The sequence below is a fragment of the Somniosus microcephalus genome, chromosome 20, assembly GCF_052327205.1.
Source record: "Somniosus microcephalus isolate GS21.2 chromosome 20, FLI_Smic_1.0, whole genome shotgun sequence".
NCBI classification, from domain to species: domain Eukaryota; kingdom Metazoa; phylum Chordata; class Chondrichthyes; order Squaliformes; family Somniosidae; genus Somniosus; species Somniosus microcephalus.
In genome coordinates this window covers 68,126,024-68,182,194 of record NC_141006.1, presented here as the reverse complement: position 1 = coordinate 68,182,194, position 56,171 = coordinate 68,126,024, and the positions used below count along the sequence as shown (strand labels likewise).

General features: G+C 41.1%; 1 protein-coding gene across 2 annotated transcripts; it reads right to left on the bottom strand.

Annotated features, from left to right (window-relative positions):
- Window positions 1–2,917: 2,917 nt before the first annotated feature.
- LOC147103377 (importin subunit alpha-7) lies at window positions 2,918–51,520 on the bottom strand. Of its 2 annotated transcripts, none has more exons than XM_085962928.1 (14): window positions 51,044–51,520; window positions 28,981–29,114; window positions 28,124–28,219; window positions 23,998–24,097; window positions 23,187–23,281; window positions 21,154–21,285; window positions 15,356–15,444; window positions 14,742–14,841; window positions 14,356–14,519; window positions 13,572–13,650; window positions 13,134–13,259; window positions 11,502–11,629; window positions 9,133–9,311; window positions 2,918–9,039 (listed from the first exon to the last, which is right to left on the bottom strand). In XM_085962928.1, the coding sequence occupies exons 1-14, from the start codon at window positions 51,045–51,047 to the stop codon at window positions 8,852–8,854; spliced, it is 1,614 nt and encodes a 537-aa protein (XP_085819054.1). In that variant the 5' UTR covers window positions 51,048–51,520; the 3' UTR covers window positions 2,918–8,851. The 2 variants fall into 2 exon arrangements, with proteins under 2 accessions (XP_085819054.1, XP_085819053.1); XM_085962927.1 differs by lacking the exon at window positions 51,044–51,520 and adding an exon at window positions 46,068–46,418.
- Between the last annotated feature and the right edge of the window lie 4,651 nt (window positions 51,521–56,171).

Below are 56,171 nucleotides of genomic sequence, written 5' to 3'. Positions count from 1 at the left end.
GATTGTTCCCCTAACCTGCCTCCCCTTCCATCCCCATGTAGGTACGTATCTATTCAGAACTTCAGATAATTATGAAGATCATATCCTCAAAGTACAACTGGGACCCCTGCTGCATTGATACTTAATTATCGCTCCAGTTGCTTGCGACGTTGCAACGAGCAACCGCACTGCAGATTTATGAACGATATACCGTTTCTTTCATTCTTTACTAAATAAGAAAATTCTACCAAAGCTGGGAAGTGAAGTAGAGAATGCACAGAAGGTCAAAGACAGAGGACCAGAGGAGATATAAAGCTGTAGAGTCAGACAAGGCCAGGAAGGAAGTTGTAGAAAAGAATTTTAAATTCAATGTGTTGGGGAAAAGAAAGCGGTTCTAGCTAGCGCTAATTGATAAACAAGACATGGACAGCTGAGTTTTGGACAGTGTAAGAGTTTATGAAGGGTGGAGGGTGGGTGTTGAGAAAAACAGAAGGCAAGAGGCAATAAAAACTTGGACATAGATGGTCTCCGTCTTGAAAAGGCAGTTCATCATGGAGGAGAGGGAGGTATGGTGACTTGGTATGATCACATCACACAAGGAGACCATTCATGCATGAGGTACACTATTCTACAGCCCTCAGACATGGAGCCAAACTATTCTTGGAGATGTTCAATAATTCCACTACTCTGCAGTCCCCCTCCTCTCCACACTCATCTCTTCCAGGAGACCCACTTCCTACCAACTCACCTACCTTTCCTACCCAATTATTGCCAACAATGTTTACATAACTCATGTATTGCCTCCCTTTCTTTCAAAAGTATCAAACTCTTCCCCAAAACGTCATCTTTGGGCAACCAAAATACGACCTCAATTCTAACCCGTTTTTCACAAAGTTCCGTGTGTCATCACCGCTTCATGCTCACTTCAACTGTATGAAATGGAGAGGAAACCCCATCAAACTTTTTACATTAAATTCCATCAAAATTAACTAAGCCTTTCCAAACATTTCTATCAAATCTGCTACTGCTCCAGATCAATTCCTTACCCCCCCCACTCCCTCTCCTTAAAATCTGACCCCCAGTGTTCTCCAATACTGCTCCATTTCTATAACCGCCATCCTCTCCGAAAAGGTACTGGAACAAGTCAGAACTAGCTAACTTTGCTCCCACATGCTCAAGTGCCTTCAATGGGTTTCCAGCCTAACCACAACACGAAGACTTTAGTGAGGTCACCACAATCGATGTCAGCATACCCAGGGCAGGGGAGGGAAGAGAGAGGGGTTGGAAAAACCACTCCTGATAGCAATCCAACCTCTACTGGAATTGTGCCAGTTGTGGGCTGGGCTTGTCTGTGATGGTCCTCAAATAGCCCTGAAACACCAACTGTTATTTATGAATAGACACTTTATTTTGAGGTAGTAGGAAATCACTACATCCATGGAATAATACCCCACCATGAATGTCTCTATACCAAAATAGTACTGAGAAAATTAGAAAACATTAAAAAATAGGGAAGAGATTAGAACTTCCAAACAAAATGCTTTCTGCACAGGCTTCAGATGCATAATTTAGCATAGTGGTTATACGGTGGTATGAATCCAGAGGACAGATCAGAGCTATCATTTGTTGACGCTCTCAAATGTTAACAGTGGCATAAAAGTTAAATCACAGCTTAGGTATGCATAAATCAGAGACACATCTGTAATGAAAGGCAGCAATTACTAAAACTGTATTGCTACCATGAATTGCCTTCACTAATTTGGAGCAGTGTTAGAATTAACAACTTGTATCCTTACAATCTGCAGAAGAGGGGGTGTCAGATGAACCACTGAATCCAATTAAAATTTGCAAGATAAATCAAACAAGCTGAAACCTGGCTTTTCAAATCTGAAAAAGGTTCCAGAGTACCATAGATTCACTGTATACCTCAACAACTCTATAATCTCATTAACCACTCCAAAGGATATATGAAATTTTTTCCAGAGGTGTTCCACCAACACAGATCAGCTTTTGGCACAAATTTGAACAGTAATGGACTTATATATTTATGTTGCACAACTTCATGACATCCCAAAGTGTTTTACAGCCAATTAAGTACTTTTAAATATAGTCACTGTTGTAATTTAGGAAAACACTGCATCAATGTTGCACACAGCAGGGTCCCACAAACAGCAATGACCAGATAATTCTTGTGTCGGATAAATGTTGGCCAGGATAGGACAATAGGACAATTCCCCTGCTCCTCTTCGAATAGTGTCGTGGGATCCAGAAGGCAGACGAGGCCTCGGTTTAACATCTCTTCCAAAAATCACCACCGGCAGTGCAGCACTCCCCCAATACTATGCTGGATGTGGCACCTTAGATTATGTGCTCAAGACGTTTTGATTCAGGGAGGTAAAAGTGTTATCACTGAGACATGGCTGACATCTCAGAGAGAAGCTCTCTCTTAATAGATACACTGCACCATGTAGGTCCTCACCCATTATTCTTGAGCTGATTGTGTATGGTGAGGAAAACAGTGCAAGTAGGTAAGATTACATTGTTTTGATATAAAACAATTGATATCCCTTTTAAAACACCTTGGTTGTCTTATTGATCATAGACAGGACAGATCAATCGCATCTATTCATGCTCGAGTCAGATTTTTGTTGTAAAATGGTACCAACCGATGCAATTCACAATGAACTGTACAACAATGGCTCCACTTTAGTTCCAAGGTCAACAGTAATCGCTGCAGCATTGGATTACAGCTCCCTATAGGAAAGAGAAGCTAGATTTCCCTTTACATTAATTTTATTACCAACACATTGTCATTACAAGCAGAGTAAATTTAAATGATGCACTTGAATTGTGATGTGAATTGAATTATTTAGTTTTGTAAACAATGCTTCTCATTTTGTAAAGCTAAACATTTCCAATAGGTAACACACAAAAAATGTAGATTTGCAACAAGATTTATTTCATACTTGTACATTTACAGTGTTTTAAACAAAGGAACAGAATTTGTAATTGCTTTTGTTTGTGTGGTGTTTGTGTGTCGTGTTCTGTTTGTGCTGTCTGCTTCCGTCATCTCACACATTCATACAGTTAACTGTCAAGTCCGTCAGCCGTCAAAAGCATTATGGGTGGTAACGTACCCTCCCAAAATTAAAGGGGAAAAACACAATTTTATTCAAGTTTTGAGAACAGCAATTTGGACACAGACTTTAAATTTGCAAACATCTGTAGAAGAGCAAGTAAAAAAAAAAATCTGTCATATAATATACCACGTATGAAAATAAATAGAAATGCATTTTTTTGGTTTATGCATTTTTTTTTTAAACTACATGTTCAAGAAAAAATCTTGTAAAATTTTAATCCTCCTACATTTGTTTGCAAAACAGCAAATGAAAAACTGTGGCCACGGGCAAAGAGTGTCGGATTTTCTAGTTAGTGGTCAATTATTAACTATATTCCGATCCCCTGTCTATTCAATAGATTAGTGCATATAATACTAATGGTTGCCACTGTTAACATGACTTAAGTAACGTGGTTGTGGCAGTTAAGGAGGAAAAAAACAGAGCAGCATGTTTGCACGTATCCACAAAAAATGTGCACATTCAAGTAAAATAAAATTGTTAAAGACCGAGAAGATAAACACAAATCTTCATGGGCTCATGGTCAGGTTGGCACTTGTGTGAATAAAGAACAGGAGTGCATTGTAATTTTGCTTTTTTGTTCTGCAGAAAGTCTGATGCTGTGACTTTGCAAAGGAAGGCTACAAGTGCAGTAAAGTAAGCAAAAAAAACTTCTGTAAAATAAATTTCAAAATTACAAGTTTAAAATACAGAAGTTAACTCTCAAAAGGTGTAGCAGCTTTATTACTTTTTGCTTGTAAATGGACTATTGCTGGCATGTACTTGCTCTACAGCAGAATTATTCCCAGCCATTTCCAGCAACAGTATTTTAAATTATAACAGCTCCAATTAATACAAATTGAAACTCTCTCCCCGCCAAATTGCACAATTTTTTTTTAAAGTATTATACATCAAAATATCAGTAGAAAAACTGTACAAAAATCCCCTAGACAAAAAAGATGCTTTATAGACAGTTAGAAAGATTAAAGATGGGGACCCTGGTCAGAAGGCCTCAAGCAAAAGGTTGCATAGTTGGCAAATGGAAGTTCTCAAACTTTTGATGGCGATATTGCAGTAGCATGAAATGTTATTAGTACCAATTTATTGGGGGGTTTGTGTGTGGAAATTATGTACCATATCCTTGAGTAAAATTATTTGCTGTACTGTCCACTATAGATCATAGGAAAATCTAAAACATCTAATGGTTAACAGCTGCCACCAACATATTGGTTAGTGAAGGGCACAGAACCAAACTCCCTCAAATGTTTCCTCTTCATGCTGCTCGTTAGAAGCAAAAAGGGTATGGGGATATTTCAAAATAAATACTTATGAAATATACTCTGCCCCCTTCAATTTCACTTGTCCAAATATATTCAGCATTTTGACATCAGATACATTAGTAAATATTTTGCCAGCAAAAAGTATATTCTAGCAATACAAAAGTTTTTATCCCAGTTTGGTGAAATAGTTTACCACTGAAATTGAAGCCTAAAGTGCACTGCTTAGTTCAAAGCCATTTAATCCCTTCATCAACAGATTTTATTAAAGCTCCAAATACAGCACAATGTTTTAACTGATTGGGGACATGCTTGTCTTCTATAATGAAGCACTAGAAAAACAGTTCAGGCTAATCCTCAATATCCATTATATACTTTCTTCCTAACACAAATTTTAAGCAGTTTGGATAACATTTTGAGTAAGGAAATTAATACCATATCATATTGGAGCCATTTTGTTTGAACATATGTTTAACTTTATGCTGGTGAAAGGATTAGAGATAGTAACTGCTGGTCTATCTTTTTACAAGGGAAATCAAGATTTTTTTGGAAAAAATGCAACTCCCCTCCCTCCCCCCCACACCCAAAAGGTCCATCTCTAGCTGCTTCAAAAACTATTCCATTAACTTCCCTAAAGGTCAGTCTTATTTCCAAACACAACTAGTATAATGAAGGTGCTATACTGAAAGGAATGTTATACAATTTTTTTTCCAGTTTACGTAGACCAAAATCTTTAAAAGTTAGTAATGAAACACCTTTCTGCTATTAAGATTATGGGTGGGTATCTCTTCACAGAAAATCAGAGAAGTGTTTTGTAAAGTTCCAATGGTGCAACAGACCAGAAGATTATTCTTAATTTAGGTTTTCTAATATTTCTAGATTCCTGCAGAAATGCTACAACAGTCCTCAGGAATTTGGTTTAAAAAAAATAAACCCAACTCTTCATACCAGCTTGTGACTTTTTTTCTTCTTTCCCCAGGTTTCTTTGCTCGCCCACAATCTCCACCAGCCAAGAAGCAAGGAGCAATCAACATATAGTTTCATTCTAGTTGAAGATGCAAAATGCCGTTTTAAGAATTCTAACCAACAGGAGAGCTAAGTACAAACCTCTCCTGCAGGCCTGGATGCAAAAAGAACTCCGATTAAAAAAAAAATTATGCAAGGCATGCGAGAACCTGAAAACCATGCAAGCACAATATATACCAATTTAGCAAATATGTTTTGAGATGTGCAATATGAAGACGATTGTAAAAATACTATTAAAACACAGTATGCAAACCATATAATATTGGACACCAAAAATCTGCTTTTTTTGTAGTACAGTCATTATACTACTGCAAAATGGTTTTACAATACAAGCATACAACTTTTGAAAATCTGGTTCTGAGCCCATTCCTACTATTTGGAATACATATACACTAGAAAGATAGAAACGTTGTCTTTTCTGAAGCAACGGAAAGTGTCTAATTCAAACTCTCCATCACATCACACATTTTCAGTCAGTCAGTGTCACACTGGTCTGTTAGGGACATGCAAAAGTCAAACCAAACTGAACTGAACCAGACCAGCATAAAAGTCGTGTCCATCTCAGTATGATCTTCTTGGGAGGGTAAGAGAACAATGCACATTTCTCACTCCATATCCATTACTCTAATCTTTTTAGAGCTGCTCAACTCTCCAGCATTCCCTCCAAATAAAGCAAATGTATGATCAATTTAAAACTGCTGAAAGCCATTACTTTTTGGAATTTAGAGTGTACTACCACCCAGCCCGACATATCACTCTCCAACCGGTCTCAAGTAAGCTCCCACTCATTTGCTTGAAGCTAGGACAAACTTGCCCTATCCCCTGCTCAGTACAGTAAATCGTTAAAATATTACCTGGTCTCATTTTCATGAATTGGCAAGAATAATTAAACACATTCACTTCTATAATGTGAAAACCAAAACAGTATCAACTAGGAGTAATAGCAAAGTTAGGCCACATGGATCCCCAAGGTCAGAGTGAAGAGGAAAAATAATCACTTTCAGAATAGTCTTGCACAGTTCAGAGTGGTTCCATTTCATAGATCTCTAATGTCTGTGGTGTGATCTGTCTGCCCTCTACAGCAAAGCTAATCGCAATGGCAGAGGGAGAGAAAAAGGCTTCATATTTCAATATTTAGCAGAATTCAATAATTAAGATTCACAGTTTGTCTAATGAATGCAGTCTCCCAGCTCATAAAATAAAGCCCGCCCTTCATAAAGATTTGTATACCAGAATTCATTATGGAAGCCATTTCCTCAAATTGTAGATGTAAAAGTGTGTAGCACTGTATGCTGGTATGTATGCAGTAATGTGTGCAAATAATGTCAAATCTGTTAGAATGTAGACAAACTATTCCCTTGCCAAAACACGAGGTTATCAGTAAAATTTTAAAAGTGCTCGTAGCAAAATTTGTTTCTTTTCCTTAATAAAGTTGGCTTGGATCTGTACACTTGCTTCAAGTTTGTTCAATTTTCCTCATCTTATCCCCCCCCAGTAAGTTTAAGTTTCCTCCCCACCCCCTTCCATCGCAAGTGCAGTTCACATCCTGAAGGGTGAAGCAGTGGCAAAGTAAGACTCAGTACATCTTTACTTGCACTGTAAATTCAGATTTTCTTTTCCGAATGTCATTTTAAAACAAAATGCAGCTTTGATAGATGCCTCTAGTTTTACTTTGGAGTGAACACTCCCATCTTATCATGTCCATTTAAAAATTGATTCAAAAGCAAATGGAATCTAAATCTAGTTGGTAGACAGTTTGATTTAACCATTGCTCATCTCCTAACTGCGTAACAAAGCAGCGCATGCAGAGGTAATTTCCTGTTGTTTCAGGGAGGAGGTAAGTGTAAACATTAAGGAGATTCTTCATCCAAATTGAATTTGATCTCCCAGGTAAACAAGGTACAAATTGCAGATAATTACAATGACTGCACAATGTCTTTACAGACAAGTGGTTTCAGTAGCAGATTTTCTAGAGACAAACCTGGAGTCTGGATATTCAAGAGGCAGCTGCTGAGGAAACTTAAGCAAGTTTACAGATAGAAAATAGTTATCCAATTGTGCGATAAAACTTGGCATGTTAGGCAACCACAGTTGCAATGGTTTTGCTCCAGCTGCTTGGCAAGGGACAAATATATTTTATCTTTATCTTAATGTAACGTGTGAAATAAGTAATGACTGACGTTTACAGGTTTGCATTCTACAGCTTCCAGTTTACACATTAAATACTTTCAAATTTCTAGACAGATCAAGTCTGTATTTTTTAATTACATGATCAGCAGCTGCTCTGATGCAACACCTGGGAAGGTCAGACACTTAAATTTATCAACACAGCACACAGCTTATATTTTTCCCCCAACTACTGTATCAGCTTACATCAAGCGGTCTCCTACTTTTCCCAAACCATTACCAAAAATTATAACCTCCCCTTCCTTTCCAAAGAGGAAAAGAAAATACAGAAATCAAATCTAAATGTTTAAATTAAGCCATAATCAAGCAAACCTGACTAAGTTTTTTCAACACGTAAAACGGTTCTACCAGTAGCAAATATACATTTAAACTCCTCAAAATACTGATTGTGCCAATTCTGAATGCTCTCCTGCTTCCCAAATACACTGCTCGGAACTTTCTCATCAGAATCTTGGCTCCACCCTTGATTAATGTTAATTGCAACCAAGCAACTGATTATTCCATTAGGAGCTGCAAGTTCACTGAATTGAGAATTAGCACAAGTCTGCACTTGCTCATTACAAAGACCCATTGGAACTTCTAGGACTAAATCTTCTAAAACAGATGTGTTTTTTTATATATTCACTGAAACATTTTAAGCTCCCCCGCCCAAAAAAAAAAATCTATAAATCCATCCAAAGGACAATTCTTTCCAACACTTGTGCATTTTACCATCTAATTGTTCCAATGGCATGTTTACCTGAATAAGGTAGCAGTCAATCATAAATGGCAATATGCCTAGAGGGCTGCCTCAGTTATCTACATAAGCAATCTTTGTGAATTTTACAGTTACTTCAATTGACTGCTAACTCAAACTTTACACCTTGAAATTTGACACTGCTGTGGAAAAGTAGATTTCAAGCATTACTTGAATATTTCAATCTATCAGAATTAAGTTTAATATATACTGGATTTTGTCTAGCTTTATTTCTGGGATAATTGCCTTTTACAAGTGCACGAGATATGTTGCACAAACTGAAAAAATATTGAGTTCCGATGCAACATTAATTAAACAAAAAGGGAAAGTGCAACAGTTACCCCACAGTTCCCTCCACTTAGTCAAGTAGAGAGCACAACTTTTTGTACCAAATTAATTTTTCCTTCAGGAAAAAAATGTTTGAAGAGAAAGAACAAAGTTTCCTGTGACTCAATTCAACTAAACATATGTGGTTGAGGGGGAGGGGGTGGGGCGGGGGGCATGTGGCTGCTTGTTATTGCCTGCACACTTTACAATTGGAAACCCTCCATGGGGGCCTCCTGTTGCTGAAAGAGGAACTGCTGTGCAGTTTCATCCACTTGTGGAGCAATACTACTGTCCTCCTCCTCCACACCAAAGTAATGCTCAATCAGATCAAAGGCCTTTTGATAGATTTCCTGATTCTCGTGGCTCTGCAAAAATTCAATTTTATCGAGACCTGTGAAAGAAATATGACAAGTTTATTTGAGATATTTCATAAATGTCTTTAGAATTTTATGGAAAACAAATCAATTTTTGGCACTTCTCCTACCATACGCTTCTTCAATAAGGCTACAGTACGGATTGATCCCAGTTCCATTCTGTTTAGCCTCCTGCTCGCCAAGTCTTAAAATATTTTCCAACCCATTTAGGGCAACTTGAACTATTTTTGAGTCCATAACGGTCAGTAGGTCACACAATGGTTTAATACAACCCAAGTTTACAAGATACCTTTAAAAGAAAGAGGAAAAAACCCAAAAAATATGTAAAGGACATTCTGCAGTGTAAGCAAGAGAAAGTTTCTGTAGGTTTTATAGTGGATAGTAGTGGATCATGCATTTGGGGTCTCCAGAACTGAACCACACACTATATAATCACTTCACTCCAAAGCAGGTGTGGTTGAGACATGACATCTCATTTTGTCAAAGTTCATCAAGCATTTATTAATTTTAGTGTTTAATTTCTAATTACAGTGTATTAGATAATTCAGTGCTATTTAAATTAGCAGATTAAAAAAAAATCAAAGAAAATTGATGTTCAATCCCGTTATGTATGGCTTTGCCCTTCCACTTCCCCTCACAACTGTCTCTTGCTGCTCCTTAGAGACTCTTAAAACAGGTTATCCTCTTCTTCTCTTCCCTCATCACCTACTCTAACACCTCTTTTATTCATTAAAGGAAATAGTCTGAATATAGGTGAGAACTAGATCAGCAGCAAAATCAGGCAAAGGTTATATTCTGCTTGACTAAAGGGCTTCTGAGGAACCGTCAGACCTATCACAGTAAAATTTAAGCTTAAGCAATCAATTGTGACCGCTACAAAAGTTGTGACACTGGTGGCCATCATGTTAGACAGAGGCATCAATATTAACTGACAAAACGTGAACTCTTTCTCTCTCCACAGATGCTGCCTGACCGGAGTATTTCCAGCATTTTCTGTTTTTATTTCAGATTTTCAGCATCCGCAGTATTTTGCTTTTGCATCAATATTAACTTGTAGCCTCAATGCTGAACAATGTAGTCAGCAATGGTAGAAGGATACACTACATTTCTGTTCCAGTTTTTCCTCTCAAAACCTGGACTGCTTGCTGAAATATGGCAGCACAGGGATTGGCCAGCATCCAGTAACTTGCACAAGTGCCTGTTGTTCACACTGGAATTCTGAAATGAAATGTGGGTTGGCTATTCTACCATAGGGACACCACATCCATTTGAATAGCTCGTTAACACCCACTGTCAAGGCTTACATGAATATAGTCACTAATGCCAACTATTAAGAGGATTGCCAGCACCTGTACAGTGTGCCTTGGGATTTCTCACTTTGGAGGAGGGAGAGAATAGAGGGCAGGGGAAAAGAGGATTCAGAGGGTAGCTGAAGGGAAGGAATTAAATTACAATTTTTCCCCCTCCAACATAAATACTTTTTCCTCATACGTTTAAAGGAAAGCTGATTTCAGCAAGTGTCTCAGCAGCAAGAGTTTCCCTGGAATCTAATACCAAGAAGCATTAAAAAGCTGCAGAAGCCATTAATTGCAGAATCTTGTCTCATACAATGGTTTACTGCAGTCATGCCCTATTGTGTACCTTCAATAATACAATCTCAGTACAAGTATTTACCTATTCCATAGCAAAGACCTCTATTAAATCTCTTGGCCTTCTCTGCTCCAGTGGAAATAATCCTTCATAAATTCTCTCTTCATTACTATAGTTCCCCATCCCTAGCATCATCCTGGTGAATCTTTCACTGTACCCATACATATAGTACTCTACCTGTGCCTAACTAATGGTTTTGTACAAATGTATTACTTTATGCCCCCATTTCTAAAACCCAAAATGCTATTGGCCTTTATGGTTTTATCTACCTGCACTGAGTTATAGGGAATGATGTTTTTGAACACTTAGGTCTCCCTGTTCATCCACACCCTTCAAGCAGCTTTCCATTGAGTATATACTCCCATTCCTTGTTTTTCCTCCCAAAATGTGGCTGTGTAAGGGAATACATTAAGTCCTGACTAACATTCTTCCCTCAAACACATTAAAAAAAAAACTGGTACATTTATCTCATTGTTATTTGTGGGACCTTGCTATGTGCAAACTGGCTACCATGTTAACCTACATAACAGATGTTTGCGATATGATATATATACTTAAAAATTATTTCTTTCAGCAGCCCTTTCAGAGAAAGTACATCCATCTGAACTTTTGGTGGACAGGAATGGGCTTGGCTGTAATTCGCCCCTATTGTCAAAATATCTTGACACTCTGTCCAGGCTCAAACATAAGAACAGATATTTAGGAAATGCACTAGAATGGGCCCCATGTCCATGGAACTATGCTCCAATAAGCAATAGATGTCTTCAGGAACAGAGAATGGAATGGGAGCAAAAGAGAAAAATACAAATAAAAAGTGTTTGTCACTCACTTAATCTGTTCTGGCGTTCCTCCAGAAGTTGCATTTGTGATGCCCCATGCTGCCTCTTTCCTCGTCCGAAATTCTGCTTTCTGAAGAAGGTCAATCAGCACTGGAAAGATGTTTGCATCTATTACAGCCTTTAAAAAAAAAAGGAACAAAAGTTACCATCTGTAGATTTGAAAAAAAGGCATGATATGCCTATCAATTAGTCCAATAAAAGGCGACGAGTTAAGAACGTAACTGAAGGTTTTTATTGGCTAAATAACAGAGCCCACCCTCGTGGGTGATCCGATCCAACAGGGAGGAATACTAGCCAGTCAGCTACCTTTATACCTGGGCAGGTAATGGGCGGAGTCGGAGGTGGTCAGCCCAGGTATAACAGTGCGACAAGAGGCGACCTCGTGTAGTGATGTGACAGTGAGAACAGTATACAGTGATAACTATAACAGTGGTTTACCACAAGGCATTCACTAAAAAAAAATTCCCCCACCACCAGCATCATCCCTGAAAAAAAAAAGCAATTCAAATAGGACTTTGTAGCAATGTATAGGCAACATGAAAATTCAGAAGGAAATTAGTATAAATGCAGTGGTGTCTTCTGAATGGCTAGAAAGTGGCCCATCAACACTCAGCAAATGCCCAGAATGACAGTAGTTTCAGCATTTGGGGAACTGCAGACAACATGCTGCCATTTGTTAGCATATTTGACCCTGAAATGAGCTTCCAACCACATAGCTGCGCCATAACTAAGACCACCTATTTCCACCTCCGTAACCTCGCCTGTCTCTGCTCTTGCCTCAGCTCATCTGCTGCTGAAACCCTTATTCATGCCTCAGTTACCTCAAGACTTGACTATTCCAACGCACTCCTGGCTGGCCTCCTACATTGTACCCTACGTAAATTTTAGGTCATGCAAAACTCGGCTGCCTGTGTCCTAACTTGCACCAAGTCCCGTTCACCCATCACTCCTGTGCTCGCTGACCTACAATGGCTCCCGGTTAAGCAATGCCTCGATTTCAAAATTCTCATCCTCGTTTTCAAATCCCTCCATGGCATCGCCCCTCCCTATCTCTAATCAACTCCAGCCCCACAACCTCCCTAGATACCGGAGCGCCTCTAATTCTGGTCTCTTGAGCATCCCTGATTATAAATCGCTCAACCATTGGTGGCCGTGCCTTCTATTGCCTAGGCCCTAAGCTCTGGAATCTCTCTACCTCTTTCCTCCTTGAAGACACTCCTTAAAACCTCCCTCTTTGACCAAGCTTTTGGTCATCTGCCCTAGTTTCTCCTTATGTGGCTAGTGTCAAATTTTGTGTCTTATAATACTCCTGTGAAGTGCCGTGGGACGTTTTACTACTTTAACGGCGCTATATAAATACAAGTTATTGTTGTTATTCCTGAGAAATACTTAAGATACTGCCTTGAACAAAAGTTAATGATAGGATATTGGAAAAATCTGATTTATCAGCAAACTGAAAACTCCGTACTCTATCTGTAGTCTTTAGAATTTAAAATCCATTGAAAGTAAATCTGTGTATGAATGTTAGTGATCTATCAAAACACTCAAATCCTGGATTGAACGGACGTTGGACCCAATGAATTTAAATTCACTAATTTCCAGTGAAGTCGGTTTTCCTCTACCTGAATCTGTGCTCGATTTCCAGCTGTGATGTTTGAAATGGTCCAACAGGCTTCCTTCCTGATGGATTCTTTTGGACTACTTAATAAATGCAGGAGGCATGGCAAGGCTGAACAATTTAATATGACCTGGACAAAACAAAAACAAGCCTCTATAAATAAAATGCTGCAATTAAGTTCACTGAATTTACATTATTTTGCTTCAGTAAATTCTCACAACCATCAAGTTCTACTTTAGGGGTGGGGGGGGGGGGGGGGGAAATCACAGTTTCTGCAATCTAAAACTTGAGTGGGACAACTTCATTGAAATATATTTTTCTTTGACAGTTTCTGTTATATTACTTGAATCTGAAAAACAATAAATGATTTGAAACAAAAGCCACTAGAGGCAATAACTGATTTACTACCGACTCCAAACCCACAAGTCAGTGGTGCACTTACCTGTGTCTGGATATCATCACCTGTTACTATGTTACCTACAGCTCTTAATGCTGGTGATGCAACTTTGTAATCATTATGCCTATGAAGAAATTCACAAAAATGACTGCTCAGAAATTATGCATCCAACATATCATCGTTAGCAGCTATTTCATACAAGTCACAGAAGACAATGTTAATATGCTTTGCTCAGCAAGCCTCCTTGGACTAATTATTAAAAAAGATGCCCAACAACAAAGTAGTGGGAGCTCAGCACAGTGGTTTGGTGTTCCAACAGTGCAAACAATAGCAAGATACAAGTCATTTCAGGAGGTAGGAAATTCCCAACCCCTGTACCACTGATGATGTTGAGGAGAGGGTAGGTTTCTTCACCATAAGGTATTCATAACCCACACCTCATCAAAACTGGTAGTGGTAAAGGCATAGAAACACACCATCATCTCAGACAGGGGATGTAAGCACACAGGGAAGATAATAATGGGGCAAAGGCAGGAAAATACACACAATGTACATTTACAAAATAATGTGTTATAAACAGAATATATTTTGTGACTTTAAATTAATGAAAGGGCAAATAAACCAGTGAACAATTGTGTCTTTTTCTTGTAAACTTCTAGCTCGGTTTGTGTATCATTTAACATTGAAGTTTCTAATCTTTGGCTAATCGGCTAGCTAAAAACCAGAAACTTTTGAGAAGGTTTAAACAGGGTTAAAGTTGACCTCCTGGTACTCAAATCCACCACCACAAAAGATACAAGGATTACTATCTCCGTGCAACTAAACTTACATTAAGAGTTCCACCAATCGTCTGCAAACCCCAGAGTCGATAACAGCCTGAATCTTTTCATTGGGTCCATCTGACAGGTAAGATAATGCCCAACAAGCATCAGCAAGCAAGTCAGGATCACTGCTGAACAGTAGCCTGGACAATACAGGTAAACAGGGGGATACCTGCAAATAAAAGTAGAGATCTTTAATTTGCAAAGCAGCTAAAATGAAAAGATGAACACCGAAACTCAACGACACTAAAACTACCCACCCACTTAGGAGTGTTCTGGCACAATTACAAAATTGTAACTCACCTGGAAAACATGGACATTACAACTGATTGGGTCTAAAGATCACAGTGACATTTTACTCAATTGCAAAGGCAGTGTAAGAGAGAATATTTACCTTCTCAAAATCAGGGGGTGGATTTTTCCCCCTACACAAGTTGGACAGTGCCCAGACAGCATTTCTTGTCATTGTGAGTCTGTTAGATTTTGTCAATAACCTAAAAAGAGAAAAAAAAACAAGCACAAAATACTGCACAGAACCTTGCACCCAATACAGATTACTGCAAGAAAATTGCATGCTGTAGACAAGACCATGTATAATTTCAACTGGAAAACAATTTCAAACTACACATCAAGTATACTAAAAAAAATCCATTATAAAACACCCATCTAGCTTTTTGTGCATTAACATTAATATTTTAACATATATGTGCTTCATTTTCATCCCCTCCCCTCAAATGCTGTTGTATCACAAATCCTGGTGAACAAGACAGACAGAGGCCAGTTGAGTGCACGGTGTACAACCGTTAATTGCCAGTAACCATTATTCTACATATGATTAGACTAATTTTGGGCTCATTTTTCAACAAGGCAATGTACACTTCAGTGGGAGATTCTACAATGAGATCTAATGCCCTGAAGAGAATATACTACTTTACTCCTCCTGTTCGAATGCTCATTAAATTCACATTAGTACAATTATGAAGATGTCTGACAAATGCAAATACCTACTGTAACAAAGGTGGAAGAATCCCACAGTGGAGTACAAAGTCTCTGCACACTGCACTATCGCCTGCAATGTTTCCCAAGGCCCACACAGCCTAGAAAAACAAATTTTAAACTATAAAAGCACAAGACAAATACTTCAAGTTAACATTCACTCGCATTCTATAAAGTTGTAGAAACTAAAACGTTAAGTCAGTTATTCCTTCCCTTCAACCCTTTATATATCTTTTGTGGGAATGCCTAAACAGCTCATCCTTCCAGCATGTAAACAAGAGCTCTCAGCACCACAATTTAGGAAGGATGTCAAGGCCTTGGAGAGGGTGCAGAGGAGATTGACTAGAATGATACAAGGGATGGTTCGGTGAAAAGACTAGAGAAGCGGGGATTGTTCTCCTTAGAGCAGGGAAGGTTAAGGGGAGATTTAATACAAATATTCAAAATTATAAAAGGGTTTTGATAAAAGTAAATAAGGAGAAACGATTTCCACTGGTAGGGAGGATCAGCAACCAGAAGGCACAGATTTAAGGTAATTGGCAGAAGAACCAGAGATGGAGAATTTTTTTTTTATATAAACGCAGCGAGTTTTTAAATTTTTGAAAATTTGTTTATGGGATGTGGGCGTCACTGGCAAGGCCAGCATTTATTGCCCGTCCCTAACTGCCCTTGAGAAGGTGGTGGTGAGCCCCCTAATTGAACCGCTGCAGTCGTGTGGTGAAGGTGCTCCCACAGTGCTGTTAGGTAGGGAGTTCCAGGATTTTGCCCCAGTGACGATGAAGGATCGGCGATATACTTCTAAGTCAGGATGGTGTGTGACTTGGAGGGGAACTTGGCGCCTGCTGCCCTTGTCCTTCTAGGTGGAAGAGGTCACGGGTTTGGGAGGTGTTACCGAAGAAGCCTTGGCGAGATGCTGCAGTGCATCTTGTAGCTGGTACATACTGCAACCACAGTACGCCGGTGGTGGAGGGAGTGAATGTTTAAGGTGACGGATAGGGTGCCAATCAAGTGGGTTGCATTGTTCTGGATGGTGTTGAGCTTCGAGTGTTGCTGGAGCCGCATCATCCAAGTGGAGAGTATTCCATCACACTCCTTACTTGTGCCTTGTAGATGGTGGAAAGGCTTTGGGGAGACAGGAGGCGAGACGCTTGGCGCAGAATACCTAGCATCTGAACTGCTCTTGTTGCCACAGTATTGATGTGGCTGGTCCAGTTAAGTTTCTGGTCAATGGTGACCCCCAGGATGTTGAAGGTGGGGGATTCGGCGATGGTAATGCCGTTGAATGTCAAGGGGAGGTGGTTAGACTCTCGCTTGTTGGAGATAGTCATTGCCTGGCACTTCTGTGGCGTGAATGTTACCTGCCACTTATCAGCCCAAGCTTAAACGTCGTTCAGGTTTTGTTGCATGCGGGCATGGACTGCTTAATTATCTGAAGAGTTGGGAATGGCGCTGAACACTGCAGTCACCAGCAAACATCCCCATTTCTGACCTTATGTTGGAGGGAAGGTCATTAATGAAGCAGCTGAAGATGGTTGGGCCTAGGACACTGCCCTGAGGAACTCCTGCAGCGATGTCCTGGGGCTGTGATGATTGACCGTCAACTACCACAACCATCTTCCTTGTGCTAGGTATGACTCCAGCCAGTGGAGCGTTCCCTTCCCTCCCCTCCCCCTCCCGATTCCCACTGACTTCAGTTTTACTCGGGCTCCTTGATGCCACACTCGGTCAAAATCTGCCTTGATGTCAAGGGCAGTCACTCTCACCTCTGGAATTCAGCTCCTTTGTCTTTGTTTGGACCAAGGCTGTAATGAGGTTGGGAGCCGAGTGATCTTGTCGGAACCCAAACTGGGCATCAGTGAGCAGGTTATTGGGTGAGCAAGTGTTGCTTGATAGCACTGTCGATGACACCTTCCATCACTTTGCTGATTGAGAGTAGACTGATGGGGTGGTAATTGGCCAGGTTGGATTTGTCCTGCTTTTTGTGGGCAGGACATACCTGGGCAGTTTTACACATTGTCAGATAGATGTCAGTGCTGTAGCTGTACTGGAACAGCTTGGCTAGAGGCGCGGCTAGTTCTGGAGCACAAGTCTTCAGCTCGACAGCCGGGACGTTGTCGGGGCCCATAGCCTTTGCTGTATCCAGTGCGCTCAGCCGTTTCTTGATATCACGTGGAGCGAATCGAATTGGCTGAAGACTGGCTTCTGTGATGGTGGGGACCTCAGGAGTAGGCCGATATGGATCATTCACTCGGCACTTCTGGCTGAAGATGGTTGCAAACGCTTCAGCCTTGTCTTTTGCACTCACGTGCTGGGCTCCGCCATCATTGAGAATGGGGATATTCATGCAGCCTCCTCCTCTCGTTAGTTGTTTAATGGTCCACCACCATTCACAACTGGATGTGGCAGGACTGCAGAGCTTTGATCCGATCCGTTGATTGTGGGATCGCTTAACCCCGTCTATAGCATGCTGCTTCTGCTATTTAGCGTGCATGTATTCCTGTGTTGCAGCTTCCTCAGGTTGGCACCTCATTTTTAGGTACACCTGGTGCTGCTGATGGCATGCTCTTCTACACTCCTTATTGAACCAGGGTTGGTCCCCTGGCTTGATGGTAACGGTAGAGTGAGAGATATGTCGGTCCATGAGGTTACAGATTGTGGTGGAATAAAATTCTGCTGCTGCTGATGGCCCACAGCGCCTCATGGATGCCCAGTTTTGAGCTGCTAGATCTGTTCTGAATCTATCCCATTTAGCACGGTGGTAGTGCCACACAACACGATGGAGGGTGTCCTCAGTGTGAAGATGGGACTTCGCCGCCACAATGACTGTGCAGTGGTCACTGCTACTAATACAGTCATGGACAGATGCATCTGCGACAGGTAGATTGGTGAGGACGAGGTCAAATAGGTTTTTCCCTCGTGCTGGTTCTCTCACCACCTGTCGCAGGCCCAGAATGAATCATAGAAAGTTATAGTACGGAAGGAGGCCATTTCGGCCCATCGTGTCCGCGCTGGCCAACAAAGAGCTATCCAGCCTAATCCCACTTCCCAGCTCTTGGTCCGTAGCCCTGCAGGTTACAGCATCCCAAGTGCACATCCAAGTACTTTTTAAATGTGGTTAGGGTTTCTGCCTCTACCACCTTTTCAAGCAGTGTGTTTCAGATTCCCACAACCCTCTGGGTGAAGAAATTTCCCCTCAAATCCCCTCTAAACCTTCCACTAATTACTTTAAATCTGTGCCCCCTGGTTTTTGACCCCTCTGCTCAGGGAAATAGGTCTTTTCTATCCACTTTATCTAGGCCCCTCATAATTTTATACACCTCAATAAGGCCTCCCCTCAGCCTCCTCTGTTCCAAGGAAAACAAACCCAGCCTATCCAATCTTTCCTCATAGCTAAGATTCTCTACTCCTGGCAATATCCTTGTAAATCTCCTCTGTACCCTCTCTAGCGCAATCACATCTTTTCTGTACCGTGCTGACCAGAACTGCTGAGGCCTAACTAGTGTTTTATACAGTTGAAGCATAACCCCCCCCTGCTCTTGTATTCTATGCCACAGCTAATAAAAACAAGCATTCTGTATGCCTTCTTAACCACCTTATCTACCTGGCCTGCTACCTTCAGGGATCGGTGGACATGCACTCCAAGGTCCCTTTGTTCCTCTACATTTAATGTGTATTCCCTTTCCTTGTGAGCCCTCCCCAAATGCATTACCTCACTTCTCCAGATTGAATTCCATATGCCACTGTTCTGCCACCTGACCAATTTATTGATATCTTCCTGCAGTCTACAGCTTCCTTCTTCAGTATCAACCACATGGCCGATTTTAGTAACACCTGCAAACTTCTTAATCATACCCCCTATATTAAAGTCTAGATCACTGATATATACACAACAAAAAGCAAGGGACCTAGTACTGAGCCCTGCGGAACCCCACTGGAAACAGCCTTCCAGTCACAAAAACACCCATCACCCTCTGCTTCCTGTCTCAGAGCCAGTTTTGAATCCAACTTGACACTTTGCCCTGGATCCCATGGGCTTTTAACTTCATGACCAGTCTGCCATGTGGAACCTTATCAAAAGCCTTGCTAAAGTCCATATACACTACATCAAACGCACTACCCTCATCTACCCGCCTTGTTACCTCCTCAAAAAATTCAATCAAGTTTGTCAGGCATGACCTTCCTTTAACAAATCTGTGCTGACTATCCTTGATTAATCCGTGTCTTTCTAAATGAAGATTTATCCTGTCCTTCAGAATTCTTTCCAATAATTTTCCCACCACCGAGGTTAGGCTGACTGGCCTGTAATTACTCGGTCTATCCTTTTCTCCCTTTTTAAACAAGGGTACCACATCAGCAGTCCTCCAGCACCACACCTGAAGCCAGACTGGCAGTTATGTCCTTCAGGACTCAGCCAGTAGTAGTGCTACTGAGCAGTCTTGGTGATGGACATTGAAGTCCCCCACCCAGAGTGCATTCTGTGCCCTTGCTACTCTCAGTGCTTCCTCCAAGTGGTGTTCAACATGGAGGAGTACTGATTCATCAGCTGAGGGAGGGCGGTAGGTGGTAATCAGCAGGTGGTTTCCTTGCCCATACTTGATCTGAAGCCATGAGACTTCATGGGGTCAGGAGTCAATGTTGAGGACTTCCAGGGCCACTCCTTCCCGACTGTGTACCACTGTTCCGCCACCCCTGGTGGGTCTGTCCTGCCGGTGGGACAGGACATACCCAGGGATGGTGATGGAGGAGTCTGGGACATTGGCTGAAAGGTATGATTCTGTGAGTATGACTATGTCAGGCTGTTGCTTGACTAGTCTGTGGGACAGCTCTCCCAGTTTTGGCACAAGTCCCCAGATGTTGGTGAGGAGGACGTTGCAGGGTCGACTGGGTGTGCGGTTGCAGTGTCCGTAGCCGGTGCCGAGGTCGATGCCGGGTGGTCCGTCCGGTTTCATTCTTATTATTGTGTTTTGTAGCGGCTTGTTACAACTGAGTGGCTTGTTAGGAGGTTCTGGAGTCACATTGGCCAGACTAGGTAAGGACGGCAGATTTCCTTCCCTAAAGGACATCAGTGAACCAGATGCGTTTTTACGACAAGTAACAGTTACCATTACTGATACTAGCTTTTTATTCCAGATTTATTCAAATTAATCGAATTTAAATTCCCCAGCTGCCGTGGTGGGATTTGAACTCACGTCTCTGGATCATTAGTCCAGGTCTCTGGATTACTAACCCAGTGACATTACCACTACACTAACGTTCCATGATGATGATGATCTAGAATGCACTGCCGGAAGCAGATTCAATAGTAACTTTCGAAAGGAAATTGGATAAATACTTAAAAAGGAAAACTTTGCAGGGCTAGGTGATAAATTGGATCGCTATTTCAAAGAGCTGGCACGGGCACCATGGGCTGAATGGCCTCCTTCTGTACTGTATGATTCTACGATCTCAAATAATATCACAAAATAAGTTTGCTGGATGTTGATGGGTGAATTTTTCATTTCCATTAAGAAAAACACACCAAAATCAATGCAAGTTATATTAGGAATCCATCTTTAGAAAAGGTGCCCATCAAGATGGAGTTTGCAATTAGACACATTCCTTCAACTGCAGCAGGGAATTATGTATTTATAAAATGCACATTCCTCCAGTAACCCCTTGCCCCAATGAGACAGGAAGAGGGGCACTGAAAAAAAACAAGTCTTGGCCTTTGTGGTGTAAAGATTTCCAAAACATTTTTTCATTTTCTACAAGAATCCCAGGAAACTACCATTTTAAAAAGTAAAGTGTTAAAATGAAATATGGCATCTTACCTGTTCTTGTACATCCTCAAACTCAGAGTTTAACAGCTCAATAAAAATTGGAACGGCACCAGCCTCGATTACTACTTTGGTCTGGAGAGATGTACCTGAAGCTATATTTGTCAAAGCCCATGCTGCTTCAAACTGGAAAAGAACAAAAATGATCAGTGCATAAATCAACATTTATTTCTTCTGCATGGCTAAAATAAAGTTCTTTGATACAGAATTTCTGTGTTACAGCTTCTCTCCCACAGTCCAGCCTGTACCAATGCATTAAGTAATTTGCAAAAGCATAGCAAATATACAGATTACTTACCTGTAGCTGTAGTTGTGTGAAGAAAGGTGCACTCCACACACAATGCGCAAGTATTGCAATCAGAAAATGCAAAAATGGAGATTCTTTTGATTACATATTATTCAAGCTGGGGCACATTTAACTCTTCCTCTTCATCCACCCCCCTCCCAGCCAGAAAGGAACTTCACCTGGCTTATCAACTCATTCCTATAAATACTGTACAATCAAGAGGACTTCATAAAAATATACAATATCTATCCATCTCTATATCCATGTACTTTGAGAACCCAATTAAAATGTGAAGCGACACTATTCCCTTTTATTGTAAAAAGGTGTTGGGGGCGCGGGGGGAAAAGGAGAAACAGTCCCCTCCTGAAATGAAATCTACAACTTGTGGAGCATTTAATACAAGTACCAAACCAAATTCAAAAAAACATTTATAAAATCGAGACCAATTTGTTAAAAAAAAAAGCAGTCAACTTAAAAGCTAGTCAGATCTTAATAAACATTAAATCCACAAATGCTGATAAACACCTCAAAGTCCAACTGATTAACAGAATATATGTTAAAGTATCTAAGGACTGACAATATCCAAAGTCGAGTAAACTACCCTTAGTTATATTCTGAATACCTACGGGTAACTCTTCTAAATAAGTAATGTTTCACATGGACGCGAGAGGAATCTGTGACAGAGTACGGTATAGCTCTGACAAAGCAATAGGATTGAAAGATGTGCGATTTATCCCCAATTAGATGCTCCTGCAGATATTTGAAGACAGCACAGACAGCAGCTAGTTTCTTGACCTTGCTTTGCAAGCAGATGGTCAAGATAACAAGATGCCCAGAGTTTTGCTTCCATAGGATAAAGACGGAAGATTCAATTCAGTCAACACACAACATACTCCCCACCACTAATAAATATGCAATTTATTATACACCTTATATATTCATTCATCTATTTCAATCCATTTTATAAATACATACATACTCAAAACACACAACTTTCTATACAGCAATTGAACTTCTTCAAACAAAAATATCATCAAGATGTATTTAGTCTAATGTAACTCAGAAAATCAGACTACTACAACATACCCCATTTTCAATCTTGACCCTCAAAAATCCTGCATGTTTATCAATTTATCCCATTAATTTAAAACCATATTTGGAGATGCTCTATTCCCACAACAAAATCCTTGGTTTGAAAAAGTACATGGCATATGCTTAGTAATATACAAGCAAAAGAGAAAGATCAAAATTCACATTCTTTTACAACTGATGTACTTAAAAAAAAAAATTTAAAAATCTTAATTGCTACAACTTCCATTGTTTAAACCAAAAACAAAGTGTGAAATGAGCGTTTAAACAATGGAAACCAGTAACTGTTGCCAACGCAAAGCTTCCAGCCCACCTCTGCATGGATTATTTTACGACAGAACCCAGTGTACAAATCATAATTTCATATGTTCTTATAAAATGCTATGCAGAGGCTACAACTTCAGGCAATGGTTTTTACCTGCATGTTTTCTAATTTCTTTGCCGTTACATAGAAACACAAGGCAGCCATTCAGTCCCTTGAGCCTGTTCTGCCATTTAATTAGATCATGAACTGATCTGTACCTTAACTCCCTCTACCCGGTTAGAGTGAAAAGTGTTAATACTGTGCAGTAAAACACTCCTCCACTTTAGCACTTCCTATTGGCATCAAACACCAGCTTAAATCAAAAAAGAGTGGCACTGAAAGATTTACCTGTAGTGTGCAATTTTCATTTCTTTTCAAGAATTCCACAAATCTTTCTACAACACCAGATGTGTTGATTACTTCATCAATAGGAGGATTTGGCTCTGCAAAGAAAAACTCAAGGTTTCATTGAGGAAAAACAAGATGTAGGGATTAAGAGTGTATGCGTGCGCGCATATAAAAGAAAAAAAGGGAAAAATCTATATGCATATTTAAAACGCTTATCCATATTGTTTTTTCTTGTATGCTAGATCCCTAAATACAGCATGCACGAGCAGGTGTTTGATTTGACAATTCCAAAATCTATACTGAACTTGGGCCTGACCTGGTGATCACACTGCTACTCTTTTCAATATGTAATTCTGTTTTCATCTGGAGGTAATGGTAGATAGCTCATTAAAATGGTCAACGAAGAGCGTGACAGCTGTAAAGTTGATAAAATCTTGGGAGGCAAACTAGAGGAATAGAACAGAAGTCCCAATGAGCTTGCATAGGGCACTGGCAGTTGCCCACCTAGAAAATGGTGTACAGTTCCAGTCTCTGTACTACTGCGGGGAGAATGCCGACTGGACTAATGCTGCACCTAAAGAGGCTAAGTAAATTGTGACAATGTGGCTTGGGGAAACATTAGCGTTTTTCAAGATTCCAAGAAATATGGATAAACTGAACATCAAGTTAAATTCAACCAGGTTTCGACTTTAAGAACCTTAAAGGAAATAAAGTCTTTTTGCATAAACTATTGTCCTGAAACTTATTGTTCAGTTAGCAATTTTTGACATCACCCAACTGAAAACTGAAGGAAACATAAAAGTTTTATTACCTTTGGAAAGCAATTTTCGAAATTTTTGCGTGGTTGCTAGCTGCTGCTCAGAATCATCAGAGGAAAGCATCTGTACCATTTCCCTTGTGATCACACCCTCCTGAATTGGAAATACAATTTAAAGATACAAATAGAACCATTTCTTTTGTAACAATTCTCTAAGACATAAATACTTTACAGGAAAGAAATTATAAAGATCTTAGCCTAACAAGTCTGGACCTGCACCCAGCTTGTTACTGCAAACATACACAACCTCAGAAAATCACGATAAAACAATTTATCAAGAAACATGATGCTTGAATTATGATTATTCTTTATTCCTGTATTTGGACTCACCTGCATCAGTTTAGAACAAAAAACGGAAAAAGGAAACGTTTGCAGCTAAATAATACAACAAGCTTCAGTGTTTTACCATTATCTGTCTATCGTGTCATGATTTTTACCAGGACTCTTCCCAGATTAAGTAAAAACTGTTTAACCACAATTGCCATCATTTCTTAATGTCAACCTTTGTATATCCATCTATTTTATTGAAAAAAGAAAAGCCTTTATGTAGCAGGTTACACTTTTTAAAACCAGTGTTATTTAGATTCTTAAACTTAAAAAAAAAAAAAAAATCTTGCTGGGCGACACTGCCCATCATTTGTTGCCTTAAGATGATGGTAGTGGGCATTCTTTTTGAACCACTAGTAGTGATTGTTTGAAGAACTGAACACCTTGATAGGCCACTTAGGAGGTATTATGAGCCAGCCAGTGGTGTGAACTAGTCATATGTAAGCCACACATGGCATTGGCAGGCTTTCTTCCTTGATGGGTACAGTTCTTCAAAATTATGACAACCCAGCAGCTTTCACGGTCATTTGTTCTAGAAACATAGAAAAATAGGAGGAGTGGGCCATTCAATATGATCATGGCTGATCCTCTATCTCAATACTATATTCCCGCTCTCTCCCCATACCCCTTGACACCTTTTGCGTCAAAAATCTATATCTCCTTCTTAAATATATTCAGTGACTTGGTCTCCACAGCGTTCTGTGGCAGAGAATTCCACAGGTTCACCATCCTCTGAGTGAAGAAATTTCTCCTCATCTCAGTCCTAAATGTCGTATCCCGAGACTGTGACCCCTCGCTCTAGACCCCCAGCCAGGGGAACTAACCTCCCTGCATCCAGTCTGTCTAGCCCTGTCAAAATTATATACATTTCAATAAGATCCCCTCTCATTCTTCTAAACGCTAGTGAATACAGACCTAGTCGGCCCAATCTCTCCTCATACGACAGTCCTGCCATCCCAGGAATCAGTCTGGTGAACCTTCACTGAACTCCCTCTATTGCAAGTATATCCTTTCTTGGGTAAGGAGACCAAAACTGCACCCAGTACTCCAGATGTGGTCTCACCAAAGCCCTGTATAACTGTAGTAAGACATCCTTGCTCCTGTACTCAAATCCTCTTGCAATGAAGGCCAACATACCATTTGCCTTCCTAACTGCTTGCTGCACCTGCATGTTTGCTTTCAGTGACTGGTGTACAAGGACACCCAGGTCCCTTTGTACATCAACATTTCCCAAACTATCACCATTTAAATAATACTCTGCTTTTGTTTTTCCTACAGAAGGGGATAACTTCACATTTATCCACGTTATACTGCATCTGCCCACTCACTCAACTTGTCTAAATCGTCTTGAAGCCTCTTTGCATCCTCCTCACAACTCATAATCCCACCTAGTTTCGTGTCGTCAGCAAACTTGGAAATATTACATTTGGTTCCCTCATCCAAATCATCATTGATATATAGTGAATAGCTGAGGCCCAAGCACTGATCCCTGCGGTACCCCACGAGTCACCGCCTGCCACACCGAAAAAGACCCATTTATTCCTACTCTGTTAACCAATTTTCAATCCATGCCAGTATATTACCCCCAATACCATGTGCTTTAAATTTTGCACACTAACCTCTTATGTGGGACTTTATCAAAGGCCTTCTGAAAATCCAAATACACCACATCCACTGGTTCTCCCATATCTATTCTACCAGTATCATCCTCAAAAAACTCCAGTAGGTTTGTCAAACACGATTTCCCTTTCATAAATCCATGTTGACTTTGTCTAATCCCGTTGATATTTTCGAAGTGTTCTGTTATCACATCCTTTATAATAGACTCTAGCATTTTCCCTACTACGGATGTTAGGCTAACCGGTCTGTAGTTCCTGGTTTTCTCTCTCCCTCCTTTTTTAAATAGTGGGGTTACATTTGCCACCCTCCAATCTGCAGGAACTGTTCCAAAATTCTATAGATTATGGAAGGTGACAACCAATGCATCCACTATTTCCATGGCTACCACTTTCAGTACTCTGGGATGCAGATTATCAGACCCTGGGGATTTTTCAGCTTTCAGTCCTATTAATTTCTCCAGCGCTATTTTTTTTAACTAATACTAATTTCCTTTAATTACTCCTTCTCACTGGACCCTTGGTTCCTTAGCATTTCTGGGAAGTTATTTGTGTCCTCTACCGTCAAGACAGAACCAAAGTATTTGTTTAATAATTGCTCAGCCATTTCCTTGTTCCCCATTACAAATTCTCCCGTTTGACTGTAAGGGACCTACATTTGTCTCCACTAATCTTTTTCTTTTTACATACTTGTAGAAGCTTTTACAGTCCACTTTAGTGTTCCTTGCAAGTTTACTCTCAGACTCTATTTTCCCCCTCTTAATCAATCTCTTTTTGCTGAATTCTAAACTGTTCCCAATCCTCAGGCTTGCTACTTTTTCTGGCAACTTTATATGACTCCTCTTTGGATCTAATACTATCCTTAATTTCTTTTGTTAGCCATGGTTGGGCTGCTTTTCCTTTTGTGTTTTTGCACCAGAAAGGAATGTATAACTGCTGCAATTCATGCATTCGTTCCTCAAATGTTAGCCAGTGCCGATCCACCGTCATGCCTTTTAATGAAGCTCTCCAATCTATCTTAGCCAACTCGCTCCTCATACCTTCGTAGTTTCCCTTGTTTAGATTTAGGACCCTAGTTTCGGATTGGACTTCTTCACTTTCCATCTTAATGAAGAATTCTATCAAGTTATGGTCACTCTTCCCTAAAGGACCCCGCACAACAAGATTATTAATTAACCCCTTCTCATTGCACAATACCCAATCTAGGATAGCCTGTTCCCTAGTTGGCTCAACATACTGGTCTAAAAAAAAATCTCATACACACTCCAGGAATTCATCCTCCCCATTATTATTGCTAATTTGGTTTGGCCAGTCTATATGTAGATTAAAGTCACCCATGATTACTGTAGTACCCTTGTTACATGCATCTCTAATTTCCTGTTTGATGCCATCTTCTACATTACCACTACTGTTTGGAGGCCTATATACAACTCCCACCAATGTTTTCTGCCCGTTGGTGCTTCTTAGCTCCACCCAGACTGATTCTACATCTTGATTTTCGGAGTCAATATCCTCTCACTATTGTTCAGATTTCATCCTTTACTAACAACGCCACCCCACCTCCTTTTCCTTTTTGCCTGTCCTTCCTAAATATCGAATATCCTTGGATAGTCAGCTTCCAGCCTTGGTCACCCTGCAGCCATGTCTCCATAAATCGCAATTATATCGTATCTGTTTTCAGCTATTTGCACTGTTAATTTGTCTACCTTATTACGAATGCTTCGTGCATTCAGATACAGTACCTTTAGATTTGTCTTTTAATTTTTTTTTTAGACATCTTGACATTTTGTACAATGGCCCTATTTGTCTTGCCATTTTCTCTTAGCTGGACCTTATTTGTTAGTGCACTCTTGTTTGTACGCTCTGTCCCTTACTGACACACTCTGGTTATCCTTACCCCAATCACTTTCCTGCACTGCTTCCTTGTCTTTTCTCTTTAGCATTCTAGATTTCTGTCCACTGGGACCCCCCCCCTTCTATTTAGGCCCCATCTACCTCCCTAGTTCTCATGCCAGTCCACAAATTACAAGATTTATTGAATTCAATTCCACAACTTGCCATATGATCTCGCAACCGCAAGTTGTTCATTCAGTACCATAACCACTACATTACCATGAAGATACTGATTAATTAAACTGTAATCATTCATTAACAATCATACATCATATAGTTCTTACCCCTGCTGCAGTAGAGCTGACATATGAATCCATGAGAGGGCTTTCAAATATGGCAGATTCTTCATTGATAAGCTCCACATTTCTCCTTTTAAACAGCTGGGAAAGAATAATACTTTGCATCAAATCTCAGGATTTTCTAATAACGCATGCTGTTCCATAAAATAATTTTATGAATAATTATCAATGAAAAACTGAGTTGCTGACTTTCGTGACCCAAAAGGATGGGATAATTTTCCCTAGAATGATCGTGTAACAGTTTTAGGGAGCAACTGTGTCCCAAGGAGTTCGCAATCATCATGCACAAGGTTCTTCATTTTCACTTTTGTAAATCAATTCTGGGCAATAAGTATGCCAATTTAAAATTGATTAATAATCAGTTTTAAAAAACATATGTTGGCTTTTTTACTGAATAATAAATTTCAACCCATAACTCCCAATTTTTAAAAAAATTAATTAACTTACATTTACATAGTGCCACATTACATTTTTAGCACATCCCAAAGTACTTTACAACCAATTGATTACTTTTAAAGTGAGTCACTTATGTACGCAAAAACAGGAGCCAACTTGCAGACAAGGTTTCACAAACAGGAAATAAACAAATGAATGAATGATCACTAGAGTATGTAGTTTGCTCATTCTCCAGGATTCTTTTCAGGGGGCGGTGGGGGGAGAAGAGAGATAAACTAGCTACAGAGTATAAATCAGAAATTTGGGATTGCGCAAAAATAGCAAGTCAAACTTGAGCCTAATGAGGCATTGACCAGGGCCCAATTCAGCAGCAGTGTTCAATTTAGTTTGCCATATTCCTGGAAAAATTGTAAATAAAGGGACCTAAACTAACTGTGGTGGTATACCTGTTGCTCTCGCTTTTGTTTCCGTAGCTGAATCCCTTCTTCCTCCCTCCTCCTACGCATCTCCTCCGGATTTAATGCTTTGTTCTTGTAACGATTCATTCTATAGTTTTCTTTTGCTGGACTAGCCGTGGTTTCTAAGGAAAAAAAGATCATATTTCAGTGAAACACAACAATACAATATTGGCGATGAACACCATCAGTTAGAACGCCATTGTGCTTCCCGATCCTCCAGTGGTGAATTCACACCACAATTTGCTGGAAAAATAATTAGAATACACCGCAGTGAACATCGTGGCTACTCAACAACAAATTGCATTGTCTTTAATGTAGTAAAATGTTCCAAGGCACTGCACAGGAGCGCTATCAAACAAAATTTGACATCGAGCTACATAAGATGATGTTAGGACAGGTGACCAAAAGCTTGGTCAAAGAGGTAGGTTTTAAGGAGCGACTTAAAAAAGGAGAGTGGCGGAGCTTAGAGCCCAAGCTATGGAAGGCATGGTCACCAATGGAGGAGTAATTAAAATCAGGGATGTGCAAGAGGCCAGAATTGGAGGAGTGCAGAGATCTGAGGGTTATAAGGCTGGAGGAGGTTAGAGAGATAGGGAGAGGAGAAGCCATAGAGAGATTTGAAAACAAGGATGAGAATTTTTTTTAATCGAGGCATTGCCGGACTGGGGGCCAATGTAGGTCAGCAAGCACGGGGTGACGGGGAGTTAGGATACCAGCAGCAGAGATTTCAAGGAGTTCAAGATTAGAGAGTCTGGAAGAGGGGAGGCCAGTCAGGCGAGCATAAGAACATAAGAAGTAGGAGCAGGAGTAGGCCATATGGCCCCTCGGGCCTGCTCCGCCATTCAATAGGATCATGGCTGATCTGAATCTAGACTCACGTCCACTTCCCTGCCCTCTCCCCGTAACCCCGAATTCCCTTATCTGCTAGGAAAATGTCTATCTCCATTTTAAATTTATTTAATGTTGTAGCTTCCACAGCTCTCTGGGGTAGCAAATTCCATAGATTTACTACCCTCTGAGTGAAGAAGTTTCTCCTCATCTCAGTTTTGAAAGGGCAGCCCCTTATTCTAAGATTATGCCCCCTAGTTCTAATCTCACCCATCAGTGGAAACATCCTCACCGCATCCACCCGATCAAGCCCCCTCACAATCTTATATGTTCCGATAAGATCGCCTCATTCTTCTGAACTCCAATGAGTAGAGTCCCAACCTACTCAACCTTTCCTCATACGTCAACCCCCTCATCTCTGGAATCAACTGAGTGAACCTTCTCTGAACCGCCTTGAGAGCAAGTATATCTTTTCTTAAATATGGAAACCAAAACTGCACGCAGTATTCCAGGTGTGGCCTCACCAATACCCTGTATAACTGCAGCAAGACTTCCCTGTTTTTATACTCCATCCCCCTTGCAATAAAAGCCAAGATTCCATTGGCCTTCCTGATCACCTGCTGCACCTGCATACTAACTGGAATAATTGACTGGAATAATTGTCCATGGCTGCTTTTTTTTGGCAACTAAAGAGGTAAGGGACAGCATAAAACTAAAGGAAAGGGTATACAAAAATAGCATAGATCCTGGCGAATGGGAAAGATACAAAGAACAGCAAAGGGTCACAAAACAGATAGTAAGAGCTACAGAAAAGGAGTATGAAAAGAAACTTGCAAGGGATATCAAAATCAATATGAAGGGTTTTCATAGTTACATTAGGAAAAAGAGGGTGGTCAGGAGCAATGTTGGCCCTTAAAAACTGAAAGTGGTGATATTGTCAATGACAATGGGGAAACGGCAGACAGGTTGAATAATTACTTTGCATCAGTATTTATAGTAGAAGAGCTGGAAATCCCAAAGAAACTGAAATTGGAATCGGGGACAGTGACTCAATAAAATTAACAGGTAAAATAACAGCAATAAAGAAAATCATGGCACTAAAGAGTGACAAATCCCCAGGGCCAGATGGTTTCCATCCCAGGGTTTTAAAGGAAGTAGGTGAGCCCATTGCAGATGCCCAAACTATAATCTTCCAAAGTTCTCTCGATTCAGGAACCGTCCCTTTAGATTGGAAAATTGTGTATGTCACTCCGCTATTTAAGAATGGCGAGAGGGGGAAACCAGTGAACTATAGACCAGTTAGCCTAACATCTGTAGTGGGGAAATTGCTAGAGTCTATAATTAAAGGATAGGGTGACTGAACACCTTGAAAATTTTCAGTTGATCAGAGAGAGCCAGCATGGATTTGTGAAAGGTAGGTCATGCCTGACAAACCTGATTGAATTTTTTGAGGAGGTGACTAAAGTAGTGGACAGGGGACTATCTATGGATTTTATTTATATGGACTTCCAAAAAGCATTTGATAAAGTCCCACATCAAAGACGGTTATCCAAGGTAGAAGCCCACGGAGTTGAAGGCAAATTATTGACCCGATTAGGAAATCAGCTGAGCGGCAGCAGTGTAGGTTTGCCAGAATGATACCCGGACTTCAAGGGTTAAGTTACGAAGAGAGTAGGGATAATGGACAGGTACTCAAATTGGCAGGATGTGACTAGTGGTGTCCTACAGGGATCTATGTTGGGGCCTCAACTATTCACAATATTTATTAACGACTTAGATGATGGCATAGAAAGTCATATATCCAAATTTGCCAATGACACAGATAGGCAGCATTGTAGGCAGTGTAGATGAAAGCATAAAATTACAAAGGGATATCGATAGATTAAGTGAATGGGCAAAACTGTGGCAAATGGATTTCAATGTAAGCAAACGTGATGTCATACACTTTGGACCTAAAAAGAATAGAACAGGGTACTTTCAACACGGTGAAAATCTACAAACAGTGGATGTCCAAAGAGACTTGGGGGTTCAGGTACATCGATCATTCAAATGTCAGGAACAGGTACAGAAAATAATCAAAAAGGTTAATGGAATGCTGGTCTTTATATCCAGAGGACTAGAATACAAGGGGGTAGAAGTTATGCTGCAGCTACACAAAGCCCTGGTTAGATCACACCTGGAGCACTGAGCAGTTCTGGGCACCGCACCTTAGGAAGGATATATTGGCCTTGGAGGGAGTGCAGCGTAGGTTTACCAGAATGATACCCGGAGTCAAGGGTTAAGTTACAAGGAGAGATTACACAAATTAGGGTTCTGACATGATTCTCTGACTATATAAGCTGTGTCTTTATGCATTTCTCCACTTCACCTGACGAAGGAGCAGCGCTCCGAAAGCTTGTGATTTCAAATAAAGCTGTTGGACTATAACCTGGTGTTGTGTGACTTCTAGAATTTAGAAGGTTAAGGGGTGATCTGATCAAAGTTTTCAGGATATTAAAAGGGGGTAGATAGAGAGAAACTACTTCTGCTGGTTGGGGATTCTAGGACGAGGACTCGGGGGCAGAGTCTAAAAATTAGAGCCAGATCTTTCAGGAGTGAAATTAGGAAACACTTCTACACACAAAGGGCGGTAGAAGTTTGGAACTCTCTTCCACAAACGGCAATTGATGCGAGATCAATTGTTAATTTTAAATCTGAGATTGATAACTTTTTGTTAACCAAAGGCATTAAGGGACATGGGCCAAAGGAAAGATATATGGAGTTAGATCGCAGGTCAGCCATGATCTCAGTGAATGGCGGAACATGCTGGAGGGGCTGAATGGCCTCCTCCTGTTCCTATAATCATGTCTAGAAGTAACAAAGGCATGGATGAGAGTTGCAGCAGCAAATGAGATGAGACAGGGCCTCGTTACAGAAGTTCAACAGCACCTCCCAAACCCGCGACATCTACCACCTAGAAGGACAAGGGCAGCAGGCACATGGGAACACCACCTTCTGCAAGTTCCCCTCCAAGTCACACAGCATCCTGACTTGGAAATATATCGCCATTCCTTCATCGTCACAGGGTTAAATCTTGAACTCCCTCCCTAACAGCACTATGAGAGTACCTTCACCACACGGACTGCAGTGGTTCAAGAAGGCAGCTCACCACCACCTTCTCAAGGGCAATTAGGGATGGGCAATAAATGCTGGCCTTGCCAGCGACACACACATCCCATGAACAAATTAAAAAAAAAAAGTGGAAGTAGGTGGTCTTGGGTGATGGACTGGTCAGAAGCTCATCCCGGGGTCAAATAAGATGCCAAAGTTGCAAACGGTCTGGTTCAGACAGTGACCAGGGAGAAGGATGGAGTCAGTGTTTAGGGAACGGAGTTTGTGGTGGGAACCGAAGTCAATGGCTTCGGTCTTCCCATTATTTATTTGAAGGAAATTTCTGCTTGTCCTGGATTGGATGTCGGACAAGCAGCATGATAAATCAGAGGCAGTACAGGGGTTGACGTGGTGGTGGTGGTGGTGAGGTAGAGCTGGGTGTCAATGTACTTGTGGAACCGGATTGTGTTTTCGGATGATGTCGCCAAGGGGCAGCATGTAAGTGAGAAATAGCACGAGAGAGAGAGAGGGAGAGAGAGGGAGAGAGAGAATGAACTACCATTTCTCAGTAGAGTCAAGAAAATGAAGGGTTGATCTGGTAGAGATCTTCAATGAAGGAGGTTAAAAGTACAGACTGATAGTTCTACTGGTTGTCGAGACTAATCTAACGAGGACAACGTTTAACAAATCCCAGCAAGAATTAAAGGGGAGGCTGGAAAAATTCTTTGCACAGCAGTTAGAATTTGATATTTTCTCCTGTTGAAGCAGTGTTAATATTTTTGCAAGATTCCTTAAACATTTTTTTTTATAAATGGTCTTAAGGTGTGAGGAGGAGTGGAATTAGACCACGTGCCCCATGTGCAAAAAAAACCCAATGCAGGCTTAATGTTACAGCGTCAAAAAGGGTCATACATCCAATTATGATTTGATGATTCATTCGATCAAAAACTTAATCTTTAAATGGTAAATTAATCTTGATTCAGATCTTCAAAAATCATCCAAATGTCAATATATAACTGATGAGTTTGCTCGACACCAGACTGAAGATGACAAATAATTAAGCAATGCTAAAACACATCTTGGTGATATGTATTGATTGAAAGTCAACATGAACATAGTGGATTTATGTAATACTCTGGCCACTGTTGTGTACCTCAATAGTTTGAAGTCACTTTGAGCAGGTCCCTGCTCCAGTATCAAGTTAAAATTAACAGATGGTATGAGAGGTTTTGAAGTCTTCTGCCACACTGTGTACTGTTGCTTGAAACTCTGTACAGTACAGACCTATTAATGCAGAGCAAATAATGATATAATTTGAGGGCACTGCACTGGCACTTAACTTTATATACACAATTATTTCTGGAGAAGCTAATGAAGTACAGGAAACTTTTTTTTTTTTTTAAATCCAGCATCGACGTGGTGCTGGTTCATCAAAAATTTCGGATAACCGAAAGCTATAGTAAAAGATACGGAGAGCTGACAGCTCCGTATAAAGCAACAACCCCTGTTGCTTAGCAACAAGTGCAGAACAATGGCCACAAGTTCCACGCCTCTCTGTAGCTTAGCAACAGCTGCAGCCACACCCTTGCACAGCAACAGATGGAGGAAGGCAAGTAGAATATGAAGTAAAACTTACCTGAACCTACTCCTGAATTTTGCCGGTTAACTGAGATTTCCGGTTATTTAGGTGCTGGTAAATCGAAAGTTTCCTATAGTACAGCTTTAAAAAATGCTCATCTCAACTTATCACCAACATCATGAGTATTGTGCAACACCTGTATCCCTGCCCACTGAGTGACAACACTGCAGATATCAGTACAATCCAAAGCCATGACTAGTACTGCATGTCACAGCTTCCCCAACAGAGATGCAGCTGATGAACATCTAAGCCAGGAACAGAATATCTGTGATAGCAAAATACTGCAGATGTTGGAAATCCGAAATAACAACAGAAAATGCTGGAAAAACTCAGGTCAGGCAACATCCGTGGAGAGAAATTTGAGTTGACGTTTCGGGTTGGACCCTTCTTCAAAACTGGAAAGAAAAGAAACTAGATCGGAGGCAGGGCTGCGATCGGACAAAAGAATAAAAGAAACAAAAGAAGTAAAAGAGATTAGAAGCTAGACGAGATAGTAATAGGCTGGGATTAGGTGTAAAGTGTACTGGCAGGGCAAAAGATAGCTGCCAGGTGTGAGAGAGAAACAAAAGGAAAGGGGGGGGGGGGGGGGGAAGGAGTGGAACAATTACAAGAGAAAATGAAATGGGGGCCGAGCTTATGATCTGAAATTGTTGAACTCGATATTGAGTCCGGAAGGCTGCAGACTGCCTAATCGGAAGATGAGGTGCTGTTCCTCGAGTTTACGTTGAGCTTCCGTGGAACAATACAAGAGGCCAAGGACGGTGAGGTCCGAGTGGGAATGTCTGCTGCAGCTTCACCTCAACTTTCTCCTCCAATTAAAAAAAATTCCACAGAATACCAGCAGTAAAGTTGCACACATCACTTTGCCTGCTGTGGTGCTCATTCCAGTGAGCATCAACAAGGACTCAGCATTTGCACTGTACACAAATGTTTATTTCTTATCTGGAAGGTGATTTTGGAGAGGTGCAGGAACTTAAAACATAAAAATTAATGGTATACAAGCAAGTTAAACAGGTTATTTTAATCTAAGTCAAGAAAGTAGGAGTAGTGAACATAAATACAAGTTAATGAAATGTAAATTTTTACAATAATTATCAGGAAAACTACCATTACTAATTGACTGTTAGAAATATATTAAGCCAGGTAAGAGTAGCAAACATAGTGCTATTATTCAAAATACAATTAGGTAAGATGATGGGAACATTATTGCATGAGGAGGAGTTTTGATGGGCCGAAAGGCTCATTCTCAACCGATGTTGCACTAAAGTCTAGTCCTGTATGATGTACATACTGGCTAAACAAAATCTTTGGTTAGTTGCATGAAGTCAAAAAACATTTCAGTTAAGGTCAAATATCTACACCTTTCCAGGTAGTCTCCAAATAGAACATGCCATTACATAATCAACACATTTCTGGGGACTAGGTCACTAAGATGTTTACAACGGGTAAATCATTTTATAAAATACTCAAGTCATTTAATAGCTCTAGCTCCAAACAAGTCAATCTCTGATTACCAGGTAGTGAAATGACAAATGATACTGAATATGGTTTGGGTAAATCGGATGGGGTTGTACATTAGTGAGCTGTAAAGATACAACTATTTGGACCAGATACTACAACTTGCATTTATTTAAATCTATTTTCTTGACCAGTGTTTCAGGTAGATTAGTTTGTCTCCACCCTGCTATAGAACTAATATTTCCATTCTTCATCTGATCAGAACTTTGTAGGTATTTCCATCAGAATGTATTGCCGTAACAGTTTGCCATGACAATCACATTTCTTTTCAATACAACAGCTGACGGTCAACCTCTTCTGTCGCCTATAAGGGTTACTTCTATTCATAATGTTAGCACCTACATCAAAAAACACAAGTGCATTTATTGCTCCTTTCAAGTCCTCTGAATGTCCCAAAGCACTTCATAACCAGTGAATTACTTTGAAGTGTAGTCACTTATGGATTCAAACATAGCAGCCAATCTGCACAAAGCAAGCCCCTGCAGATGGCAAGGAGACGAGTGACCTGTTAATGGTTGACAAATGAATAATGGCCAGGATATTTGGAGAAGTCCCTGCTCTTTTTAAAAAAATGGCAGGGGATCTTGTATGTCCACTTGAACAGGCAGGCGTGGCTTCAGTTTAGCTTCTCATCTGAAAGAGGGCACATCCAACAATGCTGCACTCCCTCTGGGCTGCATGATCAGCCCTAATTAAGTGCTCAAATCCATAGTGGGGCTTGAACCCACAACCTTCTCAGGAGATTGTTACCACTAATCCAAGCTGATATTACACACACACACACAAGGTTACATAAATCTTTGAATGGTATCCTTTTCTCAGCACACTTTTTCCCACCATAAATTCGTATCAGCAAGTTTACACATTTTGCTCACAATACAAACTAACTGCTCAAGTTAGTAACTAGTGGTGTTCCGCAGGGGTCAGTGCTGGGTCCGTGCTGGGTCCCCAACTCTTTACAATCTATATTAACGATTTGGAGGAGGGGACCGAGTGTAACATATCAAAGTTTGCAGATGATACTAAGATGGGAGGGAAAGTAGTGAGTGAGGAGGACATAAAAAACCTGCAAGGGGACATAGACAGGCTAAGTAAGTGGGCAGAGATTTGGCAGATGGAATACAATACTGGAAAGTGTGAGGTTATGCACTTTGGCAGGAAAAATCGTAGAGCAAGTTATTATCTTAATGGCAAGAAACTGGAAAGTACTGAAGTACAAAGGGATCTGGGGGTCCTGGTGCACGAAACTCAAAAGGTTAGTATGCAGGTGCAGCAAGTGATTAAGAAGGCCAATGGAATGTTGGCTTTCATTGCTAGGGGGATAGAATATAAAAATAGGGAGGTATTGCTTCAGTTGTACAAGGTATTGGGGAGACCGCACCTGGAATACTGCGTACAGTTTTGGTGTCCATACTTAAGAAAGGACATACTTGCTCTCGAGTCAGTACAAAGAAGGTTCACTCGGTTAATCCCGGGGATGAGGGGATGGACATATGAGGAGAGGTTGAGTAGATTGGGACTCTACTCATTGGAGTTCAGAAGAATGAGAGGCGATCTTATTGAAACATATAAGATTGTGAAGGGGTTGGATCAGGTGGATGCAGGGAAGATGTTCCCGATGATGGGTGAAACTAGAACTAGGGGGCATAGTCTTCGAATAAGGGGCTGCTCTTTCAAAACTGAGATGAGGAGGAACTACTTCACTCAGAGGGTGGTAGGTCCATGGAATATGCTGCCCCAAAAAGCTGTAGAAGCTACATCATTACATAAATTTAAAACAGAAATAGACAGTTTCCTAGAAGTAAAGGGAATTAAGGGTTACGGGGAGCGGGCAGGAATTTGGACATGAATCTAGGTTCGGATAAGTCATGGCCCTGTGGGTAGCGGAGCGGGCCCAGGGGCCGTGTAGCCTGATCCTGCTCCTATTTCGTGTGTCTAATTCTGTTAGATGCAGGAGATGGTTCTGTGATAGTGGATTGGCTGTTAGGATCAGATCAGCCATGATCTTATTGAATGGCGGAGCAGGCTCGAGGGGCCGATTGGCCTACTCCTGCTCCTATTTCTTATGTTCTTATAAGTTCAAAGACAAATAGCAATAACAAATTCCTCCACTTTTATCACCAGTAAGATGAATGGAACTGGTCCAGGTTTTGAAGTAGGAAAAAAATACAGGGAATAAAAAGTAAAATATTTCTGGCCGATACTTAATTCATTTATAAACCTTTTACAAATCACACACAAGACATAACCACTTTTTGTTAAGAGTGATTAGCCTGCTTTCTTTCCAACAAGCATACAATTACAAATTGCGCACACTAAGGTCCCACAAACAACAATAGATAATCATTGGATAATCTGTTTCAGTAATGTTGATTGAGGGATAAATATTAGCCAAGACACTGGGATAACTCACCTGCTCTTCTTCAAATAATGATGCCATGGGATCTTTTATGACCACCAGAGATGGCATATGGGGCTTCTGCTTAACATTTCATCCGAAAGACAGCACCTCCGGCAATACTGCACTGAAGTGCCAGCCTAGATTATGTGCTGACGTCTCTGGACTGGGACTAGAACTGGAACACACCATCGAACTCAGAGGCGAGAGTGCTACCCAACGAACCAGGTCTGACACATAAGCCAAGTCATCAAAATAATTCTCTATGACTGTGGTGCATTCTCCCTTCTCAACCTCCTTAAACCATCTCTCTACTTCTCCACCCCGCCACTGCCTCTGTGCTTTCAAGACAGTTTGTCCAACAGTCTTGGAGAAGCCACAATTTCTTCCAGTTAAACACTGAAGCCTGGAGCCAGTATCTTCAGCCTCTGCCACAAATTCCATAACTTTGTGACCAACTTCATCTCCTGTCCTGGCCAGAATGTTTGCAATCTCACATTTAGTTTGACGCTCAGCTGAGTTTCTGACCCTATATTCTCTTCATCACAAAGATCATGCTTCCAACTCTTATCAGTGCTTGGCTCCACTGCTACTGCAACCCATCTGTTGTTGAAACCTTTATCCATTTCTTTGTACCCTCTAGATCGGATCACGTCAAGGCTCCCTTGGTTAGCCTCCACAAGCTTCATATTATCCAAAACTCTGCTGCCTGTATCTTATCCTGCAGCAAGTCCCATCCACTCAATACACTTGTCCTTGCTGACCTACGTTGGTTACCAGTCCCAACGCCTCAAAATTGAGCTTCTCATCCTGCTTTTTAAATCTTTACGGTCTCGCCCCACGCTAGCTCTGTAACCTTACCAGCCCGACCACCCTTCCAAACTTTCTGTTCCTGGCTCTGGCCTCTCGTGCATTTCCCCTCCCTTCACCCCACCACTGGTGGCCATACTTTCAGCTGCCTAGGTCACACTCTGAAATTCACTTTCCATCTTCCTTTTCTCCTTTGACCATTCTTAAAAATCCATATCTTTGACCAAGCTTTTGGTTACTGTCTAATCTTTCCTCCCTTGGCGTGGGATCCATTTCTCCTTACACCTATGAAGTGCCATGGGATTTTTTTTTTTTTTTTTTTTTAATTAAAAAGTTAAAGGCATTATATAAGTACAGTCTTTGGTTGAACACCCGATACTTTGCTTTAAATAAATAATAGCCTGTATCGATATAGTGCCTTATGTCCTCAGGACATCCCAAAGCAATTTACAACCAATGGATTATTTTGGAATTGCAATCACTTACAAACAACTTGTATTTATATAGCATCTTTAACATAGTAAAATGTTCCAAAGTGCACCAAAAAAGTGTAATCAAAAAAATTAAAACTAAGCAAAAGGAGTCAATAGAAATGACGATCAAAAGCTTGGTCAGAAGGTGAATTTTAAGAAGAGTTTTAAAAGGAGAAGAGTAAAGTGGAGAGGCAATTCCAGAGTGTGGGGCCAGGGCAGCTGAAGGCACGGCCACCTATAGTGGAGGGAAGAGAAGGGGGCATGCACAAGGGACCAGAGTCAGAGGAAAGAAGAGTTCCGGGAAGGAGTGTAGAGCTGGAGGAGGTGACAAAAGATAGGGAGAGGCGAGGTCAAGAAGCATTTAAACACCAGGATGAAAATTTTCAATTTGAGGCTTTAGGGAACTGGGAGTAAATGTCAGCCAGGACAAGGGTGACGAGAGTGGAACTTGATGGGAGATCGGGTTCAGGCAGCACAGCTTTGGATGAGTTGAAGTTTAGAGGGTGGAGAATGGTCAGGAGAGCATTGGATTTGTCGGGTGTGGAGATGACAAAGATACAGATGGGAGTTTCAGCAGCAGATGGGCTGAGGTGGGGCGGAGATGCGTAATATCACAGAGATGGAAGTAGGCGGTCTTTGGAGAGGATGCGAGGTTGGAAGCTCAGCTTGGGATCAAATAGTACACCGAGGTTGTGAACAGACCAAGATAGTTGCTGGGGAGGGGGTTGGAATTGGTGGCAAGGGTATAGTGTTGGCCAAAGATGAGGTTTAGCTGTGAGAAACTGCAAATCACCCAATATTGCATGTTAACAACCAGTCTGACAACAAAGAGGCAGCAGGGGGGTTGAGAGATGTGGAGGTAGCTGTCATCAGCATATATGTGGAAGTTGATGCTGTATCTGAGAACGATGTCACCTAGATGAGGAAGAGGGGGCCAAGGTGCAGGACAGGAAGAGAAGCGGATCGAATAGGTAAAAGTGGAACCAAGTGAGGGCAGTCCCACTGAGCTGGACAACACAGGAGAGGCATTGAAGGAGGAAGGTGCGGTCAATCTCGTCAAAGGCTGCAGAGGGGTCAAGGTAGACTTATGTAAGCAAATGCAACAACCAATATGTACACAGCAAGGTCTCAAACAGCGAACGAATGAATGAGTGGATCTCTGTTTTTCATGATTTGGTTGTGAGAACTCTAGACAAAGAATGAACTACATTGACAATCTGCAGTCACAGTAGAAATCATTTGCCACTAAAGCTGCATTACTTTTGCCCTACATTTAACTCGTGCTGGAATTCTGCATTTCAAACTACTGTACATAGCCAAGTGGTTTTAAAAAGTGCAACCGACAACTCTCAGACTAAAACCAAACTAAGTAGGACATTTCCTTTGATTTCTTCAACACAAGTGCCATCATATTAAAAAAGGCCTGTCAATTCATATTGAATGTGTAAAAATGCTGAATTTTAATTTGGCCATAATTTATATGTAAAGACAATAAACCACTTATTTCTTCACGTTATTCATAAAATAAAGCATAGCAAAATTACTGGAGATTTCATTTTCAGCATATTTCAGAAGTGAAAAATTACCATATCAGCAATTTAGATGAAAAATGCACAAGGTGCTTCAAATTAAGTTCCAATCAATTGGATCACAAGTGAATGAAATGCATGTTAAAATCATTAAAATGCAGCTTTAATTCTAATGTGCCAGAGTACAATAAAATTTAGCATTCTGAACCGCAATCCCTCTCCCTTCCAGGCTTTGTCTTTATTTTACATATACTATAATATCAGTGTTCCTTTCAGATATTTTTCTCATTCCTTTCAAGTTCCAATTATGCTGTTCCACATCCTCATCATACTGAAAGCAAGTTAGTGGCCTACATTAATTTACTGTAGTAATTTTGAGGTTCTGGGAAACATTCTACAGGTTTTTAAAACCCAAGCCAAGCTTCCTGATTTACCTAGTCTTTGTTTTATAAAAACCATGTTTCAACCTTGATGGAGTCCTGTTTTATAGATCTTCATCACACTGGTTTCTCAATGAAAACCAAAACTAGTAATCTTTAATATGGAGCCAAGTAGCATAATACTAGAGTGCAAAAACATCACCATGAAATGACCAGATTGGATGTTTGTCCTCACCATCCCAGCTATGGTGTCTTAATGAGTAGTTCTTAGGTTACTTTAAACAGAAGAGATAAAGAATAGCAAGTTCCTCAGCTGAAATCAGGACACAAATGTCAGACAGCTTTTTAAAAACTAAATGCTGATAACTTATGGATTTTTTTTTCAGTAGGGAAGTGGGGTTTCTGATTATCTAGAGTGGCTTCAAATAAATCTAAACCATCACTGCTGGGAAGTTACAGAGAAAACAAGCAAAGAAATAGCATTTGGCCCATTCAGGTCACTCAGACAGCAGTCTATTCTCTGGAATATATTTCAGATTGATAGTCTTGCACCAATACCACATTTGTCCTCACATTCTAAATGTGAAAAATTTACATGCTATGCAAGGTCAATGGTCATCTTTTTCCCTTTCCCCTTTTCAGAAATGTTGTACCATTAATGCAACACTAGTCTGAATTGGGTTCAACATAAGAAATAGGAGCAGGAATAGGCCACTTGGCCCCTCGAGCCTGCTTCGCCATTCAATAAGATCATGGCTGATCTTGGGCTCAAAGCCACTTCCCTGCCCGCTCCCCATAACCCTTCACTCCCTTATCTTGCAAAAATCTGTCTATCTCCACCTTAAATGTATTTAATGACCCAGCCTCCACGGCTCTCTGGGGCAGAGAATTGCACAGATTTACGGCCCCGAGAAGAAATTCCTCCTCATCTCAGTTCTAAAAGGGCGACCCTTTATTCTGAAACTATGCCTCCAATTTCTAGATTTCCCCATGAGGGCAAACATCCTCTCTGCATCTACCTTGTCGAGCCCCCTCAGTATCTTATATGTTTCAAGAAGATCAACTCTCATTCTTCTAAATTCCAATGAGTATAGGCCCAACCTCCTCAACCTTTCTTCATAAGTCAAACCCCTCATCTCAGGAATTAACCTAGTGAATTGTCTCTGAACTGCCTCCAATGCAAGTATATCCTTCCTTAAATTAGATCAAAACTGTACACAGTACTCAAGGTGTGGTCTCACCAACACCCTGTACAGTTGTAGCAGGATTTCCCTGCTTTTATACTCCAACCCCCTTGCAATAAAGGCCACCATTCCATTTGCCTTTTTGATTACTTGCTGTACCTGCATGCTAACTTTTTGTGTTTCATGCACAAGGACCCCCCAGGTCTCTCTGAACTGTAGCATTTTGTAATCTCTCTCCATTTAAATAATAATTTGCTTTTTTATTTTTCCTGCCAAAGGTGATAACCTCGCACGTTCCCACATTATACTCCATCTGCCAAATGTTTGCCCACTCACTTAGCCTGTCTATATCCCTTTGCAGATTCTTTAAGTCCTCTGCACAACTTGCTTTCCCACCAATCTTTGTATCATCCGCAAACTTGGCTACATTACACTCGGTCCCTTCATCCAAGTCATTAATGTAGATTGTAAATAGTTGAGGCCCCAGCACCGATCCCTGTGGCACCCCACTAGTTACCGTTTGCCAACCGGAAAATGACCCATTTATCCAGACTTTCTGCTTTCTGTTAGTTAGCCAATTCTCTATCCATGCTAAGAACTTCGTGAGCTCTTATCTTATGCAGTAACCTTTTATGTGGCACCTTATCTAATGCCTTCTGGAAATCCAAATACACCACATCCATTGGCTCACCCTTATCCACGCTGCTCGTTACATCCTCAAAGAACTCCAGCAAATTTGTTAAACATGATTTCCCTTTCATAAAACCATGCTGACTCTGCTTGACTGCATTATGATTTTCCAAATGCCCTGCTAATGCTTCCTTAATGAAGGACTCCAGCATTTTCCCAACGACAGATGTTAGGCTAACTGGTCTATAGTTTCCTGCTTTCTGTGTCCCTCCTTTCTTAAATAGGGGTGTTACATTTGTGGTTTTCCAATCCGCTGGGGCCTCTCCAGAGTCCAGGGAATTTTGGTATATTGCAACCAATGCATCCACTATCTCTGCAGCCACTTCTTTTAAGACCCCGGGATGCAGGCCATCTGGTCCAGGGGACTTGTCTTTTAGTCCCATTATTTTACCAAGTACTTTTTCCTTAGTGATAGTGGTTGTCTTCAGTTCCCCCCGCCCTGTGTTAGGTCAAATTAATATGCATCTTTCTTGCAGACATTATGCCAAAGACATACAGTTTTGAAAGCAGCAATGATTTATTCAGAAAGTAATCTAATCCACATTAGGGAAGTTAGATTTAGTGATACCAAAATTCTACTCGAGCAACCAATAGAATACTGTCAAAGACAGAAGGAAAAAGTTCAAGTTTAAGCAATCAAACATACAAGTGTATACAGCCATCACACTCCCCTCAAATACTGCCACAGATTTGTCCTACGTAGCTCTTAATCCATCGGTGTTAAAACGCAAGTTTAAAAAAAAAATAGAAAATAAGCCATCCTCCTAGCTGTGACTATTACTCAGGCACTAATCGTATATTATCGTTAGACATATTAGCGTCTCTTCATCGTCACTGGATCAAAGTGGAGTGGACTACAATCTATTACAGACTACAAAGGGAAACCCAACTGTGTCATGCCCAGCAATGCCTCTCTCCCAGACTTTTTACGCCCGGTTTGAGGCCAACAACAACTGGCCTGTTACAAGGGCGCCCGCGGCTCAGGATGACCGGGTCTACTCAATCTCCGTGGCTGACGTGAGCAAGACCTTTAAGAGAGTGAACACCCACAAAGCACCCGGTCCAGATGGAATCCCTGGGCGTGTCCTTAGAGCATGCGCTGACCAGCTGGCAGCCGTGTTTACGGATATATTCAACCGTTCACTGTACTAGTCTGTAGTCCCCACCCGCTTCAAGATGACATCGGTTATTCCAGTCCCCAAAAAAACAAAAGTAACCTGATTACCGCCCCATAACACTCACTTCTGTCATCATGAAGTGCTTTGAGAGGCTGGTCAAAACCCACATCAACTCGTTACTACCTGACACACTGGACCCACTCCAATTTGCCTACTGCCCAAACAGATCTAGGGATGATGCCATCGCCACTGTACTGTACACTGCCTTATCACACCTGGATAAGAGGAACACCTATGTGAGAATGTTGTTCATTGATTATAGTTCAGCATTCAATACCATTATCCCCTCCAGGCTTGTCAACAAGCTCAGTGAGCTAGGACTTAACACCTCCCTATGCAACTGGATCCTGGACTTCCTGACAGGAAGACCCCAGGTGGTGAAAATAGGCAGAAACACCTCCTCCACACTGATCCTGAACACGGGAGCTCCCCAGGGCTGTGTGCTCAGCCCCCTTCTGTACTCCCTGTTTACTCACGATTGCGTGGCCACGCACAACTTCAACTCCATCATCAAGTTTGCTGATGACACTACCGTTGTAGGCCTGATCACAGATGGTGACGAGACAGGCTACAGGGAGGAGGTAAGAGCCCTAGGAGAATGGTGCAAGTACAACAACCTCTCCCTCAACATCAGCAAAACAAAGGAGATGATCGTGGACTACAGGAAGCGGCAGGGGGAGGGACACACCCCAATCTACATCGAAGGGGCTGAGGTGGAGAGGGTCAGCAGCTTCAAATTCCTGGGTGTATTCATTACGGAGGACTTAACGTGGTCCCATCACATCGACGTCGTAACCAAGAAGGCATGCCAACGCCTGTTCTTCCTCAGGAGACTGAAGAAATTTGGAATGGCCCCCCAGATTCTCACCAACTTCTACCGGTGCACCATCGAGAGTATCCTGTCCGGCTGCATCACTACCTGGTATGGCAACTGCACCGCCATAGACCGCAAGGCTCTACAGATGGTAGTGAAAGCTGCACAACACACTATAGGAATTAAACTACCTGCTGTGCAGGATATCTACCCCGAGGGGTGCCGGGGGAAGGCCCTGAGAATCATTAAAGACGCGAGTCACCCCAGCCACAACCTCTTCGCCTTGCTCCCGTCCGGTAAGAGATACCGAAGCATACGGTCTCGTACCAACAGGTTTTGAAACAGCTTCTACCCCCAGGCCATAAGACTCGAACAATTAATTTATTATTTTTTATTACTGTCTATTAGTATTTTTAATCATTGTTATGCCATATTTTTCCCAATGTTGGGAGGACTCGTAAAAATCAACATTTCATTGTGCAGTACACACGTCTGCTGCATATATGACAAATAAAATTGAATTGAAAGTCCGAGAACTCCCTACCTAACAGCATTGTGGGAATACCTTCAGCACATGACTGCAGCGGTTTAAGGCGGCGGCTCACCACCACCACCTTCTCAAGGGAAACTAGGGATGGGCAATAAATTGCAGCCTTCCCAGCGATGCCCACCTCCTGAAGAATGATAAAAAGACAGACCCTGTTTGTATGGTCAAGTAGATATAAAAGATTCCATGGCACTTTTTCCCAAAGAGGAGAAGCGAATTCTTCTGGTATCCTGGCCAACATTCATTCCTCAGCCAACACCAACAAGAGATTAACTGGTCATTCATCTCAGGGATCTTGCGGTGTGAATTGGCTGCTTGCATTCGCCTACGTAACAGTGACAACACTTCAAAAGTAATTGATTGGCTGTGAAGTGCTTTGTGAGGTCATGAGGACATGAACAATATTAAGCAAATGCAAGTTTTTCTTTCGTTAAAAAAAACTAGATCATCATCCCTATATGGTAGATCATTGTTTATCATCCCCAATGTACTTTGTGTTGTGATTGGTCGAGAGATATTAAAAGCCTGATAAAACTGCACAAATAGGTTCCAATTTTCTTTTTAACAATTTACATTTTCAATTAATACAAGTCCCACTCTCAGTATTCAAGCAGATTAAATAGTTAGTCAGTCTGCTATAGCAACAACCACCCAATGTAACCCAAGTCCACAGGGAGGTCTGCATTACTTCATAGTAATGTAATTTGATCACTCTCTTTTGGAAAAAAAGATCATGGTAGGCCACTGCCAGCCGCTGTTAATGATCCTCAGAAAACCTTCCGCATTTAAATTTGCTATGCCCATTTAAAGCTTAAATGGACCAAATATTAATAAAAACGATTATTTTTTAAATTGCTGAAGGTCACAATTTTCTGAAAATCAAGTTATATTTTTGATCGGTCTTTAACCATGTCAACTTCAGTAATGAAAATGAAGCATTATATTTGTTATCAGTACTGTATTTGATACAAATTCTACTGCACGTATGCAAATACTCAACTCATGTAGCCATTGTGACTCATTTACAAGGAAGCTGATCATATCTATTACCTGTCTGAGGTATGTATAAACATAGAAAATAGGAGCAGGAGTAGGCCATTCGGCCCCTCGAGCCTGCTCCGCCATTCAATGAGATCATGGCTGATCATCCAAATTCAGTACCCTGTTCCTGCCTTCTCCCCATACCCCTTGATCCCTTTAGCCTTAAGAAATATATCCAACTCCTTCTTGATTGAGTTAATGAACTCTTCATAAAATTTCTGTTTGTATAGGTCAGAAGGTTTCAACCTTTGAGCCTTGTACACCACCTGAATACATAAAAATTAATTTCAGAATGCCTTGGAGAATAGATTTAACATTACTGTATGTGATACACTTACACCCTGAACAAGGTAACCCGATAGTAGTCATGTGAAGGAACTATCCAAACCCTTGATTAGATAAAGCAACTTAAATCTAAATCATTCCCAGTATTTAAGTCCAACACATTTCCACTACAACAAAACAAGACAGCCAATGCTTGGTCTGCTTATTCCAAGAGATACAAATTATGTTTCCTAAGAAATGCTGTACCATTTCAGAATCACTTATCTGAATTGGGCGGTTAAATTACCACACACTTTTCCTGAAACTGTTAGGTCAAAGGCAAGTAAAATTTGGAAAGTTCCAGGGTTTTATTCAGAAAGTAAACGTTGTTCGCACTAGGGAGGTGAGGCTTAGTAACATGTCTGTTGCTCTGAGCAACCATTTGAGTACTGTTACAGAAGCAAAACATTGATGTTCAAAAACTTAAGTGAATAAGCTACACAACTATCTGATCGTTCATTTTTTCCTCTCCTCTTGGGATTTTTCTATGCTAAAAGTGCAATATAAGTTTAAGTTACTGATCGTGATTTTTTAAAAACTTTTTGACCTGTTAAAATACTAGATTTTAAATTAGTGTATGTGGTTGAGATCAAGAAATTGGACATTTAAGAAACAACTAGCTGCTGCAGTTGGACGACAGTATAAAGCTGGTATTCTGGAACGATTAGGCCAAACTGGCTGAAGGGCCACTTTATTCAAAGCTATCTCATCAGAAGACAGAAGCAGAGCCAAACTAAAATGTGAAAACTTAACATTTAAGTGTATTTAATATTATGTTGATAAATCTACTCCTGACATTGCACTTATTACTGCATTAAAGATTTTTAAAATCAGGTGAAATCTTTTATTTTCTGGAATTCTAAGGGATAAAACTTTTGAAGAATTGAATATTGTACAAGCACATTTTAAAAGAGAACACTGAAAATGACATATTATTAGAACACGCTGTTAACTGATATAAATGCCCTCTGATTGCAAATGTAAACTGGCCACATTCAGTGAGAAATATGGAATTTTCTTTTTATAAACTTGTTTTGGGAGGGAGAGAGGGCAGTTATTCTCATCATTAAGTTAGCTACTAGAGCTGAAGTATCAATCCTTGTGTCTCCTTATGGATTATGCTCATACTCCTTTACTACAGCTGAAAGGTGGATAGTGAGCCACCTGGACCCAAATGCGGAGACAGGATAGCATACTGGTGAACTATTTCCAATGTAGTTCACCTTCCCTGCTGTGCGGTTTGTATGTAGAGAAGGTCGAAGCGTCAAATCTTCATAGGATTTGTTTTCTAATCTGCATTTTCTTCAAAGCTTCAATAATCTCAACTAAATTTAATTAAATGAAGTTATAACAAAGTAATCAATGGTTAAATTGTAGAATAGCAATATGTTGGTGGATTCTTCTTTCATTAGCATTTCAACCACAAAGTTGCTAATTTTCTTCAGTCCCAATGATTCTATCCTAAAATAACATTAGTTTGCTATTTTAAGTACTGGGCTTGCTTGAAAGGTTTAGTTTTAGTAGTGAACAAATTTTTGATTGCTAAACAAAGCAGAAACCGATGGCTTCCAATTTTTATTTAAGCCCCCCAAAACGATAAAAGGTTGTCCAATTTGGTATGACAGTAGGAGAAAGGCTAGAGATAAAAGAAAAAAAGTTTTTAAATTTTGAATTGGGCTTTTAATACAATGCAGAAATACCACATGTTCAAAGAAATAATTTGCTCAAAATAGCATCTGGAAAGCCAATTGCAGAAGGGATAGAGATTCTTTTCTTCAAAAGAATTGGAAATGCATCAGAATTAAGCGGTGACAGAGAATATACTCCATCTAAAGAACATGGCTTCCATTTCAAATGATATGACCAACTTAGTGCAAAAACAAATGCACCTTTTGCTACTGTTGCACTCACAGTCAGTGCTCTATAAAAATCGATATGTATGGAAAACAATTACAATTTACAAATATATTGTGCGTTTAACAAAGTGTCATACAGTGTGTTACAAAGCTAAGGGAGTGGTCACTGAACCAAAAGCCTGCTTGAAAAGAAAAATTGAGACGTTTTTCAAGGGCGGAGAGAGAAGTGTTGGGGTTAAGATGCTCCTTAAAACCTACCTCTGACCAAGCTTTTGGTCATCTGTCCTAATATCTCATGTGGCTTGGTGTCAACATTTGTTTGATAACGCTCCTGTGAAGTGCCTTGGGACGTTTCACTACATTAGAGGTACAATAAAAATGCAAGAAGTTGTTGTTGTTGTTGTTGAAGAGGAGGAGCAGAGTGTTCTGGAAAGTCAGGCTGTTGGCAGAAACTCAGCCACTAATGATGAGGTGGGCAGGGAAAGAGAAAGATGCACAAAAAGCCAGGGAATTATAGGGTGCAGGAAGGGATACAATTCTGGAAAAGGTTTCTGAATAAAGGAGGTACAAGGCCGAGGAAAGATACAAGATATGGGGTGGCTGCATTTTGGAAAGTTGGAATTTATGAAGTAGTTTTATCATAAATTGCAGAGATAGGGTTTACTTTTCTAGTGCTGTACAGAGAGAAAACATATTGCTGGCAATAGTCCAATCATACAACATTAATTCAAACTACTGAATTACTGGAATTAATTCACGGGGAGCACATATTTAACCCAAGTTGCCAGCTCTGGTCAGTTATATACATCTTCCCAAAAATGCAAGTCGCTACTGAAAATATATTTCATTATATTGGCAGCAAATCCATGGCCCAGTATTTAGCCAGAAGCTGCCGCTGCTCCCCCATGCCTCTCCTCGCTATCCACAAAAATTATAATCAAGTCGTGATTTTTTAATAATGAGAAAATATTTCTATCCTCTTGTATAAAGCAAATCAAGTAATAGAAAGATGTCTCATTTTCCACATTAGTTTAGCAGATAGGAATTGATTGTCCAATTCTCGATTCCCAGTCTATCCTTAATGTAAAATTCATTTTTTATGCGCAATCATTCGCCTCCCGAAAAATACACAACGCCTTTCCCATGAAAAGCGAATGAAAATTCAGCCTTGTATCTATTGCCTTTAGGGATTTTGTGAAACAGAGTGTCCTGAACCATTTCCTAGTCACCCAGTGGATGGGACCCGATTAATCACGGTGCCTTTTCCCAGATCCCATTCAGATGATATAAAAATCAACGCACTTACAATCAAACCACTCCAAACACAATAAAACAGAAAGGATTGTGACCGGGAGCAGGGAGACGACATCCCCCACTTTGCCCCGTTGCCCGGATACACGAAGCGCTGGTTGTTAACACGGGAATTCACCTCCTCCCTATCGCGGTGCGACATGTGTCCCGGGCCTGGGCCCGAGTCTCCCCCGCCCACCACCACCTCACTCGACATCTCCTCTGGCCCGCGGTTACCCACCGAAGCCCAGGCCCCCTGCGGCCGGCGGCCTCTGCCCCCACCCCCTCACCAACAGGGGCCTCCATACCCGACAGCGGCGGAGCGCCCAGCGGCTCTCCAGGAACGTCAAAGGGCTAAAAGGCGATCGTGATGACCGACTGGCCCCCACACCCACATCCGACAGCGGGGGGGAAACCGATCAGCCGGAGCCCAGCCGCCGGCCGAACGAGCCTTTAACTCACCCATTTTGTGGCGGCGGGACGCGGACAGCGACTCCGGCTTCCAGAAACGACTACCACGGCCAAAATGGTGACTGCCTCACGGAAGCCCGCTGGCGCCAGTCCCAGCGCAAGCCAGCGGTTGTGCTTTATTCAAAATGTGCGTCCATTTAAAGTGACAGCGCTCGCCCTCCCACCATCCGTCCCAGCTAACAGAACCGAGCCGGGGTGATCTTAATTTAATTTGATAAGCTTCTTTACAGTCCACTTGTTCGGTCGGGAGAGCGAGAGGCTCCGCTCGGCGATGCAGAGAGCCCTGCAGATGGAGAAGAATGTCAACCAGAGTCTGCTGGATCTGCACAAACCCTCCACTGGGAGCGCCGACCCTCATCTGTATGAATTCCTGGAGACCCACTATCAGGATGAACAAGTGAAGACGACCAAGAAGCTTGTAGAGACTGGGACCCCTGCCTTGTAGGCATGAGGGCTTCTGACTTTGTACAAAGAGCTGAGACTTGAGATCTGTAAATGTTATTTACTGTACAGAACCGAGCGCAAAATTAAAGGGAAACAGGTCGGATAGAAAAAATCTTTGATGCCGCCATTTCTATAACGCTTTATATTCTATTTTAACATTATATACATTAATATCTAACTGCTTATGAATTTATGACATCTGTTTTCATGCTGTAAAGATGTAATCTCTGAGCTTTGTCATCAACCGTGGATGATCGTAGTTTCATTTATATAGCGCCTTTCACGACCGCCGGACGTCTCAAACGCTTTAGAGTCATTGAAGTACTTTTTTTGAAGTGTAGTTATTGTTGTAATGTGGGAAATATAGCTCTGTCATGAGAAATATTTCAGTTTATCCAGTCGGCTGTTTGCTGTGCCAGCCTCGTCCCCAGTCACATTACTAAGTGCATTCCCATAGATTCCAACCTACCAGTTTCCAGAAATTTGATGACCAGTTACAAAATGTGAGCAGGACTTCCACAACCACGCTTCCCGTGCAAGCGGAGGAGATGTAACACCTGCCCCTATACCTCCCCCCTTCCCACTGTCCAGGGCCCCAAACACCCCTTCCAGGTGAAACAGCGATTTACTTGTACTTCTTGCAATCTAGTATATTGTATTCACTGCTCACGATGCGGTCTCCTCTACATTGGGGAGACCAAACGCAGATTGGGTGACCGCTTTGCGGAACACCTCCGTTTAGTCCGTAAGGGTGACCCCGAGCTTCCGGTCGCCTGTCATTTTAATTCACCGCTCCATTCCCACTCGGACCTCACCGTCCTTGGCCTCTTGTATTGTTCCACGGAAGCTCAACGTAAACTCGAGGAACAGCACCTCATCTTCCGATTAGGCACTCTGCAGCCTTCTGGACTCAATATCGAGCTCAACAATTTCAGATCATAACCTCGGCCCCTATTACACATTTTTCTTGTAATTTTTCCACTCCTTCCCCACCCCCCCCTGCTTTCCTTTTGTTTCTCTCACACACCTGACAGCTATCTCTTGCCCTGCCAGTACACTTTACACCTAATCTCAGCCTATTACCATCTCGTCTAGCTCTTTTGTTTCTTTCACTTCTTTTGTCCGATCGCAGCCCTGCCTTCGATCTAATTTCTTTTCTTTCCAGTTTTGAAGAAGGGTTCGACCCGAAACATCAACTCAAATTTCTCTCCACGGATGTTGCCTGACCTGCTGGATTTTTCCAGCATTTTCTGTTATTACACAATTACTCATATTTGTTGTTTTCTATCGCTCTGAATGCTTCATGTCTTCTACTCGATTACAGCTAGTCTGTGACCATTTGCACAAGGTCACACAGGTGAATTATTTCCCAAGAGTCACGGTGCTTTTATTTTATAAATTCTGTCTGCTCTCCACCTATGTAGCCCAGCCAAAAGTCTAACACAACCTCATGGGTTGCTGCAGAATTTTGGTGGGCAACGAGTATCAACAATGAAGCACTCAGAGGATAAGGACCCTAAACCTTGAGGGCGAGGACATGCAGGAGACTGAGAACGCTGCAAGTGACCCACCTTGACCAGTCACCAAAATGATTGGCCAGGCTTCGATTGAGGTGCCTTTCATGGTGACCCTTATCAAATAGTCTTCACCACATCTTCACCGTTCACTTAATAAATTCAGATGAGACTTTAAACAGAGGTCCCTCGGTCTGCTCTCTCAGGTGGATGTAAAAGATCCCATGGCACTATTTCGAAGAGCAGGGGAGTTATCGCTGGTGTCCTGGCCAATATTTATCCCTCAACCACCATCACAAAAACAGATTATCTGGTCATGTATTGTGGGAGCTTGCTGTGCGCAAATTGGCTGCCGCATTTCAACAGTGACTACACTTCAAAAAGTACTTCATTGGCTTTGGGGCGTCTGGTGATCTTGAAAGGTGCTATACAAATGCAAGTCTTTTTTCTGAATGTTCTGTCAACAAGAAATTTTACAACAAAATTTATTATTGTATTTATATTGTTGACCATAAAGCGGTTTTTGAGGCTTTATCCTTTTTATTGTGGTCAATGAATGTAATGGATTTATTATGTAATTGATGAGTTGTATAAGTACTGCTGTACTTGAATGTTAAAGTAAAAAAAAGGACAACAGGTAATACCAAGCAAAAATTAAGAGTTACTAGATTGCCAATAGGACTAGCGTAAAATTGTTTTTCACTATGGGTACCTGTACTGTTAATATTGTTGATTTATCTGTAAAATTTACCACTGTATTTGTACTGTTAACCCTAAAGCTGTTTTTAAGGCTTTGTTTTATTGCGGCCAATGAATGTAATGGATTTATTATGTAATTGATGAGTTGTAAGAAGTACTACCGTATTTAAATAAATGTTTGACTGAAAAAAAGAGATTTGACAACAACTCCCAAATGTAACATTTTTGTCATCTACTGATACAAAATTCTCTAGAAACAGATAATTTAGCTTGCTTGACCATGTGCTGCGGCACCACTAATGAACCTCACATATTTTATTTTATATTGCATTAGGTGGAATGGGTGGATTTGTCTCAAATTTTGAAGCTAGAGTGCCTGCGTGATTAATTAGTCACTAACTAGCTGAAGTCAGTCATTGCCAGTGAGGCAGCTTGCGTGCAAAACTTAGACTGAGCAAAAATATTAGGTAAAATTAACTAAAATGACTTCCCTAATCACTGCTCCTCCACTTCAACACATTTTGAATTCAGACCATACATCTGTAGTAATGTAGTTCACTAATTTTACAGCATTCAGAAAAGGTCAATTGCTTATTTTTCTCATTCTTAGGGTAGGGGAAAATCATGGGGACAAAGCAAATTTTAAAGGCGCTTTGCTTGCTCTAATCACAGAATAACCTACGCTCATGTTGCAATAGTAGATGCAGCTGAGAGGTTGAACCGTACTTACACAGTAAAAGCATTTTTCAAAACTAAATACACAAGCAGCACCAAGTATCACTTGCACTCGTAGCCCCCTATATATTGAATTAAAAAAATTAAACAATGAAAGAGAACAAACCTAAAGGAGGATAAATTACATTCAAAGAATGAGGAATGTCATACCCAAGTAAGTAATCTAACTTTCATTATTATTTATTTTCCATATACCTTGGGGCAAATACCATGATTTTTAAATTGGTATTGGGCAGTTCACATTTAATAGTAAGGCCTGCACTAAAAAATCAATATGACAGAGTATCTTCTTTGGAAAACAAACCTAAGCAATGTTTAGTGAAGGAGAAACTATACCTCCATTTTGCTAACTTACACTCGAAGGAGACATCTAAAATTGGCCTATCATGTGGCCACAACTTGGGCAGAATAGGTTTTATTTTTCTTGGCAAACTTTAGTCAATTTATTACAGACCTACATTCCATAAATCAGTAGTGGTATGTTGCTTGGAAATATGTTTACAGCTCTCTCCCCCTCCCCTCCCTCAGTTGGTTAAAACAGTGAATAGTTGAGCTATGCATACAGGAAGGTGTCAAGTTCTGTCTCTGGTCTGTGCTGGGGTACTTTTACTCAGCCAGGGCCAGCTTTCCTTATGCAACAACCAACTGGAAGTACACAGGACAGGATTGGGCTCAGCTGCAATGTCTCCACAACAATTTGTATTTATATAGCACCTTTAATATAGTAAAACATTAAAACATCCCACTGTTGAATAACCCAAGCATACTATCAAGCCTAAAATATGAACATTGGCCACTCAGGCAATGTACCCACTACCGGTGGAACTGTATCCTTGCAAAGAATCAACTCTTTCAGGAGAAAACATGGCGGGGGGGGGGGAAGAAAGTGGCAGAAAAATAGAAATATGATTGCTAGATTGACTTCCCAGGTAGATCAGTTGCAATGTCTATATTGAACCATACAGACCAAGAAGCTGCAGGTTCAATCCTTGCTGTGAGGAGTTGGCCAGTCTTAGCTGGTGGGGGCATACAGCTGGAACAATTAGCCTGTGACCCTGGGCTGGGCTGGGCCAGGGGGGAAGAAAATCAGCTACCATTTCCACTCTTATCCAGCTAGAGAGACAATATGATTCTGGGTCCATCCAAAGGACTGCATGAACTGCTGATGGTGATCGATACGAATGGGTGCAGGCAGGCCTTGCGGTCCAAATCTCTGGGCTCAGAAATTAAGCTGGCCCTCCACTCAGTAGGTTCCACTTCCTCAATTTCCACATGCACTTTGTCCTCTTTGCTTATGCTTTACTACATTACAACAGTGACTACACTTCAAAAGTACTTCATTGGCTCTAAAGCGCTTTGGGACGTCCAGTAGTCGTGAAAGGCGCTATATAAATGCAAGCGTTTCTTTTCTTTACCAAGCGTTCTCTGCTGCAACTCGTTACCTGTTAATGCAGTTTCTATGTATCAGTGCTGCTTGCCACTGTAGCACTGGGAGCTGTCAGGAATTAGGTTCAATTAGCACATTGGGCTTTGTCACTATAAATGTACCTGCTCTTGGTCATCTAGAAGAGTAGAAGACCGTATTTCGCCAGTATGACCCCCATGAAATAGAGCTTACATGGCAAGATAATCTAGTATGTATGCTGCAGTGTGTGCATATGCTGCAGTGTGTGCATGAGTAAAGAGATAATGAAAACAAACAATACAAACCATAACCTCCCTCTCTT

Excerpts from the sequence above, each read along its gene's own strand:
- LOC147103377 (XM_085962927.1), bottom strand. The coding sequence starts at position 46,311 with ATGTTGGCCAGGATACCAGAAGAATTCGCTTCTCCTCTTTGGGAAAAA. Across the intron at positions 29,115-46,067 it reads TATTCCCACAATGCTGTTAG|AAACCACGGCTAGTCCAGCA; the intron begins GTAGGGAGTTCT and ends TTTTTTCCTTAG. Across the intron at positions 15,445-21,153 it reads TTGAGGATGTACAAGAACAG|GCTGTGTGGGCCTTGGGAAA; the intron begins GTAAGATGCCAT and ends TTGTTTTTCTAG.